This window comes from Elaeis guineensis, chromosome 13, assembly GCF_000442705.2.
Source record: "Elaeis guineensis isolate ETL-2024a chromosome 13, EG11, whole genome shotgun sequence".
Lineage (NCBI taxonomy): Eukaryota > Viridiplantae > Streptophyta > Magnoliopsida > Arecales > Arecaceae > Elaeis > Elaeis guineensis.
The window spans coordinates 79,183,536-79,243,931 of record NC_026005.2 but is presented as its reverse complement, the minus strand read 5'-3'; the positions used below and the strand labels follow the sequence as shown (position 1 = coordinate 79,243,931).

General features: G+C 40.0%; 3 protein-coding genes across 7 annotated transcripts; 2 read left to right on the top strand and 1 right to left on the bottom strand.

Moving 5' to 3' along the window:
- Nucleotides 1-2,127: 2,127 nt before the first annotated feature.
- On the bottom strand, nucleotides 2,128-19,279 carry LOC105034838 (uncharacterized). 3 transcript variants are annotated; one of them, XM_010910145.3, is made up of 9 exons: nucleotides 18,848-19,279; nucleotides 18,502-18,696; nucleotides 18,190-18,287; nucleotides 8,544-8,634; nucleotides 8,251-8,451; nucleotides 7,912-8,168; nucleotides 5,388-5,478; nucleotides 5,100-5,316; nucleotides 2,128-2,417 (listed from the first exon to the last, which is right to left on the bottom strand). In XM_010910145.3, exons 1-9 carry the CDS (start codon nucleotides 18,998-19,000, stop codon nucleotides 2,338-2,340), a joined length of 1,383 nt encoding a protein of 460 aa, XP_010908447.2. In that variant the 5' UTR covers nucleotides 19,001-19,279; the 3' UTR covers nucleotides 2,128-2,337. The 3 variants fall into 3 exon arrangements, with proteins under 3 accessions (XP_010908447.2, XP_010908448.2, XP_010908446.2); XM_010910146.3 differs by having other exon boundaries at nucleotides 2,128-2,404; XM_010910144.4 differs by having other exon boundaries at nucleotides 2,128-2,484; nucleotides 18,848-19,275.
- A 168-nt stretch (nucleotides 19,280-19,447) lies between these two features.
- On the top strand, nucleotides 19,448-35,216 carry LOC105034837 (uncharacterized). Of its 2 annotated transcripts, none has more exons than XM_010910143.4 (13): nucleotides 19,448-19,919; nucleotides 20,027-20,082; nucleotides 20,235-20,315; nucleotides 20,441-20,514; nucleotides 20,608-20,690; nucleotides 21,985-22,088; nucleotides 22,679-22,821; nucleotides 22,901-22,948; nucleotides 25,409-25,461; nucleotides 31,974-32,058; nucleotides 32,140-32,206; nucleotides 32,301-32,421; nucleotides 34,752-35,216. In XM_010910143.4, the coding sequence occupies exons 1-13, from the start codon at nucleotides 19,609-19,611 to the stop codon at nucleotides 34,756-34,758; spliced, it is 1,233 nt and encodes a 410-aa protein (XP_010908445.2). In that variant the 5' UTR covers nucleotides 19,448-19,608; the 3' UTR covers nucleotides 34,759-35,216. The 2 variants fall into 2 exon arrangements, with proteins under 2 accessions (XP_010908445.2, XP_010908444.2); XM_010910142.4 differs by having other exon boundaries at nucleotides 19,452-19,919; nucleotides 32,311-32,421.
- Nucleotides 35,217-35,937: 721 nt separating this feature from the next.
- Nucleotides 35,938-43,377, top strand: LOC105034836 (uncharacterized). 2 transcript variants are annotated; one of them, XM_010910140.3, is made up of 5 exons: nucleotides 35,947-36,584; nucleotides 37,653-37,889; nucleotides 38,925-39,008; nucleotides 42,160-42,289; nucleotides 42,481-43,377. In XM_010910140.3, the coding sequence occupies exons 1-5, from the start codon at nucleotides 36,253-36,255 to the stop codon at nucleotides 43,099-43,101; spliced, it is 1,404 nt and encodes a 467-aa protein (XP_010908442.2). In that variant the 5' UTR covers nucleotides 35,947-36,252; the 3' UTR covers nucleotides 43,102-43,377. The 2 variants fall into 2 exon arrangements, with proteins under 2 accessions (XP_073103388.1, XP_010908442.2); XM_073247287.1 differs by lacking the exon at nucleotides 37,653-37,889 and having other exon boundaries at nucleotides 35,938-36,584.
- Nucleotides 43,378-60,396: the final 17,019 nt, after the last annotated feature.

Here is a 60,396-nt window from a genome sequence, read left to right as displayed (position 1 = left end):
TTATAAAAATGCAGGCTTCTCAATGGAGAAACCTCCGTTTGATACGTGAGGTATACGAAAAAAAAGAGAGAGCCACATAAAAATAAACAACGCTAAGCTTTCCTGTTCGTCTGCTTCATAGCTCGCCTAAATTTTTCTGTTCACCCGCTCTCAAGGATGAAAACCTTCCAGACATCGGTGAGACTGAAGGTGTCGGTGGCAAGGCCACTGGTGGCTGTGGTGGCGGTGTAGTTGTGGCAGAGCGGGGTGGGGGTGTGTCAGCGGGCAAGGGGGTTGGCCGCATAGACAAAGGCGTTATAGAGGAGGCAAAGTCTCGTTGGGCTGACGCAAGAGGAATTCGTTCGCTTTTTCCTCAACTCAATTGCCCTCTTCTATCTGGTGCTGACACTCTCCATCTCAGATCTTGACTTTATCCAACCCACTACAGAAGAAGAGAGGGAATTCTTCCTGAATTCTAGAATTTTGATTCAAGTATTTGAGATTTCTAGGATTTGATCAGAAATAGAGGATGACAGTGGTGATCGACGGGCAACCCTCTACAACCACTATCGTCGGGAGCTTCTTCCATCTAACACTAAAACCTAAATTTCACTATTCGGCTACCCTAAGCCTTCCACCCGATTTAGACTCTCAAGGACGAAAAAGGTGGAGGAAAAACGGGAGGAAAGCATAATAAAAATATATGAAAACAATGGAAAGGCCTTGATTGATCATGTTTTCCTTTTTCATTTCATTCTTTTTTTCGAAGATCTATGGGGGAAGGAGAGAACCTAAGGGAGATCGAAGGAGTTTCTTAGGTTTCGATTAGAATTTTTTCTGAAGCATATAGGAATTTGTTCGAGATGTGGTGGTGTGAGTTGGTCCCTTGAGGTTTGAGAGCTTAATCTTGGTAGAAGCATGATATTTTATAGAGTTATGACTTTTGTTTCGTATCTTTCCGTTTCCTCTCCCTCCTCTCTCTATCTCTTTTGGAATAATCTTATAGGATGGCTTGGGTTGTGTTGGATATTTATTATATTTATTATATTTATTTTCTATTTTTTCCATCCTCAATCCTTTTAAATTATATCCTGTGCATCGTGTAGGTTATATGCTAATATATAATATAATCAAGCAGACAGTAAGATCCTCCATTCACTCCATTTAGTTACACAAAATGGGCCACACAGCAGCCACAACCATTATGACAAGCACCATTTTATTATTGGCGGAGAAAGAAGAAAATAAAATGATTTAGTTGTCCAATCCAAACACATCACTAGCCATGGCATGTTTGTATAAATTCTAACCCCATGGCATGTTCCTATAAATCTAAGCTTCATAGTCAAAATAGAACTGAAACTAGATCAAATGTCAGCATATCCATATCTATATTTGTTTCATCTAACAAATACAAATATAGATACAAAAATTATTTAGATACCAAAATTTATGTCAACAGATAAGTATACAATTCAGATATTAAAAATATGAATATAACGACGAATATAACTTACATAATTAAATTTTATAACTATAAAATTAAAAATATTATTAAATAAATAATAAATTAAATTAATTATATATTTATATAATTATATATTTTTTTAAAATCAATAAATATTATATAAAATTATATAAAATTATATATAAATTTAGATATTCGAATATAAATCAAATAGTTATCTATCCATAAATATATTTATTTTTTTTGATAGATATTAATCAAATCTTTAAATTTTTATCCATATCTGGATTAATTTGAATATAAAAATAAACCTAGATGTATCCAGACCATTTTCACCCCTGTAACCAAACCTTGGACTAGGTGCTGATTATCGGTTCATGGATTTTTCCATCTCCTGCACACCAGACTGTTTTTCTGCCCAAAATCAGTGTGCAAGGCATGGAATAAATCAACCCTCCTTGGGGTTCACTTCCAAAATCATCCATCAAATCTGAAAGCTCAACTAGAAAATCTGAACGGTGCCAATCAAACAGGTAAACCAATTATTCAAGCGACGAATTCTGTAAGTTTCAGAAGTTTCTTACATCAGAACAGCAATTATTCCAAAAGTTAGAAACCATGTGTCACAAGCTAAACATATAATACCCAGCAGAAAAATCACAACACAACAAAATTTAGAGTTGACAGCTCAAACAAGGCTAAGCGAAAATATGCTTGATCCAACAACTGGTATCCAAAAAGTGGTGAAAACCAAATCAATTAAATCATGTACAGACCAACATACCATCCAAGCTGGTCCTATTTAAGGATTTTGATAAATTTTCATACAGTTGGCATGGATGTTGAAAGAACTACATATGCCAGGTACTGCAGTGCATCCTGGATCTTGTCTAGTGCACTAACTCGATCAGCATGGAGATGGCCAGAAATTGCATTTGCTTTCTCCTGTATTTTGTTCTGCATGGGGAGGCTATTATGTGTATCAGAAGAAACACTTTGTATGGCTGCAAGATACGCTTCAACTATGTCCGAAATACCTAACAAAATGCATACCCTTAAATTTTGATAAAGTAATTCCAAGATAAAATGGAAGAGAAACAATACAATACTGCATAATTAATTTCTTAGAAGTTGGCAAAGCAATGCATTCCTTTGCGAGAACAAGAGGAAAAGGGGGGGAACTACACTACCACTTCTTTTAAGGTATAATATGTCTGTTTGAAATTTGAATCATATCCTGAATGAAGTGATGGTGAAGGTTTTGGCCTCATGCAAACATATAAAAGTCCGTGCCACACATCAAGCAAATGAAATCAAATCCTGAAATGCACTGTAAAAATCAAATCCCACATTCAAACAAGCAGAAGTCACATTTATCTTCATGCACTAATGCTACCTACAATCCATTAAGTTCTATTTTATGTCACCATGTTCATATATATCATCTAGTGCAGTCATTTAATGTTGGAATCCACAATCTAATGCTAGGCAGATAGCACCCCATAATGCAACCAGGAACCAGCAGTGGCATACCAGCTTGTGTTGCACTGCTCCTATCCTCCTTTGTAGATTTTCTACAAATACTACACCAGGAAGAAACCATCACCTCTCATTTAATAGAGAAACCGAGAATACACCACCCTTGCATAAGTGATCTTTTGCCCAGAAAAAAGGAGAGGAAGATGAAAGAATAAATTAGTGCTCCTTCATATTAGCCAACATATACAATATTTCAATAGGTTATTTCTTCCATTTATATTTTTTATTTTCATTTGAATTTTAAATCTTTCTTTTTCAGCTTCAATTTTGTATTGTTTTATATTCATAATCATAGTCTTCAAGCCTCCAACTATTTGGGATCTTAATGAATCCTCATTTGCCAAGTATTCTATTTATATTCTCAATTATTCTTTTCAGCTTCCATTTTTTATATTTGTATTTAAATCAAATTATTTTTTTGCATTTCTAATTTATATATTTGGTATGTTAATCTAGTATGTTACTTCTCATATTTTTAATTTATAAATTCAATATGTTGATCTAATATGTTACTTTCCTCCTCCTCCTCAATTCAATTTTTCATTTACATATTTGGTATGCTAATCTAATATGTTACCCTCCTCTTCCTCCTGCTTGTGTTTCTAATTTATACTTTTGGTATGTTAATCTAATATGTTACTTTCCTCCTCTCCTCTGCCCCTCCTGCCGGTACAGCTGCTGCTGCTCCTCTTCAGCCATTGCATCTTGGACAATGAGACATATGTTTGCTTTCATGTTTGGACTTTTGGCCTTCAAACACTTTATACTTTCTTGCGGTTTAATAATTTTATGTAGTTCAGTAGTTAATACTTGTTGGTAGTGCCATAGTTATTTTCTTGTGGCTGGTTACTGTCTTATTATCTTTGAATTTGTGATATTTGGCATGCCATATACTTTGTATGAGTATAAATCTGAATTCTTATGCTTCTTTTATTTGTATTTGTATTCATAAATTGATAATTCATTGTTCAATGTGTTTAAAATCATTTATTCACTATTATTTATATGTATATTGATATTTTTTTTTCCCTCACTTCATCAAGGCATGCGCCTTGCATGGCACCTTCTGCCTAGGCTCCAAGAGAGCTAGGCACCTTTGTGCAACTTGAGCCTTTGATGATTTTCATTATACAGCTATTTAATACCCATATTTGGCTCAAGATCCAACTCAAATCTGAGAAGAAAACTTTAAATCCAAATCCAAATCAATTCATTTTTACTAGGTTTAGACTCTAGTCTGGCTTGAAACCAACTTGAATCAGTTTAGACCCCTAGCTTGCATTAGACCAAAGTTGGCCCAAAAACACACAAAAATCAATTTGAGCCTAACCCGACCTGTAGCTTGTTTCCTTCCAGGACAAACTGAGCTTGAAGACACCCCAGCCCAATTCCATTATCAGCCCTGAATATTACATGCTCCTTCTAGACTCTACCATTCATGTCCATAACTACCCTTAAAAGACAAGGTCATTAATTTCTGCCCTGCGCATTTCTGTATGTTTCTCAATGATGATCTCATATCCTCCACTTTTCATCCTATTTTATGTGTTCCAAATTTGTTGGCTTATTTCTAAACCAATATCTTTTCAAACATAATTTATATTATCCCTTTACCCTAGTCTAATCATAAAATAAGCCTACACTTCTTGCAGCAATCAAGATACATTGAATAGAATTACTGTTGTTGTAATAGTAGTAGTTGTTGTACTTGACATCACACAGTACTATTTTCTAACCTACTATTTTGAGTTCGAGACCAGATACCTACTTGCTGTTACAATGTAATCTCCATTATTTTTCTCTCTTCTGATGTCTCTGGTTTTCCTCGAGAACACTGCTCTTGAAAGCCAGCAGTCCCAAACCCTGGGCTATTCTATAACAATGCTTGGCAAAGCTTAACTTTTATTAGGTTCAATAGTTTGTGTAAATTCACCACTAATTAAATTTCTAAGCAAAAGATCAGTCCCTGAAAGAAAGGTATATTGTAAAGCACATTTCCATAACTGGAGTATTGGCACGATAAAATAGTGCCGAGCCTGTAAAGACAAAACCAGCCAAGATGAAATAAAGAATGTGGTTGAATTATTAAAAAAAATGGATGTACGACACACACCTGTAGAAAAACTGTTATAAACTCTTTCCACATCTCTAGACATGGACTGGGCCTTGAATCTGATGATCTTAGCTTTAGAAATAGAATCTTCAGGCCACTCAATTTTTACGGTATCTTCATACATTTCTTCACCCTTCAATTTGCTTGCATTAGAGATGACTGATTTTCCAAGGATCAAAAGTTGAGACACAGCAAAGCAACAAAGTTCTGACAGCCTCTGCATTTGAAAAGCAATGACTCAGCACATCATACAAGAGGAATACAATATTAAAGAGCTTCCCCACATACATGAACACCCTCCGAGTGAACTGTCTCAAGTCTATCAGAAGTTCGTTGAATTATTTCATTTGCAGCAAGCCCCCCAAGGGCGGTTGTGAACCTGCAAAAGTAGTTCCCATAGGAGAATAACAACAGGAAAAGGAACATTTTTAACTTTGTTACAATATAATATAGAAAATTAACATCATTACAACAGCAAAATTTCATTGTTACTGAAGCTTGATCCACTTCTAATTTTCACACAAGAAAAAAAAAATTGTTATGCTCATCACAATCGGGGGAAAAAAAAAACTAAAGTAGATGCCAACAATTTGGTTCACCAAGCATTTCAAATGTCCTACACCTGCACAAATGCAATTGCACAAAAGCAGTGGCACTTCAAACAAGACAATTTGCTCCATATAAATACAAAAGACAATGTAGTAACTAAAAGAAAATTATGTAGACTAGGAAACAAATTCTACCACATGTATATGAGACTGCTAATATAATGAGCCTGTTGGCCCTTTACACCTTGCCCTTTGGCCTCCAAACATCATATGCCACAATAGGGATCAATTTTTTAAAGCAACCATCTTAGCCACTTCGAAAAATGGCCTATTGTTATCCATCATGTTTGGGTCTGGAGGACGAAATTGATTGATGAAATAATATTGATTATAGCCAAGCTTGCACTTCCCATCAACTTGCTAAATCTTATTTGATATGTTATGTCTCATTGTTTAAATCCTTGTAACTTGTATCAGGGTGCTTGTGTCATGCGTGCATTGTTTGTTTGTTTTTTTTTTTTTCTTTCTTTTGTGTGTGTTTCATTGTGGGGGAAGGGGGGGCGTGTGGGTGGGTTAGTTCTTGGGTACTTGATTAAGCATCTGCCCAGCTCTTAATAGCTAGGCAGCCTTTGGTCAAATTTTAAAGCTAGTACACAAGTCAGGAATGAATGTCCTAGAACTCCTTGACTGATATACAACATAATTTCACAAGCATTCAGGTGATAAACTGGGTTGTTGATGACTCTTCTGGTGAATCAACTCACAGTGTTGATATTGAATGAATATAAGCCTCAGCCTGGCCAGAATACATCAATTCATTTGGCATGATGGGATGAACTTTAAGACTAAAATAAAAGAAAAAATCACCACACCAAATGAATAATTTTTGTGACTTTCAATCTTGACAAGCATCTCTAATTGGACAGAACTATATCCAGTCTAGAGACGGTTTTGAAAGAGAGAGAGAGAGACCAACCTGCACTATAATTACCCAGGTCCTTATTTTTGAAAATGCACCACCTAAGAAGTGAACCCAGAACCTCTGGTTCCTGAACAAAGGGGTGGGACTACTGGGGCAAATTCTCCAATCTAGAGATTGTTGGCTGACGTATAGTATCTGTTTTTGAAATGGACTGTGATTAATTCATTTATAAATCCTTCCTGACCACAAAGTTCCTTTTTCTAAAAAGAATATAATATTATTTGAGTCAGAACTTTAATGAAAAAAATATGTTGGAAGTCTGGAGGGACCAACAAATATGCTGCATTGATTCACCACCACTATTTCCACAACTGTAACTACACATCATTGGCCACTTATAAAAGAAAACTTCCCAAACAAAGAAAAGAATGACAGATCTTGATGTCAAAAAGCAGTAAAGCAATTAATTCATAGATTCCATTAAGCAAGAAAAAAGGGCTACACCTTGTTTCTTGCTTACACTCTTACAGCCTCAATTAGCCACCTCAATTATGGTTACTAACTACAAAATGCTTCAAGCATCTCCTAAACAAACTCAAGTTAGCTTCTTAGAGTAAAATCGTCAATTTGACAAGCAGTGTATTTTGTACCAATTACTACTTATAAAGCATAAAATATAAAACTAGGCAATTTTTTGTGTATAGAGGATGAACTGATATAGTTTATAGATTGATTGTTGTGATTAAGATTTGTTATCTCAATACCAGACCTTGTATCGGTACAATCCTACTGTAATATCGATATGCGGTTCGGTACGGTTCCATAGTATCAGTACACTCTAAAACGGCATACCGATATGGTACGGTATGCCCCGTATCAGGTGGTATGAGATTCCATGGTTGTGACTGCCTTTTTAACTATTCTCCAGAGATAATAGCATCTATGTATATTGTCAAAATGCATGGATCATTGACGTAAAGAGTCAGCAAATAGCATGGAGAGGCAACATAGTAAAACCAACAAGCATATAAACGTAAGTGGCACTTTGTAGTTTGTATAAGTAGTTCTCCTTGAGGGTTCCCATACAATCATTTATATTTTCAGTGAAGTGAGCAGATGGAGAGCAGATTTGGATGTTTTATGCTATTTCCTTTCTATAAGTCTGGATTAATTGACTGATTAGGCAGGGTGTCACAAGCATTCGGCAGAGAGACAAACAGTAATAAAAGAATCAGTTTTGCTCTGCCGTCAGTTTTATTAAAAGCATGAAAGAGTATCACACAGAGCACTTGTGCTAATACCACATCCTAGATGATAAAGTTTGAGTTTGTGATACTATTACCCTGTAGCCATATCAGCAGCCTTGCTAACACTTGAGTCCCGTAATTTTTTCATCTCAACATCAGTGTCAATATTTACCATCTCAATATTTTTTCCTTTATCTGAATCTACTCCATTTTCTTCAAACTCAGTTCCCAGACTAAAACTTTGTTGGATCTGTCGAAGCTTTCCATCATAGAAGGACTTCTGTTCAGATGACAATTTTGTCTTTCTCCTGTTAAATAATAATGCATGATGATTTGATAATGCCTCCAGTTCCTGCATCCAAAATGGTTTGAAAAAAACTAACAAATGCAGATAGTAAACAATGTATCAAAGTTTTTAGAAGAAAGAATAACACCTCAAGCTGATCAGGGCCTCCATATATATAAAAGCATCTGTCAAATGTTGCTTCCTCAAATTGTTCATCATCGACTTGTTGACCAGCCTCATCAGAATCCTTCTCAACTTCTAAACCAGTCTCTGAAATGAGCATTTCCATGGTCTCTTTACCAACCTGCTCTAGCAGTTTCATTCCCTCCAACGTGAAAGACTTCCCAGTCTGTAATGCAAAAATATAATCCAAGGCATTAGGCCAAGGGAAAGAAACAAAGCTGGTTTTAGGGGTGCATCAACCACAATCTAGAAATATACCTCCATTATAGATGGGGCAAGAGTAGTGGCTTTGGCAGGCAGGCCACCTTGCTGAATGGATTCTGCAAGATTTGCAGCAGAATGCTCCAGCCTGGAAAAAAGTAGATACAATGTCATGTGAATAGACTGATATAAAGCCAAGAAGTTTGTCTATTCCCGAATAAAGAGACAGTTAAGCCCCAAGATAATGCGACAAAAAGTAGTAAACTGATCCACTTGATAAAAAGTTATATCTAAAATGGCATATGCACACACATGCACGCACGCTCTCTCTCTCTCTCTTAAGCATGCACATGCAAAAGATTTAATGACTCAAAATCAATGATGAGTATCCAAAATGGACATCCAAACTGTTCTCATAATCTCCACTAAAAAACATGCCTAAAAACAAAAAATCATAGATTCATAGTGTCACGTCCCCGACCCGAGATCACGAGCCGGGGGTCATGGCAACTACCACATACTTATGAGGAACTTTCCCCATAAACATGCAGGACATTTCAAAAACGATATCAATGCATCACAATGGAGTTCATAATAAACTTAGTCCAAAATTTAACTAATCAAAATCAACTTTAGTCTCTCACAAAATTTTAATAATATTCTAAGATTTTATATCAATTACACCTCAAATAATAATCTTATAAAAAAACATAAATCTATATTGTCAACTTTCACTTCTAGCTTACTCCTAAAACAGTATCCATGTCTGTAATTAAGAATCTGAATCAGAAAAATAAAAGAGAGAGATAATGAGCTTGACAGCCCAGTAAGTAATGAATATCTTAACTAGACATTCTAAATATTATCATAAGATATGATGTTCAAAAACAATGCCATGAATGAACATAAAACATATTTTAATCTTACTTAAATAAAATAAATATTTTCAAATATTCATACATATATATAATCATAAATCCGATTCGAGTTAAAAACACGTATATCTTAACTATCATAACTATGACCACATTTATCCCTGTGGTAGGGCCCAGAACAGAGTGCCAACATATAACCCCCGCTGGCAGGGTCCAAAAATCAATGCACAACCCCCATTGGGGGAATCCGAAAACCAACGTATAACCCCCATTGGCGATGTCCAAAAATCAACGTATAACCCTCCTTGGCGGGGTCCAGAACATAATTAGGCTGAAAGCATGAAATCCGATTCGTATCAAAACACTTTTGCAACATAACATATAAATATCATAATTTTACTGAACATATGCATATTCCTTAATAAATCAATAAATCATGGTATTTCATAAATCACTTTTTCTTCAAACACAGTTTCATAAATTATGTATAATTTAAAGAATGATATTTACTTTCAAAATAGTTATGAAATATCTCGAGAAGATAATTCATTACTTATCTTTTGCAAAATATTGAACGAACAAATCAATTAACCTTGAGAAGATTCTTCAGAATCTATTATTTAAAATTATATTTTTACATTAAATTCTAATTTGTAACTAAATCAAAATAAAATCTCAAACTAAAACCCCACTTATGACCGGACCGAAAACTGGGTGTGTTTTTCAAATCAAATTTCTAAAATAAGATCAAATTAATCATGGAAGATAGGTCACCAATTTCATAAATCCAAAAAAAGAGAGAGGCAACAAGCATGGTAGAGAGAGAAAATATTGAAGAGAAAAAAATAATCTAGAGAGAGAAAATGGAGAGAGTTATACATTCTAGAGAGAGAAAGATGGGATTCAAAATCAAAGTAGGGAGAGAGAGAGAAGAGAGAGAAAGTAGAGAAGAAAGATTTTTTTTGTTTTCTTCTTTTTTTTCTACTTTTCTTTTTTTTCCCTTCTTTTTCTTTTTTTTTCTCATGAAACAGAGGACTGCGCCTCTTCTTCCTTTTCTTCTCTCACGGAATAGGGAGATTTTCCTTCCCGTTGTTCTCGAAGGGGAAGGCTTCCTCCCCCCTGAAAATGCCCGCGGTCGGAAGAGGAAAGTCCGACGGCGACCACGACAGGGTCCGACGACTGGCGATGGCAACCGGGGACAAAAAAAAAATCAAAACAAAATAGAAAAAAATAGGGGATCCAGAAAAATAGAAAATTTCGAGGGTTTTCGATAGAATTTTTTTTGGCAAAAATTCATGATTAAAACCAAGAAATATTTAGGAAATAAGATGGAAAAGATTTACCTATTTTAGATGAAATTTAATCTGATTTTTGACAGCCGAAATAAGAACAATCCGCCGGAAGAATGGGAAGAGAAGAGGGAAGAAAACAAGGATCAAGCGATGATTTTTGGATGAAGGTTAACTATGAAATTGAGGTCTTTAAATAGACCTCTTAAGGGAAGATATTAGAGTTTCAATCAAATCTTTTTTCCAAAGATTTTTAGGAAATCTGATCTGAGAAGAACTCCTTCGGGAGTTTTTTCATGTCCCTATTCTGTGCTAATTCCAGCACGTGCAATGCATGTGTTGGTCCAATTTCATTTTTTTTACTACTTTGAGATCCATATATAGGGATGAGGTATTACATTCTCCTCTCCTAAAAAAAAATTTCGTCCTCGAAATTTTTCTTACGTAGGTCCTCAAAAATTCAGGATTACTTTTATCTCAAGCAATAATTATCCCTTCATTTCAAAATCAAATCTTTCAGTATAATATCTTTCAAACCAAATTATGTTTGATCAACATGAAAACAATTTCAATCACTATGCTTCCACTACGCACTCTGATTCAAATCTATTAATGATATCCACTCATGTCAAATGTAGGATTTCTAAGTCCTCACAATCAAAATAAGTTATCGTCCTAATGTCCCTAATGTCTACCCATCTATACTCATGTCTGATTCTATGTGCCATAACTTATCCACTTATGCTCTGATACTATATTAATTATCATGGCCCCGATCCGATATTGTAAGTCTAGGGATCATGGCAACCGCTGCATACTTTTGAAGAACTCTCCCCACAAGCATGCAAGATATTTCAAATAGATATCAAAACAATATAGTGGTATTAATTAAAAATTTAAATCTATTAATCAAACCAAAAGGTATCCAAATTCAAATGTCTTACATCAAACAGAGTTCCTCTAAAAATAATAAAAATAGATCTAAGTTTAATGAAGCTAATAAGATCAAGTCTCGCCTCTAAAAATTCTCTCTCGATAATACTCACGTTCGTAATCAATTATCTAAATCTGAAAAAAAAAAAAAAAAAGAGTTCATAAGCTCGAAAGCCCAGTAAGTAATGAATATCTCAACCAAATTTTTCAAATATAAAATATGATGTTCGAAAATAAATGCCATAAATAAACATAAGAACATATTTCATGCTAATTGATGCAAATCAAAATCCTTTCAAATATTATATACTTACATAATAATAAATCCGATTGGAACAAAACATATATAACTCAATAGCCTTAATCATGACTATACTTATCCCTGTGGCAGGGTTCAGAATAGAATGCCAACATACAACCCCCATTGGCAATATCCAAAATTCAACGCACAACCCCCATTGGCAGAATCCAAAAACCAATATATAACCCCCATTGACAGGATCCAAAATATAGTTAGACTGAAAGTACGAAATCCGATTCGTATCAAAACACTTGCAACAAAATATATACATATTATAATTTTATTAAACATATGCATATTCCATAATAAATCAATAAATTATGATATTTCATAAAACAATCGTCATTCAAAATACAAGTTTACAAATCAAGCATAATTAAAAGATTGATATTTGCTTTCAAAATATCGCGAGTTGGGGATCATGACAACTACCGCATACTTACAAAGAACTCTCCCCATAAGGATGCAAGATATTTTAAAAATAATATCAATGCATCACAGTGGAGTTCGTAATAAACTTAGTCCAAAATTTACTAATCAAAATCAACTTTAGTCTCTCACAAAATTTTAATATTATCCAAAAATCTTACATCAATTACACCTCAAATAATAATCTTATAAAAAATATAAATCTATATTGTCAACTTTCACTTCTAGCTCACTTTCAAAATAATATCCATGTCTGTAATTAAGAATTTGAATCTGAAAAATAAAAAAAAGAGGTAATAAGCTTGATAGTCCAGTAAGTAATGAATATCTTAACTAAATATTTCAGATATTATCATAAGATATGATATTCAAAAATAATGCCATGAATGAACATAAAACATATTTTAAGCTTACATAAATAAAATAAATATTTTCAAATATTCATACATATACATAATCATAAATTCGATTCGAATCAAAACACATATAACTCAACAGTCATAACTATAACCACATTTATTCCTGTGGCAGGATCCAGAACAGAGTGTCAACATACAATCTCCATTGACAGGATCCAAAAATCAATGCACAACCTTCATTGGCAAGATCCGAAAATCAACATATAACCTCCATTAGTGGCATCTAAAAATCAACGTATAACCCCCATTGACGGGGTCCAGAACATAGTTAGACTGAGAGCACGAAATCCAATTCGTATCAAAGCACAAAGCACTTTTACAACATAATATATAGATATCATAATTTTACTGAACATATACATATTCCTTAATAAATCATAATATTTCATAAATCACTTTGTCTTCAAACATAGTTTCATAAATTATGCATAATTCAAAGAATGATATTTACTTTCAAAATAATTATAAAATATCTCGAGAAGATAGTTCATTACTTATCTTTTGCAGAACACTGAACGAATAAATCGATTAACCTTAAAAAAATTCTTCAAAACCTATTATTTAAAATTATATTTTTACATTAAATTCTAATTTATAACTAATAAAATCTCAAACTAAAACTCACTTATGATCAAGGCGGAAATTGGGTGTGTTTTTCGAATCAATTTTCTAAAATAAGATCAAATTAATCATGAAGATAGATCTCCAATTTCATAAATCCAAGAAAAGAGAGAGAGAGAGACAACAAGCACGATAGAGAGAGAAAATATTGAAGAGAGAGAAATAATCTAGAGAGAATCTTAGAGAAAGAAAGTGGAGAGAGTTATACTTTCTAGAGAGAGAAAGATGGGATTCAGAATCATAGGGAGAGAGAGAAGAGAGAAAAAGTAGAGAGAAGAAAGATTTTTTTGTTTTCTTCTTATTTTCCTCTTTTCTTTTTTCTTTCTCTTTTTTTTCTTTTTCTTTTTTTTTCTCACGGAACAGAGGACTGCACTCTTCTTCCTTTTCTTCTCTCACGGAATAGGGGAGATTTTCCTACCCATTGTTCCCGAAGGGAAAGGCTTCTTCCCTGCCGAAAATGCCAACGATCGAAAGAGGAAAGTCCGACGGTGACCACGACAGGGTCCAATGACCAGCAGTGGCAACTAGCGACGGGAAAAAAATCAAAACAAAACAGAAAAAACAGGGATCCGAAAAAATAGAAAATTTCAAGGTTTTTGGTAGAAATTTTTTTTGGCAAAAATTCATGATTAAAACCAAGAAATATTTAGGGAATAAGATGGAAGAGATTTACCTATTTTAGATGGGATTTAATCTGGTTTTTGATGGCCAAAATAAGAACAATCCGCTGGAAAAATGGGAAGAGAAGAGAGAAGAAAACAAGGATTAAGCAATGATTTTTGGGTGAAGGTTAACTAAGAAATCGAGGTCTTTAAATAGACCTCTTAAAGGAAGACATTAGAGTTTCAATCAAATCTCCTTTCTTAAGATTTTTAGAAAATCTAATCGGAGAACTCCTTCGGGAGTTCTTCCGTGTCCCTATTCCACGCTAATTCCAGCACATGCATTGCACGTGCTGGCCCAATTTCTTTTTTTTTTTTTTTACTGCTTTGAGATCCATACATAGGGGTGGGGTGTTACACATAGGTTTTGCTAATTTTTGATTTAAGCATTATTTGGGTGTAAAAGTAGATTCAATTGATTGTACCAATGTGCTAAAGTACACGATAGGCTATGTAAGTTGAAAATCAACACTGTCGATCATTATATGGACATCTCAAAGCAAGCACAGCTCAAAACTCAATAAGCTTCAATGCTTAGATAACAGCAAATAGATTTAAAATTAGCACAATGCCACAATACTGTCCAAAGGACCCTTGTAAATAATTTTGCAAAGATATTAACATGCATTTCTTTATAGAATCATGAACTTGATGCTAAGATATCAACCTTCCGGTGACTAATCACATAGTTAAATAAAGATGTGTAGACAACATATTACACCAAAATAATTAAATGATGCCATAAATTTGGCAAACTTTGATGGCTGGTACATGGGTTTTTGCATAATTGAATAAACAAATCCTTTGAAAAAAGTTGTAAGAGCTGAAGAAAATCAAAGGTAAAAAAGTTTCTACATCAAATCATATAGGACAACTAGAACCAAAAGAATTTGGTAACTAAGAGCTACATAAAAAGATTTCTACATGCTCAAACATGTGATACTTTCAAGCAAAGTTATTAAAGGGTCAAAATGCACCACCAAAGAAACAAGGTGCAAAGTGAGGCACACACCTTAATGAAGTAAGGTGCAACATATCTGACAAAATGAATTTATCAACTTGTACCAACTAGTACATGAATATGCACATTTACGTACATACATATATTCATAAGTTAGCATGCTAGCAACCCAACACATCCAATACACAATTAAGGAAACATAATTTAAACTTTTAAATTATAGTATGCAAATTATAAAAATGATATTGCAATAATTAGATTTTTTTCCCCCTAGTCTACTCTCAGATATTTTTATTATGATATTTTTCTTACTTGTGGCAGCCATATGTTAATTTTTCTATTTTTCCTTATTGATTTATTCTCAAAAAATGCAGTAAGAAAATATTAGAGAAAAATTTTAAAATATGATCTTTCTACATAAAATAGGGGCTATTGCTTGGTCAATGGTAAAAAGCTGAGGTTGACAAGTGCAATGGTACAGGTTTGAGTCTTAGAACAGCCATTTTGTTTAAAAATGCCAAATATTAAGTCCATCTCCAGCAAAGTTCATCATCTCGGTATCGGACCCTATACCGGTGAAATCCCATTGTAATGTTGGTATGCGGTACGATACAATATGTGTGTGTCACTACATGATGGTTCGGTGTAGTGGTACACTAGCAATATGGTACGATATGAGGTGTACCCAACGGTTCGATCGGGTACGGAATTCCATGGTCCCTAATTTGCCCCTCCTAGGAGCGTAGGACCCCGAATTGTCGGGAGCATAACTAGTAATGGCCCTTTTGCTCTATAAAGAAGTATCAAAAATTTCTATCATGAAGAAATTATGGTCATTGATTGTTATTGATAAAATCTTGGCAATTTAAGCCACCAAAAAAGAAAACTACTTAAAATCATCTACTTAAATTTATATCAAGAATCTTCATTATCAGGAAAAAGAAAAAAGAAAACTATCAAGAAGCTTACATAAATTCCAGTTCAGAAGCCATTATGATTTGAAGATTTTCAAATTGGATCAGTTATTATGCCCATGCAAATGCACATGGCTGCACAAGATTTTAAACAAGATTTTTTTTTTCCTGAAAAAAAGGCTTGAACTTGGATTAGGCGCTAATATGCATCGTTAAGAAAATTATTTATGATTTTATTCTGCTGTATTACGTTCTTAAGCTACATAAAGTTTTTAATGCTGTTATGTTATGACCAATAAATTACTACGAATTTGGACTTCGGAAAACATGGGACTTTTGTTATGCACAGAATTACAAAAATCCCAACTTGAGGAGAGTTTTCACCTTGGACCCCTTTTCAGAGTCCCACAACAACAGAATTCCTTTCTATGGAAATGTAGCATGATTTAATTCTTTAAGGAAGAATCTAATTACGGTCATCATGGGAACTAAAAAGTTGGGAAAGTAGCAATGCTTATATGGTGTTAGGAAAATCTTTCATGCTCAAACCAAATAATACGTCAACCGTTGACTTGGAATTTTCTACTCCCCCACTTGAACTACCATAGTTCTACTGAAATTCCTCCACTCGATTTTGCTCCTCTTTGTACCCTATGAGTCAACTATTGTCCCTTCCTGTCCAAGGTTCCAGTTCACCAATATCAAATGGGGGAGACTTCCCCAATTATCTTTCTTTCATGCAACAATTGACTTTCTTCATATATCTACAAAGTTTTGTAGATTTTCTAAACTTTGTCTAACATCTGTGTTATTTTTTGCTTCATATCTACAAAGTTTTGTAAATTTTCTGATGGTTTATGTCTTCTTTATATTATTTTGTCTGTTTCAATTTTCTGGATCAAAAAAAAAAAAAAGAGGTGCAATGGGACCATTCAATATGTTATGCAATGTTCTTTTATTGGGTACTTCCTTTTTGGTTCTGTGAGTTTTGATATCTGTGAGAGTTTTGCTAGCTTTGTCAAAAACATACTTTTTCTTGAGAAAAGGATGCTGCTACAATCCATGTAAATGAATTGAATGGTGGAATTGATTATTAGGTTGCTTAATCTTTGTTTTCAAATGAAGATGAAGAAAATTAAAGAATATTTAAATCCCAAGAGTATGATTTGCATTAATATTTTGTTGGGGCCAAACATCAACCTTGTGTGTGCATGCATGCACTATCAAGGCAAACGTTAATAGTTTTTTTTTTACTAACATGGAAATAGAAGGGTAGTAGCATCTAAGGCGTGTAAGGCTTATTGCTAAGAGCCAGTAAGCACGTAGGTAGAATTATTCTTACAATGTAATACGCTCATAATTGTAGAAATGACTAGATCTGCAAACTAGTCTTGCGCTACTCAGCAAAATTCTTCTTTAAATTGAATATCAATAACTTGTTTAACTTTGGCTCATATATTTTTGTCAGTAAAGTTAGTTTTGGAGTATAACTTTTGGGTTGTTTTCATCCTCCCTCTTAAACATTCATTTGCATATATATTTTTACTAGTACCAAAAACAGAGTATGATCTTTTCCTTGTTTTCTGTAGATGATATTGTTATTTTTCCTTATTTGTTTATACACACAGCCTTTATGTTATGATCTTTACCTTATCTCTTTGCAGCCTTTTAAAATATTTAATTTCTTTGTTTATTGTCTCTCAAAAAATGATGATGAGAGAAAAACAAAGGAAATTTTGGTATGATCTCAATAAAAAGTACAGATGTCTGTGCTGGTCATGGGCTAGCACAGTACATGCTGTGTCATACCATGTTGGTCAAGTTTCCAGCCAATGCCAAGGCTAACAGCTAAAAAAGTGTCTCCATGCCAACCATATTGGTCCATGCCACAGGCCCATCACACATTGAAATGAGCCTAGACCAACATGGAGCAATATACACAACATATAGGTATGTTCCCCTTTATCATGCCTTAACTTCAAATGCAACACATGCTTTTTTGGCACTAACTAGCACTACAAGATATTTTAACCCATGGTATAGTAGTCTACACTTTTGAGTATATACAAAAATTGATATTATTTGAACACTTATGGCAGCCATTTTAGTACACTTAGGCACTTAGAAGCCATGGCAAGTGTAGGTGGCACTGCTCTCTCTGTGACTACCTCTTATCTTTAATTCTAATTCATTTAATAAAAATGTTGAAGGACATAGACGACACAACCTATATTACAATGAGTGTGTTTTCCAGATTTGTCTGATATAGCAACCAAATAAAGGAGAAAAGGTGGCATACTTGTGGACGAGGTCCGAGCCCCCCTTCCAAGCACCGCCTAGTGCTTGCCATGCTCCTGAAGCAAAACTTTCCATTGAACTGTCAAGAACCTTAAGACCCTGCACACCATGAAGACAAGGATATCAAGAATATTTTCCAATATATCAAGCAGAGACAAAGTCATCAGAAATAGCGGATTGATGAGAAAAACATATACCAAGAAATTGATCAACAGATGCAGAAACTCATGAGCGACATCAATATATTCAGTAACAAGAAGCACATATCAATCAGGTGAATGGCGGAGATGGATCTCCCCTACATATGACTTGCCTGACCGAAGAAAGAGTCCTCACTGGCTCGCTCCAATTTGTCCAACGCAGACTTGCGGAGTTCGTTGTTCTCGTGCTTTCCACTATCTCCTTCAGCTGGAGAGATCTGCTCACCGTCGGCTGACTCCGAATCAGAGCCAGCAGCAGCTTCCATATCCGTGATGCCTTTCGCAGCATTCTTGGCAGCTGCAACTGCCTGAACGGGAAAAAGTAACAGCCGACAAAGAGAAAGAGACCCAGGAGATCGGACAATTATCGCAACAAATAAAATTCAAACAGTAAAAACCAGAAATCCAGTGCAAACATTTAAGCGCGAAAGGGGATAAAAAAGAGCAGCAAACACGTACATGTCTAGAGATCTCTTCTGCTGCCTTCTGGAGATCCGAGAAGACGGAGAGAGAAGAGATGCCCCACGCTCCCCATCCACCTCCACCTCCACCTCCACCTCCCTGCGGTCTCTCTTCCTTGTTCGAAGGGCTCTGATTACCCTCCTTCTCCATCAGATCCGGAGCTGTCACCTCTCCCACCCGCTGCTGCTAGGGTTCCGGCCTTCTCTCCCTTTTCCCGAAAGGATTCCGGATTCCCTCGATACCTTGATCCCTTCTCCCAAGGAGACGATGAATCTTGCTCCCAGAGTGCGCTACAGATGGAGCTGTCTCCCTGTCCTCCTCCAGTGAGCTGCTACGGCATGCCGATATCCGCCGTCTCCACCTTGCAGAATCCCATCTTTTCGTCTCTGGTACGTTACAGCTCAGTCCCGTTCACGCTTTGATACTATTGTTTCTCCGGGTACGATAGGATGACACGATATGGGAGAGAAAGGAGAGAAATGCAAGGGTACATACAAACAAAGCAGGGGTGTATTTATCAACTCTCAAGGGGAAGATCATAGGATTAAAAAGCCTCGAAACTCATCGGAGCTCTATCACTATCCATCCATCAGACGGTCCAAATCATCGTCCGCTGCTGTTCCTTTTTCCCCAACGCTACCCGCCCCCCTCCATCTTCCGGCGGCAGCGTTTCGCAGAGGATCAATTTAGCTGTCTTCTCGAATCTCTAATAAATCGAGAAACTTGTTTCTGACCCTTCCCTTCGGAGGACTTTTCTGATGTCTCCACCGTTCGAGCCCGTGCGAGTGGAAGAGCAGCTGGAACTAGAAGAAGGGGAAATGGCAGCAGCAGAAGAGGAGGAGGAGAAAGAACCGGAGAAATCCGGTAGTTGGGGCACGGAGCTCGAGGAAACCACCCCGTGGCCGGTGCTCAGATTCGACGCCCCCCCGCGCAGGGTCTTCCATTTCTGGCAGCAGTTCCGCACGGGCGCCAGCCATAGCGACAACTTCCTCAAAGGGGTGAAGTGGTCTCCAGACGGCTCCTGCTTCCTCACCAGCTCAGACGACAACACCCTTCGCTTGTTCTACCTGTAAGACAAGAAAATCCCTCCCGCCACGCCACCAATCCAATCCTTCTTCCATCCGTCTATTGTGGTGCTTTTTGTTCCTCCTCCTCATCGTTCCCTTTTCATGTCAGACCGGAGGAGGCCTTCAACGATCATGTGGCCCGCGAGGCACCTGTAGATGATCAGGGTGCGATACTGCTGTTTATATTATCACTTCCTGAGCCTCTGCGTATTAGCATTTTCCTTTCTACTTCTTCTTCTTCTTCTTTTGTGCCAGAAGTTGATGTATTCACTTTAACGACGATGCTTCGCCTTTAACGACGATGCTTCGTGTAGCAGATTCCTATGCTTCCAGTGTCATAGTGAGCGAGGCAGAGACGGTATACGACTTCTGTTGGTATCCCTACATGTATGCATCAGGTGAAGATTCCTCTGCATTTGCTTCATCATTGAAGAAATCAACTGCGGGAACTGAAAAGTCCATTCTTGTTATCAGTAGATCGATTTCAGTTGATGATGCGTGGACTTGCTTACTGTCTTTCCAGATCCAACCACCTGTGTATTTGCAAGCACTACCCGTGACCATCCAGTTCATCTTTGGGATGCTATTTCTGGTCAGGTGCTTTCCAACTTCCTTCATAGGATTTTATCTCTTCCTTCCTTTCCATTGATGAATGAATGCATGAAGCTTGTTTCGCGCTGATGATGACAGCTCCGCTGCACATACCGGGCATATGATGCCATGGATGAAATAACAGCTGCACTTTCCATCTCTTTCAACGCCGCTGGGACCAAGTACTGAATATTACCCTCTTCTTTCTTTCTTTCTTGCACTCTCTTGATTATATCACTCTACTCTTTCGATAAAACTGGGAAAACTTTCTCTGGTCAACGCTTACAAATGCTAGGTATTGCTATTATGTCGCAAGAACAACCTTATAAGGTGAAAATTTAGTACTTTGTGGAATTGTTTGCTACAACTTCACATGTGGAGATAATGTACACCTGAAAAGGGAAAATAATCAACATTCAGAATTTGTTTAGATGATACTTGAGGAAATTTCAGCCACTTTCCATAGGTAGCAGTTATGGGTGTGGAGACTGGGGGCAATAAAAGAAGAGATAAAATTACAGAATCTTGAGAGGGGAAGATGTGATTGATGATGATTTTGTATTTGTTGAGTTTAGATGACAATGATAAGGAAATCTTAAGTTTTATCAGAAGAGCAAGAGGATAATTGGAAATATAGATCAAGTTAGACGCACTGAAATTACAACAAAACTACGGTGAGTGATGGGGAGATTAACAAACATGGAAAGCTTGTTATGGAAATTGTTGATAGTGGACTTTATCAGAGGAGTTTAATTATAAGAATTATATTTAGTGAGTTGGTATATGCATCATCATTTAATTTAGTATGATGCAGAAGGGTCAAGCTTTAGGGCCAAATGAAATATCAACTGAGGCATGAATATCAGATAATATGGTTGATTGGCTTATTTGATGAGATCATGAGATAAGAAGAACACCAAGCGATTGGAGAAGAACTTTGTGAATGATTAATACATATAAAGTTGATGTACATATTGACACCAACTAATGTTGAATCAAATGGACTTCAAAGACGGACCTTGAGTTCCCGTTTATTTTTTTTGTTTTTTTTTTTTGTGTTGGGGTTGGGGAGGGGGGGTGTGGCCTTTCAGGGTGGCCTCATGCATCTTTCTAAGGCAGTTGCTCAAGTTACTCTGATGTTGAGTCTGTGATGGAATAGCTTGGAACTTGAAGTTGTATTATGTTCATCAGCTGCACCTGGTCCAATTGAACTGTATATCTTGCCTTGTACATGTTAGAATCAACTAATTGGTAATGTTGTCATAGTTTTTATGAAGTTATCAAAAGAATTTAGTTTTCTACTTTCCTCTCTCAACATTTATGTCTCCAAGCAGTATTATATGAATTATATTTATATGAACTTATGAACCAAACATGCAGCATCCTTTTACCTTCCTTTGTTTCAATTTTAGAAACCACGACCCTGTTTAAATCCACCCATAATTCCTTATAAATATTTCTTATGTTGTTCTGTAGGCTCTTTGCTGGATATAATAAAGCTTTAAGAGTGTTTGATGTACATCGCCCTGGTCGAGATTTTGAACAATATTCTTTGCAAAAAGGCAGTGATGGCCCCTCAGGTAGTTATTTGCATTTAGGTGATATAGTATTGAGTTTTGTGGTTTAGAAGAAGTCTGCTTACAGGGTTTTAGCAGCTTTAGCTTTTTAGTATGAATCACTGGATGTCTATTAAATACAACCTTAATGATCAGACATTCTTGTTGGAATACTGGAATTCGCAAATAAACTGATCAGATACGACTTTCTATATCCATTATTGCATATAATCGATAACATAAGCATTGAAGGCAATGAATTCATGCTATATCTATCTTCTTTATGAAGATGTGTTCATTTGCACATAGGAAACCACATGCTTATTATTTTACATTTGATAACACCCGTAGTTGGATACCCATCTGTTATATAAATTTGGTTCATTTAAAAAGTGGAGCTTCAAGTTTGCTTTTCATCTGATTTATTAGACTCTGCTAGCTGACTAGTTTCATTGATTAACAATGAACAGATTTTTTGTCCATTTCATTCCAGTTCTTCTAAACTTGAGTTTCAGCATGATAATTACTACAATCCTTAACGGGTTAACTTCTCATCTTCTTTCTCAAGTAATTTTTGCTGAAACAACAACTTTTTTCAAATGTGTTTTCCATAGGTATTGTATCTTCGATTGCCTTTTCTCCCACTCATAGTGGGATGCTTGCTATTGGCTCTTACAGCCAGACAACTGCAGTTTATGCAGAGGATAATATGGAAGCTTTATATGTTTTACATGGCCAAGAAGGTGGTGTTACACAGGTTGCTAAGGCTTTCTGCATATTTTATATCCAACAACATGTTGGGTCAATAATTGGCTGATTAATTTTTACATTTTCAGGTTCTGTTCTCAAAAGATGGAAATTATTTATATACTGGAGGACGAAAGGTAATTTGAAGTGTTGAGCTTTCTCAAGTACCTGTTTATTGAAAGAATAATTCTATCATCACTGTAACCACATTCCATTTATTTAACAGCCACATTACAAATCCTTAGTCATTCTAAGCTTGTTTGAATATTCCACACAATTTACATCTTGCTTTTCTAAAATCTGCTGCTCTACTAATTCATATCATTATCCAATAGTTTAAACCCTTCTCCATAGTCCATACCCTGTTCTCATGATTTATGCTGCAACTTTACATACTATGTCAATTAGTCTCACTACCTTCCCTTGTCCTTTGAATGTGCGATCCTAAGGTTCCTATGGTATTTCTTTTTCAGGGTTTACCTTACTGATTTAGCACACATCAACATTAACATTTGTATCTTTGCTATGCTCATTTTATATATATATATATATATATATATATATATATATATATATATATATATATATCTTGTCTATCTTCCCCAGTATTTTAGTCCTTTTCATCCATGATTTTGAGGATTGTTCTACACTTACCTTCATATTTGCAATATGGTACCTATACTAATGCAAAGCCTTAATGAAACATTCAGACTAAAGCTACTTAGACAATTTATTTAAGAGCCAAATTATTATGCATGGGTACCCCAATCAACTTGTTGGTAGAATGCGGATGGAATACCGCAGATGTTGGGCATCCTTAAATTTCAAGTGTTATCTTCGGGCATTGCACTTATCACAAGAAAAGTTAGTCTGAGCAGTTGTTTGGTTGATCATATGATACTTGACCTTGCTGTGTGTTGGGGGGGGGGGAGATGTATTGACTTTTCTTTTCTGCACCCTTCAGGATATAAACAAGTTTGCAGGAGAAGCCAAATCATTGGTAGATTTGTAGCACACAGATCAATGTTAACAAACGATAGTTACTATTGTAAGCAAGAAAAGATGTTTCTTGGTCTTATATTGTTAAAAAAGAATTGGTAAATTGTGGACCATGTAATTGAAGTTGAAACCTGTTCTCAGGTTATTCTTTGACCAGTATTAAACTATGTCAATTCACTATGATATCACAATATATCTTTTGGGAAATTAAACTTGTTAAAACAGACAATCAATGCAACTGAATTGTGGGCATATTGTTTAGCAATGCAATTTTTTAGACTAGATTTAAGTTGAATATTAATTTTTTATTGTTCTCTTTTTTAAGGAGAAGCTGGGCAGATTTTTCTCTGTAATTTTCACGCTCAATTTAAAAGCTATTCATTGTTCTGGGTTTTGAAGCCTTAATTTAGGAAAAGTTAGTGCACGTAAGTCCTACTTAAGGATTAGGTTTGGTGAAGAAGTTTTTCAAGTCATTACATTTGTGTTTTGAGTTGACGTTGATGGCATTCTATGTTGGGTTCTCTAGGCAGATACATCTTGCAATTTTAAATAGAGTAAAAGTTCTTTTGAGAGAGAGGAGAGAGACAATGTTATCTTTGCTTCTTTTTTCTTTTTTTTTTTCCTTTAAAGAGAATGTCTAGAGTTGGGCAGGTTTTATTAATTTTTTTATTATTCATTTTTTAAGGAGAAGCTGGGCAGATTTTTTTCAGTAATTTTCATGCTTAGTCTAGCTATTCATTGTTCTGGGTTTTGAAGCCTTACTTTAGGAAAAAATAGTGTACATAAGTCCTACTTAAAGAATAGGTTTGGTGAAGAAGGGTTTTAAGTCATTACATTTGTGTTTTGAGTTGATGGCCTTCTATGTTGGATTCTCAAGGCAGATAAGTTTTGCAATTTTAGATGGCCTAAAAAAGTTATTTTTTCAGTCACAGAGAGAGAGAGAGAGTTATCTTTGCTTCTTTTTTCTTTTCTTTTTTCCTTTAAAGAGAAAGTCTGGAGTTGTCTCAGTTAACTAACGGGTCCTGTCTACTCAGGCTTGTTATCTCTCTACCTATAAAAGGAAGAGAAGAGGGTCTGATCGATTTGATGATGATAGAAAGGAATTAACTTCTCTTCTATCTTTTCTTTCTGCCTTATTCCCTTTCTTCGTCATGTTGAATTTTGTATTACCTTCCTTAATTCTCTAGTCTCTTTGTTCGTATTTCTCTTTGAAATTGCAATCACTCCCTGCAAAAGAATTTCTGCCTATTAGCTTAAACCCACATATTATAGACATATTATTTGTTACATATAATCTTCAACCAATAATGCTGCTTCATTTAGACTCTATGCACATCAATATGCTTTAATATATGTTAAATCAATTTTTTCTTCATCATTGCTTCTTTATTGAGCTGAATCCTTGATCAAAAAAGCCTATAAAGCTTTTTTCATTGTCACCTACTTTTTCTTAGATCTCCTTTTCCTGTCTTAGACACATGTATCTTAGCATTTCTATGAACCCCTGCATTTTAGATGAATTTGATCTTATAACATATGAAAAACATAGATTTACATCTTCACTTGTGGCTTATGATGTAATTTTTATGTTGCTTTAGGATCCATATATTTTGTGCTGGGATATTCGTAATACCATTGAGGTTGTTTACAAGTAAGTTTATTATGATCCACCTGATATTGTTTATTCCTTCTCTCTTCCAGATACAGATATATTGTTACTAGTGTGAATTGAATTCATGCTTTCTATGTTATGCTATTAGCTTGCTAATTTGTCAGATAGAGTAGTTGAAGTCATGGTAATCATGCTGTTGCATGTAGTTGGTGTAGGGAATACTGTTTTGCATAGTAAACTAAGAAAATAGTTATTGACCAAAAACATCAAAATTTTGTATTAGATACACAGTTAGTTGGTTTTTTGCACAAAATAGAACATCAAATTTTGTAATTTTCTCCCCCTGATTTTTCATTGAGATACTTTGGTGCCAATTATAATAAGTGCAATGATATTTAGGCAGGTTTACAAAGAACATCAACAATCGAACTTCATTTTTAAAGAAAGATTATATTCTAGGTTTCAGTTTCTGCTTAATCAAAGAAATTCCAATTGCAACTTTGGTAGTGTTATCGATTTCTGTTCCAGTTTTGGTTCTCCTGATCTATTTGGAAAGCAACATTGCAAAACATGCACTTGTTCTAAATATTTTCAAAATCCACAAAACTTAAGTTTAATATAGATAAAATGCTTCTTGCATTCTATGAAATGAGAAATGATAAAACAAATTGGGAGATTTCGTGTGAGGACCGGTGCGGGCATGTGTTTAGCCCCATATCAGTTATGCATTGGGTATATCTTGGATAATTATATATAATCAAGAAAACTAAATAACATCTTTCGGCTAGCCTTTTTGAATGAGGTCCTAGGTTGTCATAAATGGTATCAGAGAGGACCTAACGTATGGCCCATGTAAATTAGGGGATGCTACAGAATAGGTCCATTTAGGTTAACCATGGCTGATTGTGATATTTGTGATTGGATTTGCCATACTTGTGATTGAATTTGAATAGATTTGGATGCTTAGCCTGGTGAAGATGCCATGGATTAAACAAGACACAATGTTGATTTTGGATATTTATACATGACCAAGGAACCTAAGTAACATTGTTTGCCTGGCCTTTTGAGTGAGGTCCTACATTGCTGCATTTTGTTAACATGTACAATTAATTTTGTCCATTAAATTACTCATGTATGCTTTTTAATGAGGATTTAAAGAGTCCTTTGAAGAAAGTAAATTATTAGGAGAAATTTGGTTATGCTACTATTTTTTTTTATTATTTTTTTATTTTTTTGAGGGCAAGGGTGGCAGAAGCCGACTAGATTTCTTAGAAAAAAATAAAGAATACAACTGTAGATCTTCCTCAATAAGGTTGGGGAGATTTATAGGGAACAGCAAGGATAGTTACATTCAAGGAATGCTATATAGCCCCGAATCGTCCGGTTCAGAGCATATAGAGCTGTCTCAGGGACAAACAGGCATGATTTTGCCTCTCGATTTGAGAAATCTAGCAAAACAAGAGAGAGGAAGAAGGAGAGAGAGGAAAAGAGTGAGAGGGAGGGGGGAGAGAGAGGTCGAGCCCCCTCTCCTCCAGCCGTGCAATAATAGTGGTGGAGTCCCAGCAGCTATGACCTTTTTCTTTTTTAATTTTTTTTTAAAATGAAGTTAGGCCAACTTCTTTCAAAAAAAATTCCAAAAAAAAGGGCTGGAGTCTTTGTTCATTTTGGAAACAAGGCTCCGCCCTTGTTATTGTGTGGCTAGAGGAGAGGAGGTTCGAAAGCCCTCTCTCTTCCTCTCTCAGTCTCACTCTCTCCCTCTCACTCGCTCTCTCTCTCTTTGAATAGGGGCTCCACCACTATTTTTGTGTGGCCGAAGGAGAGGGGGCTCGAAAGCCCTCTATCTCACTTCCCTTCTCTCTCTCTTCCTCTCTTTCCTTCTCCCTCTTCTCCTCTTTTTCCAGCTCGGGCTATGTTGGTACTGGCCCGAAACAGAACAAACCATACCATACTGTTGGGCAACTGGTATGGGTGCTAGTACGGGCACATCATACCTCGATTACATTACTTTATTGATTAACAACTTCCGCAGACCTTCTTATAACATCTAGAGCTTTTCTTACTAGAGTATTCTTCATTCAGAAACAAAAACATAGGATACAGTGCGAGACCGTCAACTGGGAGGACATTCTTGTTTAAAGATACCCGGTCATTTTTTTTCCTCTACGAACACCAACAACTCTCAAGCACGAGTGGATTCCAGACACCTCTGATATCCATATAAACATGTCTTATTTGCCAATCGGTCCACAAGGATCACAAAGAGGCTAGCATGCCAGTTATGCACCATCTAACTTTTAGCTCTTTCAAGATGATTTTAGCAAACAAACAGCTGAGAAAGATATGAATAGCTGTTTCTTCTGGATAACTACAAAGAGCACACCCTCGTTGAACTAACCAACCTTGCCTGACCATTAACATCCTCAATGTGCAATTTGTTATTAACGACTAACCACATCTAAATCTTTGCTTTTTCTGTTGTTGGGACTTTCCATAGTGAGGATTACAAGGTGCATAAGAATCCACCTTCATTAAGGAATTTGTACGAGTTAACTGAAAAATTCCATCTTCCAAATGGGCTTATCACCCTCAAAAACCAGTGTTAGCAAATTAGGAATTTTTGTAAGATCATTCGCACTCCTGTTCTTGATCCCAAGTGAAAGGTCTTTGAACCAATATTTTCCAGCATCTCTCCCTTTGCCTCTAACATTTTGCTGCAGAGAGGTTTTTTCACAAACATAGCTCCCCAAGTTCAGGAAACAAGGATCTCTATGAGACTTCTCAAATTCAGGTGTCTTCTGGAAGCAGACCAATTCCCCACTGTCTACTGTGAGTGCTAGCCTGCTCAAAACAAAGGCCATGATGTGATAATATCCCTTCAAATGGGTGATATGATAAATGGATCTTTTGGATCTAGGTCCAATTTTTTTCTTTCTTTTGGATCTAGCTTTAATTTTTTTCTTTCTAGTGTAACTTCTTAACCAATGGTATCCAAAGAAGTCTTTTCTGTTGGATGTCAACATCATATGGCGATAAGTATGCATGCAGAAATTTCAAAAATTTTATACAGAGTTAAACGCAGTGAAAATAGAAATTTCAGATCTGAATTCTCAACATCGTTTTAGGACAACCATTCAGCATAACGTTAAACCATTATGCGAGGATAACTTTATATCAGAATGATTTAAAAATTCAAATCAATAATTAGATCTAATCTAATTAGCATGCATAATGAGATTATATCTCAAAATAAAATCCAAGCATCATCATTAAATACAAGATTAAAGATTTAGAAGGTAATCTGAATTTAATACCTTTGCACGAGTAGATTTTCACTACAATCCGATAATTCGTGGATGTCTTTGAGGTTCTGTTATAGCCGCACAAGTGTTCGATCTTTACAGATATCCATCGAGGTTGATTTGATTAGGAGGACTCGATCTCATCGGGATGTTAGCTCCTTTGCAAAGATCGCTCTCTGGATTATCGAATCGGTTGGATCTTTTGATTTTCTTCTCAAAGGAATCAAACAGATCGATAGTAGGAGGATAAGATCACATCTGATTTTTTTTTCTTTTTTCAAAAAAAAATCAAGATCTACAGAAGAAGGCAAGAGATTTAATCTCTTTCTTCTTCCTTCTTGTCCAATCGTTGGACTAGATCTAGGAAAGGTAGAGGAGAACCGTCCATCTCAGGGACTAAGAAAATAAATCAGATCCAATCTGATTTTAATCATGTCCAACTCTTGGACATTTTTGGGAGAGAGGAAGAAGAAGACATATCCAACTCTTGGATAAGGGAGAGAGAGGGAGTTATCTAACAACCAACAATTGGTTGTAAGAAAGAAGAGATATGGAGAAGGGGTGCCCACCTTGCTTCTCGTTAAAACCTTTCACATCCATCCACCTTGGGGCGTCCTTATCTCTTTCTCACGTTGAAGAAACTTCAAATCCCATAGGAGACGTCCCACTTTATCTCATATTTAAATTCAAACCTAGGGTTTGTTGGGAGTTTGTTAGAGATAGACATCAAGTCTATCTCTTGTTGCCGCCCACCTCTCTCCTCCTTATCTTTCTCCACGCCAACTAATCCCATGCCCACTCTATTTTCTATGTGAAAACTTGGATGTGGAAATCAAGTGGGATGTGGACTCCTCTTTGGACTTGGATCCCATGCTAGTCCAAGTCAAATAATTGGATAAGATTAGGTCAAACCCAATCTAAATAGGTTTAGGTCAAGTATTTATTAAATCTAATTCTATTAGATTATTAAACCCAGTTTGAGTCAAATTCAAACAAAATTTAATCAAATTAAATCTGATTTAATTTGACTAGGATCCAATCTTAAATTAAAATGAGTCCAAATCCTAATCCAATTTTGAAGCCAATTCGATTCGAATCAGGACAAATCTAATTTGACTCAAATTAAACTAACTCCAATTAGATTAAATCAGATTTAATATGATTAGGATTAGAACCTCAATTATTTGTTCAAATTAAATAAACACGGCAACAATTGCCATTTGACAGATTTTTAGTCCAGTGGACTCTTTTTGATCCTCCTATCACTTACTTTTAATAAGTGTCATTTTTTTTGTGATTCAAAAATGATTCAACAATCCGATCAGTTAAAACCTCTTTTATGTGTGATCCGATAGGTTCTATTCTATCTAATAGTGAGAAATATTTTGATCTCCATCAAAATATCATTGAAACTCTTTTCAATGGATTGGAACAATTCCAACTCACTAATCGAGAATTATTGATCATCAAAATAATTCTCGTTGGTCTCACAATTCATCAGTAATGTCTAGCAGCGTGTAGTGACAATCTATCAGAACAGAAGGATGAACTTCTAAGTATAGTTACCGTGTGATTCAGTTCTTCTATTGTGAGTTCGATACGATGGAGGTTATGGAAAACTCGTCAAATCCCATCGTTTGTCATATGTAAGATTTATTCGACTTGAGTTCATTTGTGAAATCTGATGGAAACTCTTTTCCATCATTCACTCTGTTCTGATCAAGGTCTTCAGAACTCAATCTCATAAATTACATAGGATTATTCTTTAACTACTAAGGTCGATCGATTCCATTTAAGTGCATATTCTATTCCTACAATGAACCTACTGCAGCCATCATATATCTCAAGACTCCGTATGGCTAGAGATCGAGTTATGGTGCAGTCAAATTACAGCAACCTCATTGTGAACAGCCGAGGTACCACAGATCTAAAAACTAGTCACACTACTATAGCATCAAAAAAGTCACTGACGAGTGAGTAGACATTCAAGTGACTTCTCGTATTGATCACGCTCAGTATCATTGTTCTCTAATAACCACCTGTATTCTCACTCTAATATCCCCACACTGTAGAATCGAGACTCCTCTACCCTAAGAAAAGCGATCCATGCACCAATCTTACCGGATCATTCACCGTCCCCGTGATGATCCTTCGATCGGGAGCAATTTGAAAATTAACCATCAATGACACATATCTCAAATTCTCAACTCTTGAGAATATGTGTCATCATCTTATTAATTCTCTGGACGATTTATGAACACATATACTACATGAATAGAATTAACTGTCCTAATTAATTTGATCATGTACAAAATTATGTCCTAGAAAGAATTAATGTATCGGTTTGATTGGCTTCTAAGGCATACATCTAATATTTTCATCATTAAAGGATTTCCAACACTACTTTCCTAGAGTACCATGTTCAAGTTTTTCAAATTCTTGACTCTAAGACCGTCAATTTGTGTGCAAACTCTCATGCTATTAAGCACGAAAGCCTCGAGGTCAAGGTAGTTCCTTTCCAAAAGGAAAGGGAAGCTCTACAAATCTTATCAATCCTTTGTGTCACCCAAGCTGGAATTTTGAAGGTAGACACAAAGTGGATGGGTAATGCTGAGACAGCAGCATTGAGGAGGCTTGGTATCCTTGAATGGACAGACATCTTCCTTTCCACCTGGACAGTTTTATCAATTCTATGGATTTTGGCTAATGTGACAATTTTTTGGTATAAAATCTTGTTTCTGGGAACTCATGTCCCTTTTACATATGTTTCTTCTGTCCAGATTATGTGTATATGCAAGAAGTTTTTCAGTTAACTACTGCCACAGTGTTCAAGCCCCAAATGGCTGAAAGCATTCATCTACATATCGAACTGCTTGACCTATTAAAGGATAGGTTTAATATCAACACCTTCATTTGATAATATCGGAACTATTCCCTCTCTTGCAAGCAGCAAGCAGCAAGAGCAATCATGATTAGGTTCTAAAGAAAATATTCGTTGTCTCTATATCATCCTTTTTATTATTGAAGTTGATGAAAAATGCCTTTTATTGTATATTTTTGAAAGAGCTGATACTTTCCACATAACACCTGTTCTTCATTTGTTTCTTACTTTATTCTTGAGAAAATCCTTTTCCTTTTTCTGGAGAAGTCATACCTTTTTAAAGAGCAGCATGGCTTTTCACAAAAATGAGCAGGGTTGATTCTGTTGAAACAGCTTTAATTTATGAATCTTCCTTTGGATCCTATTATTAGATTGTACCGATCAGCAGAATATACAAATCAGCGAATATCATTTGATATAGAGCCTTGCGGTAGGCACCTTGGTACAGGAGGGCAGGTATTATTCTAACTTCATTTGTTAGGAATTTTAGCTTGAATAAACAAAACCGGCTCAGCTTATGATGTTCCACGCTGATAGGATGGCCTAGTTCACATTTATGACCTTCAAACTGGGCAATGGATAGCAGGATTTCAAGCTGCATCTGGTATGCTCTTTTTATTAATTCCAAAAACAGCAGAGTATTTCTTCTTTTGACCAGTCATTGTTCTTGTTCCTTGTCCTTGCTAACTGATACACAGTTCTTCACAGATACTGTAAATTGTTTCTCTTTCCATCCATCGCTGCCACTGGCGGCATCATCATCAGGGAACCGGAGATTCAGCATGCCAGACAATTTGGAGGAGAATTTGAGTTTGCAGGGTATCAATTGCTTAAACTTTTCAAGCCACATGTATTGAAAATTTTTTGTTGCATCTTTATGCATCCAATTCTCATGCCAAACATGTCAACTTGTTATACTGTGTAGAACCTCAATCATCTGCACTATTATGTTCAAACAATGTATAGTTTATTCTTGAGATGATTTGCTCTATTTGAATACAAGAACAGATATGCTAGGTCTTTCTGGTACGTGATATTTTTCTAATCATGTCTTATACTAATGTCCATTTTTCCATTGTTATGAGCTGCCAGCTACATTATTAAGACAAGCGAGGTAACTAAGCTTCGTTTTATGGATATATGACCTTTTGGCATGTATGACAATGAAAACCTCCAAGACTTTACCATGACAGGTATTTAGTTGGGTTGAGGTATGATTTGGGGTAAGGGCAGGTCTATGGCTCTCAAAAGGGGAAAATAAGAGAATTTTGAAAAATGTTAAGAACTAGACCAGTTGTACTGGGGAGATGTGGAAAGGTTGTTCATGTCATGGTATTGGGTGCTCTAGTGGCTCCAGTAGTTTTTCAGAACTTCAGAGTTTGGTGCAGTGTGCAAGTTTACATTTTCTTTTATTAACATTTTGGCTAGAAATATTTGGGTTTCAGTTGTCAAACTGGGAGGCCTTTCATGTGGCATGTCATTCGCTGACCCAGGCTACTAAGGGATTTTATATGATTGGCAGATGTTTATTGTTAGTTTGGTTTCAACTTTTGTGTGAAGGTGGTATCTATGGTGATTAACGCATGTAGATCATAGATCCCAAAGAGAAGGGAGATGTTGTTGGATGACCATATGGTATCGGAAATTAGTTGATTAATTTTGCAATTGGTGGATGATCCCAAGTTTCGTGACTTCCTATGAAACAAGTAGTGGATGCTAAATGTGTTGAATTATTTTTTGTGTAGATGAAATGGTTGAAAAACAAAACGTTAATGATGTCTCATTGGTGGGCATTTGCTTGGAGTGGTAATTTGGAGATCCAATTAATCTTGATAGTTTTCTTATTTTTGCTACACTGGGGGATAAGTTTCACTGACCATTTCTTCAGTTGTTTTTTTTTTATTATTATTTTCTTTTGATGATAAGGGAAGTCATAAATAGCTGTGTTGGGCCACTATACTTGTATATTCATACGCAACTCAAAACAGCATTGTGGTTTTTTCTAAATTGATCCTGTTGGAATTTTATGAGTCAAACTCTAATTTTTTGAACAGTAATACATCATGTCTGGTCTTATTTTGTCCAATCCATTTTCCTTGGACTTCACTCTTTGGTTTCTATGTCAAGTTTAGGTTGAGATGAATTGGTGCTCATGTTCCATCTTGTGAATTTGGATCAGGATCAACTCTGCACGACTTTTGGCCTCAGTACTTATCTTTCACCATTATTGCATCCTCCTGAAAATAATTGCCTAGGAATAAGTTTCGAAACATTTGATTGCCAATGGTAAAAGTTCTCAATGAAGCTAAGAAATTCTTGTATAAAAATTGAAAGGTCATCTTTGAGTTGAGTGCATACCAAGAACTTAGGTTTGACGGTAGTGCCATTCTTTTGTGGTGAGATGTATTTGAAGATGTCATTATGCAAATATTTGGCAAACTCTGATGGAGATTGATTAAGTCTTAATACCCTGTTCCTTGATCATTTGTTCTTGTTAATAGTGAAGTTTTTTGACACCTTTTCTCCAGAACTGTTAAGATTGTTGAGCAGGGAGTGGTGAGATGTGCTTGGGATGTTGGGATTTTGTTAACTGCATAAGGAGGATGGTGTTTGAAGAAGCACAGTTTTTTGCTTTTCCCCTGTTGTTTGTGTTGTTGTTGTGATCAAGATATACAAGCACAGGTTCACGAATGGTTGTTGTAATGTGTGGTTTTTCTTCTTGATAAAAGCTTGAGCCTTAAGGGTGTTTGACGTGGACATCCTTTAGTATCATTTTTCCTAATGTGTATCAGAATTTATGGAGGGAGATACCAAACATGGATAAGCTTTATACCAAGTCTGTTTATCATAGTAATATTGAGAACCATAAGCAGCATGATTGCACGGATCTCTAAGAATGCACATAAAGCTTTGTCAAGACTATGCACATAAAGCTTTGTTAAAGACTATCTTGGCTTATGTAAAGAACTACATTTTATAAAATTATTAGTTGAAACAATATTAAAGAATGCCTTGTGCTTAATCAGTTTATTATATTATTCTGTTTTAACTCCACAATCTCTTAATTAAATCAATGGCAAGGGTTTCTTGTTTTGCTTTCCAACTACTTCAGTGATACACTTCAACCATGTTCTCTCTATGTTCTGTAGGCGATGAGAACTGTTCCTCGGTATGGTCCTTCTCTTGTCCCAAGGAGGTGAACAATGCAGCTGCCAATGATGAAGCATTTGATCGCAGAGACATATTGGAACATATGAACATAAATGGAGAAAACTTTTGAGCTTCTGATTAGCTGGTTTTGTACATCATGTGCAAAAGCCTCCTCTCTTCCAGATGTTCAGGTTGGTGCCATGTGTATTGTAAACAGTAGCAATCAAGCATATTGCAGCTACTCCCGGTGATTGCTTGTAAGTTGGATTGGAAGATTCTGCATGAGTATATTTTGTATCATTAGGGTGGCATTTTCGTGCATGCAGTAGTGGCTTTGGTGAAGTTTTATAGATTCAGTTCTTGTTGGCGGCAGAGTAAACATAATATTGTTAAATCCTCAGCATTGTTGGCTGAGAACTGTGCAATTCTCCCTCTGAACATTAACGTTGGAATTTGTGCACTAATCTTTTCTTAGTTCTATGTTTCAGAGAACTTTCTATGGTGTGTGAACTGCTTAAAATCACTTCCAACAGATGAATTGCAATATGCTGAATGCCCCTTCCATGACATTTTAGCATCTTTTCATTTCTGTTTGGAAGCAGAATCAGTGTTGTTGATGAATATTGGTTGATGGTTTCTTTTCTTTGGAACATTAGAAGATCAAATTCGTCAAAGAGTTGTTGGGGAATTTCTCTGGTCCGTTTGCTCCAGCACTTGCGACTGCTACTGCCTGTTATGACCAAATGACCGGTTTGTAATACAGTCTTTTTCGGTAAAACTTTAAAGTCAAAATATGAATGGATTGATTAAGGGTCATATAGCTTATTAAGCGTTCTTTCTTCAAGAAAGAAAAGAAAGAGATAATGGATCACTCAGAGAATTGGGTTTTGTATTTTTTTTATTTTATGATTTTTTTTTAAATTAAAAGAAAATATTTTAGATTCTTTTACAATAATCTAATGAGAGGTAAGGATTTTTCTGCAATATGAGGAACTCTTTGTTGGTATCAATATGGCGGATCACCTCCAATACTACCTTCCTTATGCAAAATTAAATATCCTCCTTTTTCTTCTTTTCTTACCAATCTTTGAACAAATAAAAATTTCAATTTTTTCCTTTATCATCCATCTAAGAAAATCGTTATTAAGATGATGATCTGTGTTGGAAACAAAACTGATAAATAAGACGAGGAAGGAAAAGGGAGAGAATCACAGTAAAATCCCTACCACCATATTCATCACAAAATGTAAGCGTGGATGATGGAGCGATTTTCATGCATTATACTCTTATGAAAGAATAAAATTATTGTATACTCATTTTCTTTCCTGCATCAGACCGGCGCGCGGTTACCTCACCGGGTGGTTGGGTGTTCCGTGTTGCTTTGATCCTTGAGGAAGCGTTGTGAAAGGTAACCAGCAGAGGCGCAAGGCGCCTCCCTCTAACCTCTTGCCCTGCTTCCTCTCGTTTGCGTCTTCCTCTCCCTGGGGTAAGGCAAGAGCAATGGTCACCACCAGAAAGAGAGCCGCGGCCGCGGAGGTCCTGGCAAGCCCCAAGAAGAGGAGCGGGAAGGAGCCCCGGCGACGGAGCCCCTCGCTGCCTCTTCTTCATCCACCCTCTGCGGCGGAGGGAGGCTCTGGATACGAGAAGTTCCGGGAGGAAAGGATAAAGGAGAACCTAGAGAGGATGCAGAGGCTGGGCATCCTCCAACTCAAGTCCCAGCTCGACCCGATCGTCCACTACGATCCCTCGAAGCGCCCCAACCATCAAAAGAAGGTGGCCCAACCCTCCTCCGGCCTCGACAAGACCCTCGCTCCGCCCAGGCGCTCCTCTCGGTACATAAATACCATACCATCGCTGCTCATGCCCTTCCCATCCCAACGAACCTAAATATGTATGTATTCCCTCTGCCTGATTAGGGGCTTCGCAAGAGCTTCTCTCTCGCCGGCGCGGTGGGAAAGAAAAGATATACAATTCTAGGTTGATGGCTTCTAACCCTTGTTAGGGCCGCTGGACAGTAATGTGGTCTTCCTTCTTTTTCCTTCTTTAAAAAAAAAAAAAAAAAATTTCTATATTGTCTTTGTCCTTCGGCCGGGGCATCATTCTTTCCAACCCGTACCATTTCCAGTTGATATGGACGTTTTCTACAGTCTGGTTCTCCAATTTTTCAATTCCTTTTTTTTTCCCCCCTTTTTAGGACATTCGTGAATAACTTCGTCTTGTCTCTTCCTTTGCCTGGTTCTTCCACTACTTTTTTATGAGAGAGCGGATACGTTACCATCTTCAACCTAATCCCACGCTACTATCGGCAACTAGATCAGGAAGAGTCATGTCTGCTGGTGATATTGATGATGGTTTAGCTAGTCGCTTGTTCCGGTCTTCTGTTGTGCAGAAGTTAGCTCCGATTAGCTTCTTAGCAGAAGATGACGATATGCTGACGACTTCTCTTTGTAGCTTTTAGCTCCTAATTCTGGTGCCCGCGAAGCTGTTTTGAAAACAGTAGTTGCGTGGTATAAAATAAAAGTACAATGATTATTGCTGGTTCTGTGATGATATCTGTACTACGTACTTTTAGCTTACCACGTGCTTTCCTTCTCCCTCGTTTTAATTATTTTTATTCATCTTTTCGTTTTTGTATTTTCTGGTTATGTGGAGGTTGACCAGGATTAGATTAAAAAAAAAAAAAGATATAAATTATGAGAAACTGAAGGGCTCTAAATTCATGTACTTGATCAAGGTTGATGATCTTCTGCTTGTCTCTATGCTTTTTGTGTGGTACTGCTGGAGTAGGCTGTCTGCCTTACCTTTGGCTGGATATTATCTTTTGGAACAAACACTATCTGTGGTTCTTTTCTTGCACATTAATGGAAAACTTTTCTTCCCTCCTTCCTGAAACATTTTAGGTTGCAAAATGTAACTCCAGTTAGTTATGCTGAGATCCACAAAAAGAAAGACGAGAATCTAGTGAAAAATAGGTCAGTTTTGCCTGAAAAAGGTGCAAATGAAGAGGTTTATACAGATGAGCATGAGAAACTGTTAGGTACATGTGAGACGACTTGGATTCTCTTTGTAGATGGATGTGGCAAGGATGGAAGGCGTATATATGATCAGATTAAGGGGAAGACATGTCATCAGTGCAGGTGCGCTTTTTGCATATGTAAATTATTATTATATGCCTGTATAGCGCTGGATGAGGATTGTCGCAGGTTTAGCTTTATTATTTCCATCATGCAGAATTTATGAGTTAATATTTGTTAAACATATTTACATTTTAGAATAATTTTTTTTCCTTTGTTAATTTGTATTTTACTGCTAGCTGACGTAGAAATTAGATAATTGAGCTTGCAAAATGATTGTTTAGGTGATAAATTGTAACCGCAAATTCTGATTGAGATCTACTCAGAATTCACTCTAATTAGTAAGAAGCAACATTAAGAGCAGGACCTTACACCGAATAAGAAATGTACCTAGTCTGGTGCATAACCATCTTAGTTGTTGACACCAGAAAATGGAGAGGAGAGGAGGTAGTCAACTGAGCTTCCGGATAAGCACTTTCACCCATTGTTGAATCGACCACAGAAGGAGGATCTCAAGAGAGAGAATTTTCTCTTTGAAATTAAAATAGCTGTTATCATCATTCATCATAACATGATGCAGCAACTATATAGCTTGGAATTTCATAAAATAATGGTATTTATGCTGGCTCTAAAACCAGAATCTAATCGGCTTATTTGCCCCCAAATATATTTTAGAAATATTCACAGTCGTAAGGAACCACATCTTCATTATCTACGAACAAGACAAATGGCTTCAGGAGATGCTTGGATACTTCAGTTTTTTTTTTTTTTTCGACCCAGCCAGACACTTTGGAAACACCGCCTGTGATATAAATCTTCCCAGCCGGATGACAACTGCAAACAATGGGCTAGAACCACTTTGTTATGCTTGGTAATATATAAGATGGTCTTATAGAAATCGTTTATGCAGTTATTCCTATTTCGAGCAACAAATTAAATGGATGTGATGTTATTTCATGAGTTGATAATATCCGTATGTTTCTATGTTATGACTAGATACATACTTTGATACTCTGTATCTGTCATTTCTTTCACTTTCTCCTGTGCACCAAAGTATTAAATGTTGCTTTTCTTCATTTGTGTATCACTTTTATGCAGACAAAAAACTCTTGGTCACCGTACACATTGCAGCAAGTGCAAGCTGGTCCAGGGACAGTTTTGTGGAGATTGTCTTTACATGAGGTGCATATTTTTAGCATTCTAACCATAAGAAGATAGAACTAGTTTTCTACTGGGTATATATCGAAGTGGTTATTTTGTAAAAGCAAGAGACGACCTTCACCAATATTTGTATTATCACAAATTTCTCCAAGTTAATACAAAAACTCTTTTGCTAACATTATAGTTGATTTCCATCTAAATTTCATTAAAATCTCTGACGTTTGCCTGCATCTTGCTTTCTTTTTCTATTTTCTAACAGTGTACTTTTGTATTTACTTGAGTAAGACATGATGTTGAATTTTGCTCTGTTTTTTATCAGAATGCTGGTCTTACCCAGAACTTTTCAATTATTGGAACTCGAAGGAGTATTTCTTGCAGAATTGCAAATGGTCCATTGCAGTGACAAGTAATAATGTGCGATAGCCTTCTTATGCCAAGTGAAAAATCCCTTCTTTGCAAATTGTCACTCTTTTCTTGTCTCATCAAATTACACCTACATAAGCAATATGCATTTTTAACTTTTAGAGGGTTAATTATACAAAATCTACTCAACCATATGTACATTATCCTAGTCCTCAAAACAGAAAAGTCTTCGAAGTTTATTACATTATCTTTCCTATCAAAGTCTTCTTGAACTCTAATTTTGACTTTCAACAACTACTCAAGAAGGCCCTCCTGTTGGGTTTATCTTTGGTGCTATACATAATTTAACCATCTCATAAAATTTTCCTTCATGTTATTTTGGAAACAATCAAATGCATTTAAGAAAACAAGTACAAGTGTTATAATTTTTGTGATGATCACAAGACATTCCAAAAGGTGGATCTCCAATTAACAGATCCTATTTTAATTACATTGACAACACCGCATTTATCACCCTTTCCTTTCTGTATAGTGGTTTCTCTGTGAAATATTTTATCCCTCGAAAACAAATTGTATGAACAAATCCCTAACTTGTTCTCACTAAAATTGCACTCATTCTCTTTTTAGCTTTCAGCAGTAAGACTGACCAGAAGTTGAAATCAAAAGGAGCTTAAATGTAACCTACAATCAAGAGATAATTGTCCCCATGAACTCTCTTTTTCCGAAATAAGCAATTTAGATGCTTCCTGAACCAAATCTTTTGGAATTTTTATATGCCGTACTATTATCTTGAATTGTTGATCTTCGTATCATCTGGCATTCGGCTGCTCTTCCAAATTTAAATTATATACACCAGTTAAGCAAGTGAAATTGTTAATTATATTTCATATTTCGACTGTAATATCATCATTCCAAGGAGTGCTTGTTCATTCCCCTCTTGTTTGGTCACTTCTATGAATGGTCCATTCTTTAATTCCGTGATTTTATACTATTTTTTCATTTAAAAACATTTTGAAAAATAAAGTTCTCTTCTTCTTTTCACTATCTCTACTATTTTTTAATAATATTAGATTGTCCGATTTCTTGTGCATCTAATGCAACTTGTGTACTGCATTTTTCTCATTTTATAGCAGTCAGTAAACAACAAATATCCTCCTCACCCTCTTTGGAGAATAGCATGTAAAGATCTATTAAGCACATCTCATCATAGTAACTAGCTTTCACACCTCCCTATGATTTTTTTTTTTAGGAGCACAGATATTGAAGCTTTCAATTTCTAGTGTGCATCATTATCGGTTGATTGTCTGATGAACTTCTGCATTCAACTGGCAAATCCTTCATACATGGATGTACCTTGACATGCCAAGCACATTCTTAGTGGTATTCTCAGTGCTATCGGTGCCACTTTCCTTATGATGATCCACACTCATATTTAGCTAAACTTTTGATATATTCAAAGAATCAACTCCTCATTTACCTGATCCACTTTCAGGTTCCATACTTTCCCTCCTACAATTTGTTAAGAATGTAGTGTTTGTTCACCTTTTGGGGTTATCCTATGATGCTGGGAGCAAGCTCTGACTACTCATTTTGCGCTTGCTGCTTCACAACAACATGCTGATTTTAGCTAGTGAAACTCCCTCATTTACAACTTATAGTTCCTCCATATTGTTCATAAATTTCAAGAAGTTTGCAACTTAATACATCTGATGAAATTTATCACTCAATAAATTATTAGATGTTAACAGCCAAGGTTTGCTGTACCAGTGCTGGGAATCATATAGTTGTCTACCGATATGGTATGCTACCGGTACCATTCATTACCAAGCAAGGCCATACCAAAACCAGGTGGAGGAAGAGGGAGAGAGGAAGGGGGAGGGATAGAGAGAGAGAGAGAGAGGGCTACCGATAGATGATCCACCATCGATGTCTGTGTTGTTGTTGGCCTCAACAATAGTGGTGGCAAAAAGCTTTGAAAAAAATAGCGACAAAGGATCGTGAGCAATGGAGAGCTCATGCAAGGTGAGTGGGAATTCTAGAGTGGAATCGGACAGGGGTGGGGCATGTTTTAAAGGTTATTAGGCTAGTTCAGCCCTCAAACTGTTTGGAATGGACGGCTCAGTCCTGTATTAGAAGGTTTGCACTAGCTCAGTGCATTTACTGAACCAAGAGACCGAACTGCCCTTGTTCGGGCCAGGTAATGTTAAGTACCACCTGAACTGGGTGGTACAGTGGTTTGGCATTCCATACTTAACATGATTGCTTAATTAAATGACACGTATGATCTGTAAGAGCACGTGGGTGCTTTTTCTTGGAGGCCCACCAAATGTAGACCTTACTGTACTTAACTAGTTCTTGTCTCCCTGACCCAACTCTGATGGGGTATGATGAAGCATTTCTTTTTCTATGTCCACCATATATTTCAAATGATACCTCATGTGGATGTCCATGCCAATAAAAGAAGTAGTACATTCTCTCTTCTCAGGAAATCTGTCATCTGTCTAAGTAAGTAAATCAGCTCATGGTGCACCATAGTGACATGAAGAGATCTCATTCTTGAAGATCCTGCCAACATGAGTTTTGTCACAATCTAAGTAGATCCAGTTTCAAATATGTGATCCTGAGCTTGCAGGCACGTTCAGAAGTATGAAGTAAGCCTAGTTTAGGCTTCAAGTTGAGATACTTTCCTTTTCAGTGATGGTAATCCACCATAGGAAATGAACTGTTCCACTGTGATTCTATCTCCCTTTAGTAAATATAAACCTATTCATCTTATCAACCATCATTGGTTATGTTAAAAAATATGCAGATATGGTGAGAATGTCCTGGAAGTTAACAAGAATCCCAAGTGGATATGTCCAGTTTGTCGGGGAATCTGCAACTGCAGCCTCTGTCGAATCAAGAAGGGATGGGCTCCCACTGGTCCTCTTTACAAGAAAGTAAATGTTGATGCTTCTCTTTCAATATGTCCCAAGGCTTCTAGGGTTCAATATGAAAGCACTAGAAATTGTCCTCCATACTCATGTGATCTCCAGTTCTGTAATCTGATATTTCCAAATATGTTCAAATACTTTAACGTGCAAGTTCTTGGCATTATCTTAATTTTCATTCCTGATATTTTTTTATGCAGGTATTACAACTGGGGTTTAGGTCAGTAGCACATTATCTTATTCAAACTCGCAGGTCACAAAGAGACTCGAGGGACTCAGAATCTGCCCAACTAGTGCCTTTGAGAAATTCACCACACTTTGCTGATGCAGAAGACTCACCCCATCTGGAAAAACCCCTGGATTTACAGGATGGCATGAAGTTGGGGTCCTATGAAAAGAATGGCAATGACTGCAGTAAGAATGGTGGATTCGATAGTTCCGATATGCATATTGTTAGCAATATTGAAGAGGAAAATGTCATAAAGCTTAGAGGCAAGAGTAAGGAGGCGGAGGACTCAGAATGTACCCAAGAAGAATCTTCAGAAAAGTTAATGCACCTTACTGTTGCAAAAGACTCATCCCATCCCAAAAGGTCCTTGGAGGATGGTGTGAAGTTGGAACCTCATGAACAGAACATCAATGACTTTAGCGAGAATAGTCAATTGAATGCTTCAGATCTGCGTACTGTAGGCAATCTTGCTGTGGAAAGTGTTACGAAGCTTAGAACCAAGAATAAGAAGGCAAAGGAACCAGCTGCATTTGTGAAAAGAAGCCCTGACTGTATTGCTGGCAGACTAAGGAAGCGCCCTGACAAGCCATGAAGATGTTTAGTTTTCTTATGCTTCTATGACAGGAAAAGGAATCCTTAACTCAATTGCTCATGTTTAAAGTAATGATGTCTGAAAGCCAGCTCATTTTGTAAAGGGTGTTTGTTTCTCATAGTTGACTGAATTTTAGGCTTTGGGGCATGACTGATGGCCTCATTTTTAGCCATTTTGTTGGTTGAATGCATTTGGATGCAGGGAAAATCACCAGTTTGTCAGTTGACTGCATTTTGTGAACCGATCATGGTCAGTAAAATTACAAATTTTGGTTTCTATGATCTGATTAACTGATTATTTCATTCTTTTGTTGTGCCATCATAATGCTGCATTTATAAATCTGCACCTTGGGTTGCCTCTGCTAATGCTAAGTGGATTCTAGGATGATATTAGTAATTGCAGGTTTATCAACTTTACCCAAGCATCATGAGTGCTTTGTACTCCTCTTGCTGGTATAAATCCAAGTTCTGTTTTTTGTTCGTTCATTTGTTATACTGAAACAACAAGGCTTGTTGATTGTAATCAGGTATATGGTTGCGATTTTTTTGTATCAAAACAGGAGCTGCTGCCCACCTATTATTCTATATATTGTCAACCAGCAATTCTACCATACTCATACCCTATGTTTGGTTAAGATTATTAGAGGGAGGATGGATGGTATTGAAAAGATAGACGATCTTTCTTTTTTTTATTTGTTCATTGGTTTTACCGAAACAACAAGGCTTGTTGATTGTAATTAGGTATATGGTTGTGATTTTTTATATCAAATCAGGAGCTTCTGCCCATCTATTATTCTATATGTTGTTGATCAGTAATTCTACCATACTCATACCCTATGTTTGGTTAAGATTATGAGAGAAAGGATGGATGGTATTGAAAAGATAGATGGTCTTCATTTACCATTGGGTTCAAAACATTTTAAGAATGATATGGATGATAAGGAGAGATTGCTTATTCACCTTGGTCTATGAATTTGCATCTTTCAAAATTGGAAGGATGTAAGAAGGGTGGATGAAATATATAAGGGATTAGTTTCAGTATTGGCAACATTATCCCTTTTTTATTTTTTTTGACAAAACTATAACACATTTTTTCACTTTTTCATTCATTTTATTTATGTATATTTTTATTTTATCTATACTAATAATCTTATTCTATTAAATTTCATTAATAATTATTTAATTCTTGTGCATAATTTTTATAATTATAAGTAAGTAATTAGAATAAATTTTTATTTTTTATTTATATTTATTATTTTTAGTTAACTATTTACATAAAATTAATGAACTATTTAAATTAAATTATAAATTAATTAATAATTTATATAATTGATATATATAAGTAAATAAATTCATATACAACTAACTTATAAAATATTTAATTAATTAAATTAAATTAAAATTAAATATTTATATAATCTTTTCTCTCATCTATCTTTGCTTCTTTATTCATCTTTCAATCTATTCTTTGTATGAAATAAAGGGATAATCTCTTGGTAGCATTGCAGGCGCCATCGGCGCATGAAATTGTGCAAGTGTGCTTTTTGTCTTCAAGTAACGAGGAATAAATGAAAGCTCTCCCAAAGTTCATGCAAGGAGCAAAGGCAGCTCTTGTTTAAATATACATCCCATAACATTTTTAATTGTGTATCAAATCTCTTGGTAGCATTGCAGGCGCCATCGATGCATAAAATTGTGCAAGTGTGCTTTTTGTCTTCAAGTAACGAGGAATAAATGAAGGCTCTCCCAAAGTTCATGCAAGGAGCAAAGGCAGCTCCTGTTTAAATATGCATCCCATAGCATTTTTAATTGTGTATCAAATTTATAGGTAAGGGTAAAAATGGTATAGATATTATCCATCTGGATCTATTTTTATATCTGAATCAATTCAAATATAGATAGAAATTTGAGGATCCGACTAATATCCGTATCTATATCCGTCAAAGAAAATAGATATGGATATGGATAGATAACTATCCGATCCGTATCTGAGTATTCGAATGTACATGTAACCCTATATAATTTTATGTAGCACTTATTAAGTTTTAAGAGAAATATACAACTATATAAATATGTTATTAATTTAATTTATCATCATTTAATAATATCTTTAATTTTGTAGTCATAAAGTTAAATTATCTAAATAATATCTGTAATTATATTCATACTTTTAGTATCCGAATTGTATCTGTATCCGTTTAAAATAAATATGAATATAAATTTTTGTATCTAAATAATATCCATATCCATATTTGTATTCGTCAGACAAAATAAATATGGATATGGATATGGTGGTATCCGATCCGATTTTTATCCTATCTGTTGGGTATAAAATACCCACAGCCGAAACCCTCGGCGGAATCGGCAACGGCACAGCTCCGTCCGGACTCCTACGGGGGTCGGGCTCCGCCGCCAACATCAGAACAGCTCCGCCCGGACTCCTACGGGAGCCGGGCTCCGCCGCCGACTTCAGAACAGCTCCGTCCGGACTCCTACGGGGGTCGGGCTCCGCCGCCGACATCAGAACAGCTCCGCCCGGACTCCACCGCCGACAGCAGCACAGCTCCGCCCGGACTCCTACGGGAGCCGGGCTCCGCCGCCGACTTCAGAACAGCTCCGCCCGGACTCCTACGGGAGCCGGGCTCCGCCTCCAACATCAACTGCAGAACAGCTCCGCCCGGACTCCTACGGGAGCCGGGCTCCGCCTCGGTATCAACTGCTGGTAAACTCCGTCCGGACTCCTACGGGAGCCGGACTTCACCTTTAACTTTGATTGCAGAACAGCTCCGCCCGAACTCATACGGGAGCCGGGCTCCGCCTCCAACATCAACTGCAGAACAGCTCCGCCCGGACTCCTACGGGAGCCGGGCTCCGCCTCGGTATCAACTGCTGGTAAACTCCGTCCGGACTCCTATGGGAGCCGGACTTCACCTTTAACTTTGATTGCAGAACAGCTCCGCCCGGACTCATACGGGAGCCGGGCTCCGCCTCCAACATCAACTGCAGAACAGCTCCGCCCGGACTCCTACGGGAGCCGGGCTCCGCCTCGATATCAACTGCTGGTAAACTCTGTCCGGACTCCTACGGGAGCCGGACTTCACCTTTAACTTTGATTGCAGAATAGCTCCGCCCGGACTCATACGGGAGCCGGGCTCCGCCTCCAACATCAACTGCAGAACAGCTCCGCCCGGACTCCTACGGGAGCCGGGCTCCGCCTCGGTATCAACTGCTGGTAAACTCCGTCCGGACTCCTACGGGAGCCGGACTTCACCTTTAACTTTGATTGCAGCGTAGCTCCGCCCGGGCTCCTATGGGAGCCGGGCTCCGCCGCCGACTTCGGAACAGCTCCGCCCGGACTCCCACGGGAGCCGGGCTCCACCGCCGACATCAACCACAGCACAGCTCCGCCCGGACTCCTACGGGAGCCGGGCTTCGTCCTCAGCATCAACCGCTGGTAAGCCCCGTCCGGACTCCTACGAGAGCCGGACTTCGCCTTTAATTTTAATTACAGGAGGACTTCGCCCGTACTCTTATGGGAGCCGGGCTTCATCCTCGACGCCAACAACTGCAGCCGCAAGCAGACTCCGCCCGGACTCCTACGGGAGCCGGGTTCCGCCCGCAACTTCAGCTCCGAGAGGGTTCCGCCCGGACTCCCACGGAAGTCGGGTTCCACCCACGACCCCAACCGCCAGGAGGACCTCTCCCGGACCTCTACAGAGATCGGGCTCCGACCGCTGCCGAGCTTCAATCAACAGATCCGCGCCCCCTGGCAGGCCACCAAAACGGCCACGACCCTGCTCCACTTCCTGTGACGGATTCCGTGCAGCTCCATCATTCCCTGACAAGCCACAGTAACCGTCGCCGCCCTGCCCCACTTCCTGTGGCGGATTCCGCACAGCTCCACTACCCCCTGGCAGGCCACGATAACGGCCACAAACCTGCTCCACCTCCTGCGACGGATACCGGGCGATTCTCCCATCCGCTGGCAAGTCACGACAACGGGCGCTGCTCCAATCCCTGCAACTGATTCCACGTGGCGAGCTGCGGTGATGGCCACGATTCCGCTCCACTACCTCTCGCAATAAATTTCCCTGACCACGGGCGGCCCACGACCAGACGGTTACAGGTGTCGCCATCAATCCGTTGCCCCCTCCGCCTATAAAAGGGGGACTCAGATATGTTATTCTCTAAGCTCATTTCTTATCTCCAAACTCTGCTAAATTCTCCGTTCGAGCACTCCATTCTTGTTGAGGCAGAGAACTGACTTGAGCGTCGGAGGGTCTTGCCGGAGCAACCCCACCTCCGGTTTAGACTTCCCTTGCAGGTCCCGGCGGCGACCGCAGCTTCCCTGACTCCAGCTTCTACGGCGCAAGCAGATTTTTGCACCAACAGGATTGGCGCTAGAGGAAGGGGCTGTGTCTTCGCAGCACCCTTGTTCTTAAAGGAGTGTTCAACGGAGCCGCCTCCGACCGTTTCTCTGTCACCCACTCCTAATCATTCCCTGCGAGATCGACACTCGATGCCTCCGCGCAAGGCGTCCACCCGGCGGTCCACGGCCTCCGCGGCCAGATCTCAGGCTCCGGCCTCCCCTCCCGTTTCTCAGCCTCCTCCTCCTCCCCCTCCGGCGGCGGCGGTCGACGCGGAGCAGTTTGACTTGCTGGCGCAGCAGGTCAAAGGCCTCGTCGAAGCCGTACAAGCAATGCAGCAGCAGCAACCACAGGCATCGGCGCATCCGGAGGGGGCATCTCCGGAATGCCAGAACTCGACGGCAGGACGGGCCACCTGGGCCAGCCGCCCCGTCCTTCCCGAGAAGGCGAATCCGAGGGTAGAGAGCCCTCAATCGGATCACGACTCCACCCCTGGAAGATCCCTGCCCCCGTTCTGCCAAAGGACCCTCGAGACTCGAAGTCGAGAGGATTTTCTGGACCGGAAGCTCCAGGAGATGAACCGGCGGATTGAAGAACTCCGCCACGTGCCCCCCACTTACGGTGAGGATATTTGCACTGACCCTCCCTTCTCCCAAATGATTATGCAGGAACCGATCCCGTCGAACTTCAAGCTTCCCCAGTTCGAAAGCTACGACGGGACGTCGGATCTGGTTGATCATCTGGAGGCCTTCCGAACGATGATGCTGCTTCACGGCGCTCCTGACGCCATCTTGTGCCGGGCTTTCCCGTCTACTTTGAAGGGAGCAGCAAGGAACTGGTACTCGGCTCTGAAGTCGGGTACCATCTTTTCCTTCGATCAAATGAGCCACCAATTTGTGGCCCATTTTGTCAGCAGCCGGCGTCCCCGGAAGGGTTCGGAGTCCCTCATCAACATCAAGCAGAGGGAAGGGGAGTCCATACGGGCCTACGTCAACCGCTTCAATATCGCGGCGTTGGAGGTCCGGAACTTGGACCAGTCAGTTGCCATGGCCGCCCTGAAAGGTGGCCTTCAGAAGAATGATCTTTTGTACTCCCTGGAGAAGAAGTACCCCAGGGATTTTGCCGATTTACTGGCTCGGGCTGAAGGATACGCCCGAGCGGAAGAAGCCTTCAAAATGAAGGACGAAGAGACAGCAAGGGAGCGTCAGGCGGGAGATTCGAGTAAGCCCGTAGTTGAGAAGAGGTCAAAGGAAGCCCGGCCTCGCTCCCGATCCCCTCCTGGACATAAGCGCGCCCATACTCCACCCCGGGCACGCAGGCAGAGAAGCCCGGATAGCAGGTTTCGGCGGGGTTCCCCACCAGGGAAATTCCGCAACTACGCCCCCCTCAACGCCTCGAAGGCCCAGGTACTGATGGAGGTCAGGGAGCAGCTCCCTAGGCCGGAGAGGATGCGCACACACCCCGGGAAGCGCAACCCCAACAAGTTCTGCCTCTACCACCGCGACCACGGCCACGACACGGAGGAATGCATCCAGCTCCAGGACGAGATCGAGGAGCTCATTCGGCGAGGTCGACTCGACAGATTCATCCGCCGCAGGCCTGAGGGTAGAGGAGACCGGCCAAAAGCCCTCCCACCGCCTGAACCGCAGAAAAGGGAGGAGCAACCCGGGGACCGACCTCCCATCGGGACCATCGACTCCATCACCGGAGGGCCTCAAGGAGGAGTGGGAAAACTGTAAATGTATCACTTACTATTTCGCCTTGAATCTACTTTTTTTTCTGCCTAACGTGCCCCTCCCACCAAGCATGGATGTATTATGACTGGATATGATCCCTTCAAAAATGCAGCCATGTCAGGAACAGGAGGAGAACCTCGTCCTGGCATGAGCAAAGTCAAAAGCCCGGTTCTTTTAGACCGGATGGGGGGAGAGGCCTTACAACACCCTAATGTGCCCCCACAGCCTTGTCAGGAACAGGAGGAGAACCTCGTCCTGACATGAGCAAAGTCAAAGGCCCGGTTCTTTTAGACCGGATGGGGGGAGAGGCCTTACAACGCCCTAATGTGCCCCCACAGCCCTGTTAGGGACAGGAGGAAAACCTCGCCCTAACTTGAGCAAAGTCAAAGGCCCGGTTCTTTTAGACCGGATGGGGGGAGAGGCCTTGCAACGCCCTAATGTGCCCCCACAGCCATGTCAGGAACAGGAGGAGAACCTCATCCTGACATGAGCGAAGTTGAAGGCTCGGTTCTTTTAGACCGGATGGGGGGAGAGGCCTTGCAACACCCTAATATGCCCCCACGGCCATGTCAGGAAAAGGAGGAGAACCTTGTCCTGACATGAGCAAAGTTGAAGGCCCGGTTCTTTTAGACCGGAGGGGGGAGAGGCCTTACGGCGCCCTAACGCGCCCCCACAAGCCAGGCTGGTAACGAGAGGAGAACCTCACACCGGCTCGAGCAAAATGGAAGGCCCGGACTCCTACGGGAGCCGGATTCCTACGCCAAGGAAGACTTCGCCCGGACTCCTACGGGAGCCGGGTTCCTACGCCAAGGAAGACTTCGCCCGGACTCCTACGGGAGCCGGATTCCGCCGCCAAGGAAGACTTCACCCGGACTCCTACGGGAGCCGGGTTCCTATGCCAAGGAAGACTTCACCCGGACTCCTACGGGAGCCGGGTTCCTACGCCAAGGAAGACTTCGCCCGGACTCCTACGGAAGCCGGGCTCCATCCGCCACTTCTGCAGCGAGGGTTAATAATGGTGGCGAAACTCGGCCTCGTAACAAGGTCGGATGAAAGGAAAAAGCCCCCCCCCACGACGACATCTACGTCAAGCAAGCCGAACGACAAGAAAGGTTCAACAGACGACAATATCAGTGCTACGCGTGGACAAGATAACGCAAAACGCTCTTTTTTCCATTTCCGATATACATACTGCAAGGCCAGGACAGCCAAGGAAAGAAGGACAAAACGACAAAAAGAAAGTAACTACATGATGAGACACAAAGACAAAAGAGCTCTAAGGAGGTCCTGCTCCCTCCGACCTAGGGTTATCTACTCCATCCCTCAACCAGGACTGCTTCAGGTTCTCCATTGCTTCTTCTAGTTCTTCCCTCTTCCGCAGCGTGTCCTGGAGCGCCCGACGAAGTTGCTGGCTCTCAGCCTCCGCTTCTCGACGCCACTTCCGCAAAACTTCAGACTCCGCCTTCGCATCTACAACGGCCTTCCGCTCAAGTGCCAGCTGAATCTTCACTTGTTGCAGCTCGGCTGTCTTCTCCCCAAGGAAGACAGAAATCCCTTCGACAGTGCCTCTCAGGGCTTGGAGCTCTTCGGTATCTTGGGCGGAAGTAAGCTGCACCCTATTAACCAGCTGCCTCTGGAGACGAACGACCTCGTCAGCCGTCTTCTGGAATCTCCCTTTGTACTCTTCCACTTGCCAGCGCCAGCTGGCCCGCTGTACGTCATGACTCATCTCGGCGTCTTGAAGCTGCTGTTGGAGGTCGGAGACCTTCTGCGACCACTTCTGTTCATCATCAACCCGGGCCAAGAGCCGGGATGAGCTTCCTTCCAGATGGTCGATCTTCCTCTTCGCAGCTGATAGTTCCACCTTAAGGGCGCTGATCCTGACTTCTTGAGCCCAAATTCGGTCACTGGTGCTCTTCTTGCATTCCTCGAGCTCCTTTGTGAAGTTCGCCTTCCTCCGACTGTAATCCATGATTGCCTTCACTTGGAGACTCCTAAAGTGGACGGCCTCAGCGGCGGCTTCGGAATGGCATTCTCTCGACTTGCGGGGCTCGCCTTCCGACTTCTTCAACTTCTTCGTCAGGTGGAGGACCTCCTTTTTCAACCGCTGGATTATCGATTTCAGCGGGACCCCCAGGGGCAAGGGGAGTGCTTCGGCAGGGCACTGCCATCGGAAGGTGCAAGCATTAAAGATCGACTCATTGCAAGAAGAAAAGCAGAAAGAGGGAGGAGGGGGAAGAAGAAGCCATCCACAACAAGAAATTCGACTTTATTGGTTGAATAATTTTAAAGACAAGCAAAAAAGAAATATGGCGACAAAACAAGGGCGCAAGATCAGAGGTCTCAGACCTCAGGGGCAGGAGGTGGAGAACTCGACGCGGGGGGTGCGACTGCGGTGGTGGCGGACGAGGGGCCGGCCTCATCTTCAGACTCCTCAAGAAAGCCGAGATCGAGGTCGGGGTATCTGCTGGCCACCTTTTCTTGGCAGAGCTCGAACCCCTTAGTGAACGCCTCCTGGCCGAACTGGACGTTCAGTTCCCTCATCTCCGCGGAAGCCTTGAACTCCTCCACCGCAAGGGCCCTGGCCTCCGAAACCAGAACCGGAGTTTGCTCGACCAAATGGGCAACCTCGGCTTCCGCCTTCCTCGCCGACTCCTCCAAGATCCGTCTCTCCTCTTCCCGGGCTTGTCTCTCCTCCTCCCGGGCTTGCCTCTCTCTTTCCAGGGCCTCCTAGAGGGCGGCTACTTCGGCCGTCTTCGCTTGGAGGCGAGCCACCTCAGCCTGACGGCGTTCCTCCGCCTGAAGGAGGTCCCTTCTCATGTGGCTCGTCGCCTCGACATAGGCGAAGAGCTGGTGCCCAATCTGCAAGGATGGTTAGAGAATTACAACAAAGGCCGAGTGACCGTGTAAATAAATATCTGCTTACCTCGAGGAAGGACCCCAAAGAGTCCCAAGCCCGCTGCTCGGGATCGGCACGATCGATCCTCTCCACAACGTCGGACAGGATGCAGCCATCGAGCAGCCGCCTGATCAGGTCCTTGTCGTTGAAGGGGTTCTCCGATCCCCCCTCGGAGCAGACGGACTCGTCTGCAGCAGCTCGGTGGCTACTCGCCCTGCGAGCCACCGATTTCCTCCTCTTCCCCGCGGCAGACGCCTCCGTGGGGCGAACCCCCGAAGCGGGGGCCCCAGTCGGCGGGCTCCTCGAGGAAGCTCGGGGGGCCACTGGCTCGGCATCTGAAGGAATGTCGATGGCCGGAGCCGCCTGGACGGGCGCGGCCAAGCTCGTCTCCTCCGCCCTGGCCCTCTTCGCCGATCCGGAGGCCACCGCGCCCTTTCTCTTCTGAGCTCTCATGCCCCTAGCGAGCATCCGCGTTGCTTCGGCGTCCATTGCTAAAAAAAAAAAATGATGAGAAAAGAAAAAGGGAAAAAGAAGCAACACCGGTCAATCAAAAAAAAAAAAAAAAGAAGAAAAGAAAGAAAGAAAAAGAAGAGAGTGGGAAGGAAAAAGAAATAAAGAGAAGGAGAAGAGGAAGGCAAGAAAGTATAAGAAAAGATGAATACTCGCTGGATCCTGAGGGCTCAGGCCGATGTTGAAAAGAAGCTGCTCCCTCAGAAGATTAGGAAGGAAAAGAGCGGGATAATTTAGAAGCTTCTGGGTGGCCTGGAGGTCGTCCTCTCCCAGGCTGGGGGCCCGACGGACGGAATCCCTCAGAGACCCCCAAGGGGGCAGGCCCAGTTCCAGGGTCGGGCAGTGGACGAAGAGAAATTTTCCCTTCCAATTGTGAATCGAAGAAGGGGCGCCCTTCAACAACCCCTTCTTACCAAACTGGGGGGAGAAGTACCACCAGTCCTTCGTCGAAGGATGGCGTTTGAAGGTATAAAAATGCCTGAACAAGGAGAGGGACGGCTGGACTTCGGCTATGTGGCAGAGGGAGAGAAACCCTATCAAAAACCTAAAGGAATTCGGGGCCACGGAGGCGAGAGAAATGTCCAAGAAGCGGAAGAAGGCAGCAACAAAGACAGGAAGTGGAAGCCGAAGTCGGCACGGAATGCTTCCTGATACAAACAGAAGCGACCGGGAGGAGGAGCGCTGGCCCGGTCAGAGGGGCCAGGTAGCTCCAGGTCGTACTCCGGAGGAACCCCATACCGAACCCTTATCAGAAGGAGTTCATCCGAAGTCGACGAACAGGGAATAGCGCCCGGTGCAAAAACCAGGCGAGGCCCTGCCCCTGACGCGGGTTCGTCCGCAGAGACAGGGACCTGGGGGTTTGAAGCAGAAGAACTCTCGGAACTGCCGGGAGCAGAAGAGTCAGAGGACATTTTGAGCAGTTTCGGAGGAAGAGCCTAAAGGACCCTAAAAAGACAGACCGAAAGGGGAACGAGACGCCGAAGGCTAACTCGGAGGGAGGCGCAGAAGAGGAGAAGCCCCTAGGCGGTGAGAAGAAGGTTGGCACTAACCTATATTGCTCTGGGGACCTGGGGAACGAGAAACGGGAGGCGCCTACAGCTCGAGAAGACGTTCACTAGAGCAGGCTCTCGAAGAGAAGACAGACACCAGCGAAAACTCAGGAATGGAGTAGGACGCCTGAAAGGGGGAGGACGGGTTTAAATAGACTCTGGGATCTGGTGCCATAATGATCGCGAATCCCCCTGGCCAGTCCGCATCCGACACGTGTCCCACTCCCCCTGGCAGACGGCTAAAAGCGACTGACGGTTGCCAGGATCATAATTGCGCCGTACCTAGGCCAGTGTACCTACGAGATTTTTGAAGCGTCCCCTCATACCGCTCCAATTCGAAAAGACTCCGGTACGCACTCATTTAATGCCAAAATATCTGGAGGTGGCAGTGCGCAGGATTCGAAGGGACGGTTCCGGCTGTACCCATCTCTCTCTTTGTGTACTTCCTCGTTTGAAATTCAAACTCGGAAGTAGGGGGACTGGTGTTGGATATAAAATACCCACAGCCGAAATCCTCGGCGGAATCGGCAACGGCATAGCTCCGTCCGGACTCCTATGGGGGCCGGGCTCTGCCGCCGACATCAGAACAGCTCCGCCCGGACTCCTACGGGAGCCGGGCTCCACCGCCGACTTCAGAACAGCTCCGTCCGGACTCCTACGGGGGCCGGGCTCCACCGTCGACATCAGAACAGCTCCGCCCGGACTCCTACGGGAGCCGGGCTCCGCCGCCGACTTCAGAACAGCTCCGCCCGGACTCCCACGGGGGTCGGGCTCCACCGCCAACATCAGAACAGCTCCGCCCGGACTCCTACGGGAGCCGGACTCCACCACCGACAGCAGCACAGCTCCGCCCGGACTCCTACGGGAGCCGGGCTCCGCCGCCGACTTCAGAACAGCTCCGCCCGGACTCCTACGGGAGCCGGGCTCCGCCTCGGTATCAACTGCTGGTAAACTCCGTCCGGACTCCTACGGGAGCCGGACTTCACCTTTAACTTTGATTGCAGAACAGCTCCGCCCGGACTCATACGGGAGCCGGACTCCGCCTCCAACATCAACTGCAGAACAGCTCCGCCCGGACTCCTACGGGAGCCGGGCTCCGCCTCGGTATCAACTGCTGGTAAACTCCGTCCGGACTCCTACGGGAGCCGGACTTCACCTTTAACTTTGATTGCAGAACAGCTCCGCCCGGACTCATACGGGAGCCGGGCTCCGCCTCCAACATCAACTGCAGAACAGCTCCGCTCGAACTCCTACGGGAGCCGGGCTCCGCCTCGGTATCAACTGCTGGTAAACTCCGTCCGGACTCCTACGGGAGTCGGACTTCACCTTTAACTTTGATTGCAGAACAGCTCCGCCCGGACTCATACGGGAGCCGGGCTCCGCCTCCAACATCAACTGCAGAACAGCTCCGCCCGGACTCCTACGGGAGCCGGGCTCCGCCTCGGTATCAACTGCTGGTAAACTCCGTCCGGACTCCTACGGGAGCCGGACTTCACCTTTAACTTTGATTGCAGCGTAGCTCCGCCCGAGCTCCTACGGGAGCCGGGCTCCGCCGCCGACTTCAGAACAGCTCCGCCCGGACTCCCACGGGAGCCGGGCTCCACCGCCGACATCAACCACAGCACAGCTCCGTCCGGACTCCTACGGGAGCCGGACTTCGTCCTCAGCATCAACCGCTGGTAAGCCCCGTCCGGACTCCTATGAGAGCCGGACTTCGCCTTTAATTTTAATTGCAGGAGGACTTCGCCCGTACTCTTATGGGAGCCGGGCTTCATCCTCGACGCCCACAACTGCAGCCGCAAGCAGACTCCGCCCGGACTCCTACGGGAGTCGGGTTCCGCCCGCAACTTCAGCTCCGAGAGGGTTCCGCCCGGACTCCCACGGAAGTCGGGTTCCACCCACGACCCCAACCGCCAGGAGGACCTCTCCCAGACCTCTACAGAGACCGGGCTCCGACCGCTGTCGAGCTTCAATCAACAGATCCGCGCCCCCTGGCAGGCCACCAAAACGGCCACGACCCTGCTCCACTTCCTGTGACGGATTTCGCGCAGCTCCATCATTCCCTGACAAGCCGCAGTAACCGTCGCCGCCCTGCCCCACTTCCTGTGGCGGATTCCGCACAGCTCCACTACCCCCTGGCAGGCCACGATAACGGCCACGAACCTGCTCCACCTCCTGCGATGGATACCGGGCGATTCTCCCATCCGCTGGCAAGTCACGACAACGGGCGCTGCTCCAGTCCCTGCAACTGATTCCACGTGGCGAGCTGCGGTGATGGCCACGATTCCGCTCCACTACCTCTCGCAATAAATTTCCCTGACCACGGGCGGCCCACGATCAGACGGTTACAGGTGTCGCCATCAATCCGTTGCCCCCTCCGCCTATAAAAGGGGGACTCAGATACGTTATTCTCTAAGCTCATTTCTTATCTCCAAATTCTGCTAAATTCTCCGTTCGAGCACTCCATTCTTGTTGAGGCAGAGAACTGACTTGAGCGTCGGAGGGTCTTGCCGGAGCAACCCCACCTCCGGTTTAGACTTCCCTTGCAGATCCCGGCGGTGACCGCAGCTTCCCCGACTCCAGCTTCTCCGGCGCAAGCAGATTTTTGCACCAACGCTATCTATAGGTCAGGGAACTTACTATAATAAGATATATTGGAAATAAGATTATACTAGTTAATGATGAAGTTTTATATGAGATTTACATGAGAAGATGGATACTTACCATCAAGCAATCTTATGCTGGGCTTAATACTAATTGAGATGGGTTAGAGCAGTATATTCCGTGCTCTAGCTTGCTTGACTTAGCTAACCTAGAATCAGATGGCTTGGTTAAATGTTCAATGGGAGCTTGAGCATGATGGTAGTCATAACCACCATGCTGGGTGGCAACCCCCCTTGGCTCAGCTGTATGGTGACCCTCTCCATGAGGTGCAGATTTCAAACCTACCGGTGGCATCCCCATCATATTTCTCAAAAATTAAAAATAAAAAATCTTCTGTATTTTATCTTATTTTGTAAATATTCTCTTGCATGTTCAATTTTGTTAATCCTATATTTGTCAAATTGTTACAATCTGTTCTACTGACCTCCCAAGTTAGGTTCAAGCTTGTTGGCGCCTACATGGTCAGTTTTTTGCCGTTAATTGACTAATGTGAAATTCACTAGTTATATCAAAAAAACATTGAATGACATGGACTCTTTTGAGTCCATGTGCCAAAACACTCACATAGCACCAAAACTTCTCCCCAAAAATCGGTGAAGGACCGATCCTTTGAGCCTCTATTGGTCTCTCTCTTTTTCTCTCTGAAGGTCTTGCTCTCTTGCTCTGTCTCTCAGTCTCTCTCGTAAGGAAATGAGTTCTTTAACTTCGGGAGCTTGGGAAGGGGAAGGATTTAACATTAATAGTGGAGGCTCAAAGACTTGCCGTTGCCATCTTGCAGCCATAATAAAGAGATCATGGACTACTACAAATCTAAGAAGGAGATTTTGGATATGTCCCAATTACGATGTAAGGGGATTAATTTGTTTGGTTTTAGTTTATTTGATTTACTGTTACAATGGGAAGGATAATGAACTTCAGTTTTAATTTTTTTTTATAGCTTGATGAGGGTTGCAACTACTTCCAATCATTAGATCTCGAGTGGACTGGATGTATGTTTAAGATAATCAATAAGTTGCAGAAAAAATTTGACAAGTTGGAGGCTAAGAAGCGGCTGGTTTTGATTGAGAAGGAAAGTGTAGAATGAGAGAAATGTATTTTTGAACACTAAGTTATTGAGCTGAAAAGCCAATTTAGGTTAAAGGAAAAGAGAGGAAGATGCAACAGATTTGTAATTGCATCTTGTTTGATCATACTAATTTTGATTTTTCTAGTCTATAAACCAAATATATCTGTTTGTTAATCCTACTTACCATAACAATGTAATTTTCTTTTTGTAAGAGTTGTTAGTGGCAATGCAAAAAATATGTTCGATTTGAAACCATGTTCTGCTTGTGTTTTTACTAGGTTGATGTCTATTTATAAAGATAGTTTATTATAAAGGCAGTTCCGAGTAAAGCGATTACATTGCAACCTACAAATCAGCTGGTATGAGAAAGTTTCAGCTGGCACAGGCATGGCAGTCTTGAAATATTCAAATATATCAAAATACATTAGTAGCACATTAATACTCATTTGATAAAAAAATAAAAGATCATTTGCAACACCCACAAAAAGAATAGATTATCCAAACAAGTTCACAAAAATAAAAGACCATTTGTAACTTCTTGCTGGTGATGCTCTATTGTAAACTTATACGGAAACAATAAACAATATATGACATTCATAGTAATTTGAAAACAAATATATCATATTCAAAAATTTTATGATACAGTGAATCACATAACATTATTATATCCATAATTCATTGAAAATCAATGTATCAAATTCACATACATTATTGAAAGCCAATGTATCACATGCAGACATTGTATCAAATTCACATACATTAAAAACCAACATATCACATCCACAATACATTGAAAGCCATTGTATTATAGGATCACATTCATAAATTACATTGCACATTGTATCACAAAACAAAGTTTCACATCGTCGTAACACAATTACAATTGTAATCAGAAAACATTTAGAAGTCGCTGTCTCCTTTGGCAACCATCCACAGGCTGTCACTGTCTCATTCTAGTACCATACACAAGCACTCATTGACTCCTTTGATAACCATATGCGGTGCTGCCTTGACTTGATATCATGCTTGGACGAGCTGCACTGCTACCCTTCCTATAACCACCTCTTCTAATACCATATTTGGATCTCCTTTCCTTCTCAGGTTCCTACAAAACAAGAGAAAGCTTGTTAGTAATTATCAAATAGTTAACAAGATAATACATAAACATTAGATCTTATATGATAGACAAGGCCAAACCAACTACTATTTTTAATATATATGGGGTCAGTGTTAAGATTTCATAGTTTCATGCATACAAAATTTTAAAACAAATACACAGTGAAAATTTTAAAAAATTCAGATTAAATCTAATTTAATCTAAGTATGCATAAGATCAAATTTTAAAACTATACAACATGATCTACATATGTGAGATAGGATTCAGATACAGAAATCAAATAGAAAAAAATAAATAGAGATCTAACCTTCATACGTTGATGCGGATCGATCTACACCATGAACTGATGATCGTAGATGTCTTCTGAAGGTCCCTTGAAATCGCATAAGTGTTCGATCTCTACAGATATCTACATGAGACTTCGATCTAATTAGAAGCTTCTTGATCTCATCGGAGTGCTAGCTACCTTACAGAGATCGCATCTTGACGGTTGAAAAATCTTTTTTTTCTCTCAAGACACTCTTAGAGAAGAAGAAAAAAATAGGAGGATGATGATCTCTACGCTAGAGATCATGAGAAGAACGCTTTCTTTCTTTTCTTCCTAAAATCCATACACCAAATCTCTATGCTAGAGATGTAAGAACATATGTCCAACTCTTGGACAAAGAGGAGAAAAAAATTCATATCCAAACTAGGACAAAAGAGAGAGAGAAGAGGCCCTAACAACTAACCTTTGGTTGTTGATAAGAAAGAAAGGATAGAAGCTATCTTACTTTATGCCATGCACCTACATGCCGCACCCTCTCCCTAGGATTTTTCCATGCACACCTTCCTCTGATTTTTGGCATCTCAAACTGATCTCATCAGGTTGTTACCGTCCTATATGATTCCACGTTTAAATAGGAGAAGAGATAGGGTTTAGGTAAGAGTCTAAATTTTCTTGGACTTTTAATTTTTTGATGCCGCCATCCTTCTTATTTGCACCCCATATTACATGGGAAAAAGGAGATAGCATGGACTCCTTTCATGCTAAAAACTTCATGCAAAAAGAGTGGGGTGTGGCATCCAAAATCTGGTAGGCATGGGGCTTCCTTATGGCACATGAAGAGGGAGAGTTTTAACACTTTAGGACTCTTCTTTAGATAGTTGATTTAAACCCAATAAAACTCTAACCAATTCTAATCATATTAGAAATTGATTAGACCCAAATAGATTGAAATCCTAATCTGATTGGGAGCCCAAACTAATTAGATTAAAACCTACTCCAATTAGAAATTAGATGTCACTTAATTAGAGGACGAGTCCTAGTCTTTGTGGACTTTCTCTTGATGTTTGAGTCAAACTCAAGTCAATCCTAATCTAATTAGGATTTAGTGCATTCATGAAGAAGAGAATTTCTAGTCTAAATAGGAACCCAAACATTCTTAGTTAGATCCTAATCTAATTAAAAATTAAATCAAATCCAAATCCTAATCAAATAAAGAATTATTCTCCCATGCAATTAGATTATCTCATATCAAATCAAACTCATATCAAGTTAAATTTAATTTAATTTAATTAGACTTGATGCAAGCCCCATTGCTCAATCAAATTGAGTCAATTAGCAATTCAATTGCTAATTAATCCTCCTATAACTCACTAATTCTTTAGCGAGTTACTTAATTACAACTTTTGCATTGGATTAATCATCCATCAAATTGATAAGTAAAATCTATCGCGATTCATAATCATAATTTAACCATCTGATCAGTCAAAAATCTCTTTATGTATAACCTCATAGGTTCTATTTTATCTGGTAGTGAAATATATTATGATCCCTATCACAATATCATTAAAACTTCTTTTAATAGGTTGGAACCATTCCAACTCTTCCCATCAAAGATCATCG

What these genes read in the sequence shown, in the direction of transcription:
- LOC105034838 (XM_010910144.4), bottom strand. Translation starts at nt 19,000, where the DNA reads ATGGAGAAGGAGGGTAATCAGAGCCCTTCGAACAAGGAAGAGAGACCG. An exon ending in AGGACTCTTTCTTCGGTCAG is followed by an intron (nt 18,288 to 18,501) that starts GCAAGTCATATG and finishes CATGGTGTGCAG; the next exon opens with GGTCTTAAGGTTCTTGACAG. An exon ending in GAGGCCCTGATCAGCTTGAG is followed by an intron (nt 8,169 to 8,250) that starts GTGTTATTCTTT and finishes TTTTGGATGCAG; the next exon opens with GAACTGGAGGCATTATCAAA.
- LOC105034837 (XM_010910142.4), top strand. Translation starts at nt 19,609, where the DNA reads ATGTCTCCACCGTTCGAGCCCGTGCGAGTGGAAGAGCAGCTGGAACTA. An exon ending in GGCACCTGTAGATGATCAGG is followed by an intron (nt 20,083 to 20,234) that starts GTGCGATACTGC and finishes TTCGTGTAGCAG; the next exon opens with ATTCCTATGCTTCCAGTGTC. An exon ending in ACCTTGGTACAGGAGGGCAG is followed by an intron (nt 32,059 to 32,139) that starts GTATTATTCTAA and finishes CCACGCTGATAG; the next exon opens with GATGGCCTAGTTCACATTTA.
- LOC105034836 (XM_010910140.3), top strand. Translation starts at nt 36,253, where the DNA reads ATGGTCACCACCAGAAAGAGAGCCGCGGCCGCGGAGGTCCTGGCAAGC. An exon ending in CCGCCCAGGCGCTCCTCTCG is followed by an intron (nt 36,585 to 37,652) that starts GTACATAAATAC and finishes GAAACATTTTAG; the next exon opens with GTTGCAAAATGTAACTCCAG. An exon ending in GGAGATTGTCTTTACATGAG is followed by an intron (nt 39,009 to 42,159) that starts GTGCATATTTTT and finishes AAAAATATGCAG; the next exon opens with ATATGGTGAGAATGTCCTGG.